At 45.0% G+C, this 72,089-nt stretch overlaps 1 protein-coding gene across 2 annotated transcripts; it reads right to left on the reverse strand.

The window, feature by feature from the left end:
* Nucleotides 1-1,022: 1,022 nt before the first annotated feature.
* LOC136572943 (NADP-dependent alcohol dehydrogenase-like) lies at nucleotides 1,023-56,168 on the reverse strand. 2 transcript variants are annotated; one of them, XM_066573985.1, is made up of 9 exons: nucleotides 56,064-56,168; nucleotides 50,240-50,341; nucleotides 46,044-46,182; nucleotides 36,938-37,025; nucleotides 25,688-25,910; nucleotides 25,043-25,303; nucleotides 4,751-4,886; nucleotides 2,567-2,702; nucleotides 1,023-1,248 (listed from the first exon to the last, which is right to left on the reverse strand). In XM_066573985.1, the coding sequence occupies exons 1-9, from the start codon at nucleotides 56,079-56,081 to the stop codon at nucleotides 1,224-1,226; spliced, it is 1,128 nt and encodes a 375-aa protein (XP_066430082.1). In that variant the 5' UTR covers nucleotides 56,082-56,168; the 3' UTR covers nucleotides 1,023-1,223. The 2 variants fall into 2 exon arrangements, with proteins under 2 accessions (XP_066430082.1, XP_066430083.1); XM_066573986.1 differs by lacking the exon at nucleotides 4,751-4,886.
* Between the last annotated feature and the right edge of the window lie 15,921 nt (nucleotides 56,169-72,089).

Genomic DNA, 72,089 nt, shown 5'->3' on the forward strand with positions numbered 1-72,089 from the left:
TAGCATTCGTTCACTGTTAAGGACACCAGAAAGAAGACTCGCCCATTCCACAGGGAAACAGAAGATGCTGCTGCCAGGCGAGCTGTCAGACTTCAAAATATTGAAAGTCCTGTCAAGCTGCAAGCCCTTTTCCACGTTCCTTTCAGCAACTGGAACCCCTGCTACAAAAATCGAGATGAACAGGAATGGCTAAAAACAAAAGCTGGAGAATACACTCCTCAGGGCTGGTTCACCTTCCCAGATGGAAGTATTGTGGTCCCAACAGCACTAGCAATGGAGTCAGGCTAGCGCAATGTACTCCCTATGGTTTTCAATGGGGTTAGTGCTGCTGCTGCCGCTGGCGCTATTGGAAAGAAAAAGGGAGATATCAGATTCTTCTTTGTGATGCGAGGTTACAGTGAAAATGTTGCTAATAAAGGAAACCATTGAAGATAATTGGTTTCATCATCATGTGTTTGCCAGTGGGTGTTCATCCTTACTTTTCTTTCTGGCGCTTCCCTTTCTTATCACTACTCTGCCTCCTGCGACCGTTGTCCAGCTATTTATTGCCTCTGTCACCTGATCAGTTTGTTTGCAGCCAATCACAACCTATTTGGTTGCTAGGCTACCTGCATCATCTGTGTAAAATGACTCAGATTAAACCCCTAGAGCTGTTTATTATATTACCAGTCCCCACAGCTAAACAGCTCTGTGTAGTGCTGTTTTTGAAGCCACTACATATCCATGAACCACTTGTTGATCCAGATAAAGTGTATTTACCCTTCATCCAAAGCGTGGTCTCAAGAGAACTTTAATCAATGGTCAAAATAGAGATGGATTTACATAGGACAAATTGTTCCTGAAGATCACAGATGCAAAGAGAGAGGGCATCCTTCTAAGAACTCAAATAAGAGAGGTCACCCCGAAAATCATATCACTGGTTATATGGTTGTATAGAGAGATTCTATATACCTCAATGATATTTTCGGTGGACACCTGTATATTTTAGCCATTATAATAAAAACAAAACAGTAAAACAGCAATATTTATGCCAAATTTTATTGAACAGCTGGCCTTGGCATCCTTTCACAAGTCATTTTTACCATCATATGCAGAAGATACATATCCCTATAAAGTACAGTCAGTATATGTGTTTCTAGGAATAGTTATTAAACAGAGGCTGGGAATTCATCTGAAGTAGGAAAGATTCATCGGCTGAGCCAGAATATCAGCTTGCAGTGTGATTAGTAGATCATAATACTCCGAATCCTGCAACAAGAAGGAGGGAAGTAGCAGTTAAAGGAATTTACAATGTAGGACTACCTAGAGAGGGTCTCTAAAGAGCACATCTTGTTCTCAGGCTTTGTAATATATACTCATCAATTTGGTCATTCATGAACAAAGAACGATATTCAACCCTCCCTCCCCAATCAACCCCTTTTCAGATGCTTCTTCACACTCAAAAAAGAAGTCAATTCCACCATTTTTTGAGGTAGTCCGTTTTAATACTGCAGCAAATGCGATTTAACTTTATTCTATAGGTCAGTATAATTAAAACGATACCAAATTTAGATTATATTTTTTGCTGTACGCGATGTGATCATATCCTGAGGTACTTACCAATTGGTCAGTGTTTCTTTCTGATGTCTCGGTGATCATTTGGACGTAGGCTATGAGTAAGGCCTGTATTGGCCTGAAGTACTAGAAGCAGCTGACATGTTGGATGTTATGGGAACTAATTAACTGCCTATGGATGCCGGATGCACGTTTTTCTTCTAATACTACTCTGGTGTTAATGAAATCCCATGTAAAAGAATTTTACTGCAGTAGTATGAAAAATGGGCCCAAAGTTTATATTTTTTGTGAATAGACACATCATTCACTTTTCAGAATTGGAGATGGAGTAGAGGTGTGGTACATGGAGAGCACCAAATCCTGCTTGTCTATTACTCTGCTCACACCTTCCGCAGTACTTCTGGTCATACTGTCACCATCCATAGGAGAAGCCAAAAGTACAGGGTTAGCCAAATTACATTTCACAAAAGAGGCCTCTGGAAGGCGTCCTGAGACAATTTTCGGACAACGGCCACTTCGGACATCGTGCTTGCCATTATGGGGAAAAAAAAAAAGGGGCACCAATAGAAGGTGCTGTAGCTATGCATATCCCACTACAAGTGTTAAATGATCCCCCTTGGTTTCCAACAACGCTCTGCATGCTCAAAATGAGGTTTTCCACTGCTGAATGTAGAGAGTCAGCTTTAATTGCCATAGTATACTGCCGAATACGGTCCTTCAGATTTGGGACTGATGCAGGTCTGTCACGGTAGATCTGGTCAGCTACTGTACCAGTTGGCGAATTTATTTTTTTCACAAATGGCGAGGGCACCGTCTGAAGTGGCTGTTGTCTGAATTTTATCTCATTTGTAGCAGTTGGAACACCCTCCATAGGGCTCTGAATTAAGGGAAATTCCATTTCGCTAACCCGGCAAGTTCTCAGTGCCAGCCTCACATATATGTATACTCTATACTGTGATGGTTTGCACATATGGAAAGCTCATATCCACATTTGTGTATTTTATGTACTTACCCGATCCCCTTGTTGATCATGTCAAATGCTTCATTGATTTGATCCAGTTTTAGCCTACTGCTAACCAAATGGTCCAGAGTGAATTTTTTGCACATATAATCTTGCACCAATTTTGTGGTACCGGCACTTTTATAGCCTAGGCAAAAAAATAAAAATTTATAAATATAGGTTTTATCCATATTTTCTAGAATGAGGAACAGTAAAATATCAGATTTACACTGTCAATTGCTGAAGTCAGAGGGAAATAAAGTCAGAGAAAAAAAAAAAAAAGGTACACAGGGATGCAGAAATTACACTATTAAAGTAGCGGAGGCCATTGTGATAATGAACTGAGAAGCTGTGCTTCTGCGTGTGCAACCATGCTAGGGAGAGGCTGGGAGCCAGAGCATGCAGGACCCCACAGGGAGCATGAAAACAGGGGGATTCCCTCCCCGATATTTCTTAGATCCAGAGAAGATTGGGCATGCTAAAGGTTTGCTGTGCACATAAGGAGAAAGTAGAGTACAATGAGTCATAGCGAGCCAAAAGGTGAAGAGGATGCTCCAGTGCGTTGGAGATAAGTGAAGAGCTTCCTCCGGTGGATAACTTGGCAAACTGCGGATTAATTTATACCCAGGTTTTCAGTGGTTTTTGTTGTCTTTTAAAAACTCTTCTGAAAAAGGTGTTTGCATCAAAAGATCATTCACACTCCCCAATCTTTGAGAACAGATTTTTTTATGAACCAAACTCTGGTAGGTTTCACAGATGCTTTGCCTGTTAAAACCCTTCAAATCTTGTTGCCTCATCAGAGACCCCTTTAGCATCCTTTACATGGGGGCGGGATAAGACGCACTGCAAGCCAATAAATTCTGCATTAAAACCTGTAGTTAGACCTGTGGATTTTGGTGTGGAATTCTGCAGCATCTCACATGCGCCTTTTTACCGTAGCGTTTTGAACGGCGTGGTATAATGCTCCATTTCTTTCAATGGGGCCTCGCAGACATGCACTTGCTTAGAAAACACCATGCTTTTGAGCACTGTCTGCTTTATTTTACTGCACCTTATCACAATGATGGAGTGCACCAAATCCTGCTGTCACCGGCAGGAACCTGCGTCCGAAAAAAGTAAAATCATGGCAGAATGAAACAATCAAAATCGTGGTGTTTTGCCGGCCGCATGTGCGAGAGGGCCAATACATCCTGTGTGAAAGATCATTTACTCATTAAGCTTTTAGAGACATGCGAGACGATTAACAGAGGGGCACTGTTGCCCTCTGCACTCTGGATATTTACTCTATTACTGAGCACATTAACTATGGGTTAATTCACACTTTGCTGTCCTTTTCCATTGTTCATTTCTAGGAGTCAAACAATGACAAAAGTGAAAGTTCAGGTTCAGCATGTGCCAGATCCAGAACAGCACCAAATGAGTGCTGTCCAGCTGCCATTATGCATTCCAGCATGTTCCTGGACAAACTAGTGCTGTGTTCAGTGCTAATGGTCCTGGATTTTCACAGGAAACTGATGGAGGCTCTGAACAGAACGTCTGATGCAGATGTGAACAAAGTCTGGTGGTAGTTGGACACTCATGCGGCAATCTGCTCCATTTTCATTTTCTTTTGCACGGCCTGAGAATTGGCTTATGGGGATAAACTATTACTAATACAGTCATTTACCTTCAGTAGGATGTGTGTACCTCTCCCTGCTCTCATGGGGAGATTTACTACTAAGCAAGGAGCACCTTTATGTTTGCATTGGTGAGCCAATCATCTGACGAATGAGAGCTTGCTCATTAGTCAGCTGACTGTTCTCCATAGAAATCTGGTCATGTAGAGTGATGAAGAAGAAAAATTGGGTCCTGTTATCAGCCTGCGTAAAAAGACCATCAGTTTGTAGTTAGATTGTGTCATGGAACATACATTTTATTAGCATTAGATTCAGAAATTCAGGTAATTGCAAAGGGTTAATTTGCTTTTTCTTGCAACTACGTGGATGGCTTTTCAGTTAGCCATGGCTTCCCCTAGCAAAAAAACAAAACAAACAAACAAAAAAAAAAACAACAAAGAACAGCGGATTGCTGCAGCAGCTTCTATATGAAAGATGTTGTCTATGACAAGACAACCCCTTTATCCAAGAAACACAACCAAATATCTGAAATGTTCTTGTCAACATGACATTGATTTTTCCTTTTTTGCAAATCCCCTACCTCCATATACAGATCCTTTCAGTGTGCGCCCGGTGAGAAGCAAACCTGGATGCAAAGGAAGGGTGTCCTGTGGTGATGCCACACCCAGCAATACAGCAACACCATTGCAAGGGTATGTACTTTGAAGAGCAGTCATCTAAAAAAGGAGTTAGAATGCGTTATTAGGTTTGTAAGACAGGTGTAAGAATATATTTGACCTTAAAGAAATGTTCACTTTTATGGAGTTACGACTATCGGACTGTTTGGGTAAGAACATAAGGAGAGGGACTAGCGGGGGGCGTGGCCTAGATGCAGACCCGAGCAGAAGTGTCTCCTTGAGCTCTGCTCGTACCTGGTATTTTAGCAACTTTAAAAAGCATTTCCAGCGCAGATAACTTGCCAAAACTACTGTTAAAGATCCCTACAGCAGGAAAAAAAAAAAAAAAAAGCAAAACTTGGATACCGAAGAGGGGGACCGGGAGGAATAGAGATCTCCGTCACCCAGTACAACCAGGAGAGGTGAAAACAGCTGGAGCCACATCGGAGGACTCACCCGTCTTCAGAGGTAATCCCTGCAACGGAGGAGAGGGATCAGAGTTCCAGAGCAACCTCCGCTGGGTCTCCCGGTGAGTTGCTATAATTAGAAGCCTCCTGAAGCGCGGGAACGGGGCGCCATTTTAGCCTCCAGGGCCGTGGCTGAGTGCTGTGTGCAGAGAGAAGTGAGTGTGACAGCTCCAGACCGCACACTCTCCCCGAGCCTCCCGACACAAGTAAGCTCAAGACAGCTGTCTGCACATTCTAAGAGGCTGGGAACAAGAAAACTCGCTGCCCACATCAAGCAGCAGGCTGAAAACAGAGAGAATAGCTCTGCGGCACCTGAGTACCAGCAGCAGGGCTCCCGAAGATTGTGTTTTCCCTACACTAAAGCTTGCTGATTAAGCTCCCCTGACAGTGTATGAGCTGAAACCAGCTGTATACCAGGACACACACTGCTTTACTTTCACTATAAATGAGGTTAGCAAAAAACACTTTGGAGGGAGTGTGGACGGAAAGTGAACCAAGACAGTTACACAACACGGAGCTCTGATTGCTTCCAGCCTACAGTGACTAAAAGCGATCCTAGCCACTTCAACACCCAAAAGCAGACCGGTGGTCTTCTAAAGGAGAATGCCTAAAAGAAGGAAGACCAAAACGCCGCTGAATAAAGTTTCAGACTTTTTCACCACCCGCGGTCCGAGGAGACAAGGTCCGCTGAGCAAAGGGAGCTCCCCCTCGCCTACAAGCCTCGGAGAGGATGCGGGGGTCTCTCCTTCTCGGCCGCCTGGCATGAGAAACCAAGTTGCTGCTCAAGAGCTGCAAGGAGAGGAGACACCGAAGACCATGTCCAGGCGCAGGGTGAGTGTTCCCTCTGGGGAAAGTGTTAATTCTGTTCCATATGGCCACAAAATGGCGCCGGCGGGCTCTGCGCCATCATCTGCCCTCTCCACTCCCTTATCAAGCCCAGAAAAACAGCACCCCCGACTCTCCCCACATACCAACCTACATCAAGGTGACCCCACATCTGAGTCTGATCCCATCATAAGTGTCCCATCTTCCAATATGCCTGCTACGGAAGATTTTATAAAACAAATGATCCTAGCCTTAAGGGGATCCTTGCAAAAGGACATTAAGTCTCTGTCAAATACCCTAAACACCTCTATACAAGATCTGGAAGAGAGGACCGACCATATTGAAACTAAAATGGGAGAAGTTACTGTATCTCATAATAAGCTAATAGATGCACACTACTCCCTGGAGGAGGAAGTAGAAGACATGAGGAAAAAAACTCACAGATCTGGAAGATAGGAGTAGGAGATGTAACGTCAAGTTCAGAGGCATCCCAGAGAGTGTCCCACAGCATGGTTTAAAAAGCTTCCTCACTAAGCTAATCAAAAGCATCCTTCCAGATGCCTCAGAATTAGATTGCACAATTGATAGAGCGCACAGATTGCTAAAGCCGAACTTTCTACCAGACTCGGTTCCAAGGGATGTAATCGCCAAATTTAATTTTTTGCACATAAAAGACGCCCTGATGACAGCTTCAAGAAAGCAGGGTACTCTACCATCTCCATTTGCAAACATAAGCCTTTTTACCGATTTGTCGCAGAATACAATCCAAGCAAGAAAGGCTTTCTCTTTAATCACCTCATCCCTGAGAGCTGCAAAAATACCCTACAAATGGGGCTTCCCTGCTAAAATAATAGTGCATAAGGATAATGCAGTGCATGCCCTAAACTCTCCAGAAGATGGCGCCAACGTCCTCTCAAAATGGAACATCCTACTCCCAGAGGAACCGCAATCTAGTAAGCCTCAGAGACCTCTGAAACCCTCCCATCGCCGCACGCTCCCTTCTACTCCTCCGTGAAATCAGCTTAAGCATTCCAAGTGTTCTTACTCACATGACGCTGGACACTCTACGCTGACCTTCAATACCAGGCTGATGGTCTGTAAGCTGAACTTTTCCCCCCCACAACAGGATTCAGGTTTTTACACCTGCTTTTATCCAAAGTTTTACTTGTTTAGTTTTACAGGTTACTGCCTTTTCTTTAGAGGGCTCATCTTGATGCTTCCAAGCAATAAGATTGATTATCTTAAATCTGCCCTCCTAAATAGCATGAATAACGCAATTCATATATTATTCAATGTTAACAGGCATATTACTGTTTCCGCCTGTACTTTTGTTTTAAGTTCATATGTATGATATGCTGCTAATGTGTTCCAAATAGATATGCTCACAACTTACTTTTACAATGCATATAAAAGTTTGCTCCCAGAACGTTAGGGGATTAAACTCCCCTTTCAAACGCTCAATGGTCTGGAAGGATGCTAAAGCGTCCAATATAGACATTTTGTGTTTGCAAGAAATGCACTTCGCCCAGCAGTCTTGCCTTAAATTTTCAAATAAACAATACCCACATGTTTTCTTCTCAAATGCCCACAAAAAACATGCTGGAGTACTGGTCGCCCTGAGAGAGAGTCTTCAATTTTCTCTTAATAAACAAATTTCAGATGTCAAGGGCAGATACCTGATATTGCAAGGCACTATAAATAATTCGCTGATCACCCTGGTGAACATTTATGCACCTAATAAATCCCAAATCTCTTTCCTGAACAAAGTAATAAAGAAGATCAAAAAAGTCCTCACAGGAAAATTGATCTTATGTGGCGACTTCAACATAATAGTAGACAGGGAAATAGACTCCACAGCATCCACCAGGAGCATGTCGGTCCTCCACCCTTGGTTACACAGAGAGGGTTTATATGACACATTTAGATGTCTTAATTCCTCTTCAAAGGAATTCACTTTTTTCTCTCCAAGGCACAAAACATATTCAAGGATAGACATGTTCTTAGTAGACAGAGAGACTCTCACTTCAATTACTGATTCCACGATTGGAGTATCCACTTGGTCGGACCATGCGCCGATATATATGGAATTGAACATGGGCACCCGTTGCACCTTATCAAAAATTTGGCGCAACGACACTAATTTGTATAATATCCCTGAGAACCAAAAAATCATCAATAAAGCTTTAGAGGAATGCTTCTCTCTTAACTCCACCCCTGATATAAGCAACGCCACATTGTGGAACGCCCACAAGGCAGTTATAAGAGGGGTACTAATAAAACTCAAAATTCAGCAAAATAAAAACAAACGAGAAAAGATAGACCTCTTATTAGAAAAAATAAAGAAGCTGGAATCACTCCATCAAGAATCTTCACAAAACAAACTCCTAACGGAGCTATCTTCCTTGAGGAGAGAATTTAAAAAAAACGCTACTAGACAACTATAATAGGGGTCTGATGTATTCCAAGGCAAATTTTTACTCTTATATGGACAAGCCTTCAAAATGGATGGCCAATCTTGTTAAAAAACAAAAACAAAATAAAACCAAAAATCCCATTCATCATCAATAACGCCCCCCAGGTAAAAATCTCCCACCCCGAGCAGATAGCTGAGCAATTTAAGGACTACTACAATAACCTGTACAATCTTAAAAAGATTGTCCCTGCACCTTTCAACCCACTCCGGAGTTAATAAATAAATTTCTAGACGGATTAGCTCTCCCCACTTTAGACACCCAAAAAGATATATTAAACAAACCAATTTCCAACGCAGAAGTCCTTAAGGCCATTCAAAATTTTAAAAACCACAAATCCCCTGGGCCTGACGGTCTTTCAAACGAGTACTATAAAAACTTCGCTCAACTGTTATCCCCACATCTAAATTTGCTATTTAACGAGGCGATGGACCAGGGTTCCATGCATGAAGAAATACTCCAGGCCACTATCGTCACCATACCCAAACCAGGCAAACCCCCTATAACACCAGCAAATTTCAGGCCCATTTCCCTCTTAAATTCTGACTTAAAAATATATGCTAAAATACTAGCCTATAGGCTTCTGGAGGTCCTGCCCATGGTCATACATAATGACCAAGTGGGTTTTACGAAAGGAAGAAGTGCCACCGATGGCACACGCAAGATCCAAATTTGATGGATCAAATCACCTCGAGTCGGACGCCTTCTCTCCTCCTTTCCCTGGATGCAGAAAAGGCGTTCGATAGAGTGCACTGGAGCTTCGCATTTGAAGTGCTCCGGAGATTTGGGGTGGGCGAGGGCTTCTTGCGGGCGGTCCAGGCTCTTTATACAAAACCCTTGGCCAAGGTTTTGGTTGACGGGTGTTGTCCTCATCTTTCTACATATCGAATGGTACCCGACAGGGATGTCCACTATCCCCATTGCTATTTGTCATGACAATAGAACCCCTCGCAGAAATGATCAGAACCTCTCCAGAGATTAGGGGTGTATCTATGGGCTTAAAGGGGTTGTCCCGCGCCAAAACGGTTTTTTCTTTTCTTCAATAGTCCCCCCGTTCGGAGCGAGACAAACCCGATGCAGGGATAAAAAATAAAAAAAAGGGTAGTACTTACCGAATCCCCGCGCTCCGGTCACTTCTTACTTACCTTGTGAAGATGGCCGCCGGGATCTTCACCCACGGTGGACCGCAGGTCTTCTGTGCGTTCCATTGCCGATTCCAGCCTCCTGATTGGCTGGAATCGGCACACGTGACGGGGCGGAGCTACGAGGAGCAGCTCTCCAGCACGAGCGCCCCATTCAACACAGAGAAGACCGGACTGCGCAAGCGCGTCTAATCGGTAGATTAGACGCTGCAAATTAGACGGCACCATGGAGACGGGGACGCTAGCAACGGAGCAGGTAAGTGAATAACTTCTGTATGGCTCATAATTAATGCACAATGTACATTACAAAGTGCATTAATATGGCCATACAGAAGTGTATACCCCCACTTTGTTTCGCGGGACAACCCCTTTAAGACAACATAAAATTGGTCTTTTTGCCGATGATATCATCGTTACCATGACAGACCCTTTGAGCTCTCTAAGGGGCGTGAAAAATTGCATTACTCAATACAGTAATGCCTCTCTGTACAAGCTAAACTCCGACAAATCCCAGATATTGGGTATCAATATTGATTCTGACTTAAAACTGGATATTCAGAGGGAGTTCCCTTTCCAATGGAAAACGGAGATACCGTATTTAGGTACCAAAATATGCCAAAACTTATCTAAAACAATTTCCGCAAACTTTGATCCCCTATATGCCTCCCTCCAAACAGAGATGGAAGAATTGGGTAAAAAGGAACCATCTTGGTTCGGCAGAATGGCACTTTATAAAATGTTATTACTCCCGAAAATCTTGTATCTCTTTCGTACATTGTCCTATCCAATTCCCCCGCCCACGATTCAAAAATTCCAGAAACAACTACTTAACTTTATTTGGTGTGACAAAAAACCAAGATTAGCGGCATCAATATTATCCCAAAATAAGAAACAGGGAGGCCTTGGTGTGCCCAACCTACTAACCTACTACAAGGCTTCTCTACTAAGCCAATCGGGTGTTTGGCTGAAATCCCAACTATCCCCATCTTGGTGCCATATAGAGAAAAAACAGGAATGGAGGCAAACACCTGGGCTCCCTAATCAAAGCCTCCATTCTTGGAGCCCTGACTCCAAAGATCTCACCACTAATATATTCCCAAGACATCTCTTTATTAATGTCAAATACCCTCCAATATTGGAACCAACTGGCACTTGGATGTAGGGCTGACTACAGAGGTCCTCCAGCTGAGCTTCCATTCGAAGTCCTCTCTTATTTTATTCGAGACCTAAACCTAAACAGGTGGTTATTAAGGGGAGTAAAATTTATCTCCTTTTCAAACAATCCAAAACAAATTCAGTATACCTGACTCAGAAGCTTTCTCGTATATAAAAATTCTCTCCTTTCTCAAACAGGCTGATATACACAATTTCTCCTTCCCGAAGGAATTGGAAGACATTTCTCAGATGGAAAAACTCCTATGCTTCCCAAATCAAAGTTTTTTACAGCACAATCACTCAAAACGCTAATAGATCAAAAAAGATCCACCTAGAGGGGGGCGTGGCCTGGATGCGAGTAGAGCTGGAAGCATAAGCCCGCGCTCCGCTCATTACCGGCCTTTTAAGCTACTTTAAAAGCTTTTCCAGCGGACCAAACTCACCTGAACTGTACCGGAGGCTTCCCTGGACATCATGCCGAAGAGGAAATCTGCTAAAGTCCCGGTACAGCGGGTCTCGGACTTCTTCTCCTCTCGTAGCGCGGGACGGACTGAGCCGGCAGTGCAGGGGAGTCCCCCGATGTCCGCTAGCTCCGCTGCTGCCGCCGGAGCTGAAGCTACTGCTGGCTCTCCCGACAGGAGAAACGAAGCGGTGACCGGCCCAGAGAGGATGCCCAAAGATCGGCAAAAGACTCCATCTCAGCGCAGGGTGAGTGAGCATAGTGATAGCTCCGCCATTAACGATCCTGATGCAAACAAAATGGCGTCGCAGCACACACACTCCCCACACAATATGTAATCTCCTAAGTCTGTCACACCATCAAACAGTCCTGAAAAACAGAGGCCCCGCATGTCCTCAACTAGTGACACTCTCAACCAACCTCTACAAATAGAAGATGACCCTATAATTGATCTCCCTTCCTCAAATCTCCCCGCATCGGAAGATTTTATAAAAAGTATGATCCTGGCCTTGCGCGGCTCGCTACAGAGAGATATTAAATCTTTGTCCAATACATTCAATGTATCTGTGCGAGAGCTGGAGCAGCGCACGGACCAGGTTGAAAATAAAGTAGGAGAAATAGCGTCATCCCACAATAGTCTCATTGACGCACATTATTCGCTGGAAGAGGAAGTGGAGTTCCTTAAAATTAAAGTGACAGATTTGGAAGATAGAAGTAGAAGAAATAATGTGAAATTTAGAGGTATTCCCGAAAGTATACTACAAGGCGACCTCGGAAAATACCTCATTAAATTAATAAAACATCTTCTTCCGGACGCCACTGACAACGACTGTACCATAGACAGAGCCCACAGGCTAGCTAAACCAAACTTCCTCCCAGAAACTACTCCCAGAGATGTAATTGCTAGAATTCATTTTTTTCATACAAAAGAAGCACTTATGTCGGCCGCCAGAGCCTCAGGCTCTCTAAAACCGCCGTACAACAATATCCATCTCTATACGGACCTATCCCAGTCCACAATTCAGGCTAGAAAAGCTTTCTCCCAGATAACCCTTGCTCTTCGGAATGCTAAGATACCATACAAATGGGGCTTCCCTGTCAAACTGATAGTCCGCAGAGACAATACGACTCGAATCATATCCTCTCCAGAGGAGGGAAGAAAATCCCTATCCAACTGGAATATCCCTTTGCCGGACATCCCACAAATGGCGAAGCCACAGAGACCGCAAGGAGCTCATGGTAGGCGTACTTTACCATCTACTCCTCCGTGAGAAATTTTCAATACGCTTACTTTAACTTCATTTTACCCGCTGGAATACTAATACCAGATTTACATGAAAAAAAAAAAAAGGCTGTTACTGATGTGCCGAACTTTTCCCCCCAAATGAACCAGGTTTTAATACCTGTCACACTGTTATGTTTACTTTGTTTTTGTTGGCGGATCTTCAATTACATGGCCGAGGAGTTTTCCCCTCGATCCTCTCCTTATAGGCAAAACTCCCTTACCTTCAGGAACAACACCTACAACCCTCTGCCTATGCACAAGAAAAGACCCGCCTGCAATGTTGTCTTCGAGCCTTCAACCAAGGAACAACTTTCGCGAACCCAGCCTCCCAAGATGGACAACCTCCTCTACAGGTTCGGTGGTCGCAGATCGTTATCTATATACTACAGAAGACACCGTTCGTTTGTTGTAAGTTTACAACCTGTTCTATCTATTGTTATTTATGCTGCCAAGGTAATCCCACATACATTGCATATATTTACCACGCAAAATGTCGATGAATGTTTGCTCACTTAATGCTGATGGTCTGAACTCCCCTTTTAAAAGGGCAATGGTTTGGAGGGACGCTAGGTCGGCAAACATTGATCTATTGTGCCTGCAAGAGACACATCTCACACATCTCTCTTCTGCTAGGTTCTCAAACAAGCTCTACCCAAATATTTTTTTTGCAAATGCTCCCAAAAAACATTCAGGCGTGCTGATAGCATTTAAAGAAACATTAAATTTCTCCCTTAAAGAACAAGTAGTGGACACTAAAGGTAGATATCTTATTTTAGTAGGTAAATTAAATGAAACACCAAATTACAATAGTTAATATCTATGCGCCCAACAGGGCACAAATATCTTTTCTAAATAAACTGATCAAAAAAATCAAAAAGATCCACGAAGGGAAATTAATCCTCTGTGGAGACTAACATTATCCCAAATAAAGACTTTGACTCTACAGCCAAAACAAGGACTGCTCCCACGCTCCAATCTTGGCTTCACAGGGAAGGGCTATATGACTCCTTTAGATGCTTGAACGCCTCCTCAAGAGAGTATACTTATTACTCCCCAAGACATAAGACCTTTTCGCGAATAGATCTTCTACTGGTGGATAGATGGACTCTTACTTCTGTTACCAACTCATCAATAGGAACCACCACATGGTCCGACCATTCCCCTATCTATTTAAAAATAAATGTTAGCGCTCCTTTCAACCCAGCCAGGATTTGGAGAAACGACACAAATCTATTCAACTCACACACCAACCAAACACTTATCAAAGACGCATTAAAAGAATATTTTACCATCAATTCCACCCCTGATATCAGTAATTTCACTTTGTGGAACGCCCATAAGGCAGTGATTCGAGGAATTTTAATAAAACTCAAAATTCAAGACCGAAAAAACAAACAAACAAAAATAGACTCTTTGCTAGAAAACCTAAAGAAATTAGAGAAGGCCCAACAGGAATCTCCGCAGACGAGATATCATTTAGAACTAACAGCGACGAGAAATGAACTAAGAAAAATCCTCCTAACCAAATACGCCAACAACCTCACCTTCTTGAAGGCAAACTTCTATTCTCATATCGATAAATCATCCAAATTAATGGCCAAACTAGCCAAGAAGAAACAAGTCAAAGCAAATATTCCATTCTTAGACTCTCCCACAGACCCTAACATAAAAATTACTCATCCCCAACAAATTGCAGATCAGTTTAAAACCTTCTATGCGAAATTATACAATTTAGCGAACGACCCAAACACCCTTCAACCCACCCCAGAGCTGATAGAGAAATTTCTAAAAAATATATCTCTCCCTTCCTTGGAACTAATAAACGAACCACTGAATAAACCAATAACTACCCCAGAAATAATTAGAGCCATCAACGGACTAAAAAATTACAAATCTCCTGGCCCAGATGGGCTATCCAACGAATATTATAAAAAGTTCTCTCTCTCCCTAGCACCATATCTAACAGCCATTTTCAATGACTCAATGAACCAGGGTAGGATGGCAGAGGAGATGTTACAAGCCACAATTGTTACTATTCCCAAGCCGGGGAAGTCCACTTCATCCCCATCAAATTATAGGCCCATATCTCTTCTGAATTCTGATGTCAAGATTTATTCCAAAATTTTAGCAACTAGACTACTGGAGCTCCTTCCCGAAGTCATCAATGATGATCAGGTGGGCTTCACAAAAGGGCAGAAATGCGGTGGATGGTGCGAGAAGAACTTAAAATCTAGTGGAACTATCAAACTCGAGTCGGACGCCTTCTCTCCTCCTTTCCCTGGATGCGGAGAAGGCGTTCGATAGAGTCCATTGGGGGTTTGCTTTTGCCGTCCTTCGCAAGTTCGGGGTAGGTGAAAATTTTCTTTGCGCGGTACAGGCCCTATATACGCGGCCCTCTGCGAGGGTCCTTGTGGATGGGGCTCTCTCCATGCCGTTCTTGATCACGAATGGTACTCGTCAGGGTTGTCCCCTTTCCCCCCTGATATTTACCATGATCATTGAACCACTGGCCGAAATGATCCGAACCTCATTGACAATCAGGGGGATACCAGTCGGCATGAGGCAGTACAAAATTGGCCTCTTTGCAGACGACATACTTATCACCCTGACTGACCCCCTAAATTCTCTTAGAGAGGTCAACAAATGTATTGCTAGCTTCAGCCAAGCTTCCTATTATAAACTTAATGTAAGCAAGTCCCAAATTATGGGCTTTAATGTAGATAAAAAACTAAAAGAAAATATACAAAAAGAATTCCCATTTCAATGGAAGTCCACAATCCCCTATCTAGGAATTAAACTTTGCAACACTATGTCGGAGGTCATACCACAAAATGCTGGTCCACTTTTTGCCCTACTCAGGGAGGAGCTGGGGGAGTTGAGCAGAAGAGAGATCTCGTGGTTTGGCAGAGTGGCTTTATATAAAATGCTCATTTTGCCGAAGATCTTGTACCTATTTCGCACAATATCCTACCCAATTCCCCAGAATATTATAGCAAACTTTCAGCGACAAATGCTGGACTTTATCTGGAGTTACAAAAGACCCAGATTGGCCGCTTCCATCCTATATCAACATAGAAGACAGGGAGGTCTGGGTGTGCCTAACCTCCAGGCTTACTACAATGCAACTATCCTAAGCCAATCAGCCATCTGGTTTAAAAGCTCGCAAATCCCATCATGGGGCCACATGGAAAAGCATAGAAATCAAAACCAACCTCTAAGTCTACTCATCAAAGCCTCAGTTATGGGCATTCTCAACACAGAAGGGCCTCCCTTCCTTCAACAAATTTTTCACCCTTGATGCTAACTACATTACACTGTTGGAATCTCTTAGCGTACAAATTTGAACAGTCTGCCAGAGCTCCCCCGGCTAACTTCCCTCTGGAAATTTTAAAATATTTTATCCACGACCTAAATCTGAGAGAGTGGAACAGATGTGGGATTACTCTTTTATCTGATCTCCTAGAGGAGAAAACACCTCGACTTTTCTCGAGTATTCAATCCAAGTTTAACCTGCCGGATAAGGAAGCCTTTTCCTACTTAAGAATCCTGTCGATCATCAACAGCCTACGTCCAGAAACATACTCTCTCCCAAACGATCTAGAGATTCTGTTTCATAAATGCACTCTCTCATCAAATTCCATGACAAGAATATTTTACGACATCATAGCAGGAAATATGAACAATTCCAAAAAAGTTCATCTACTAAATTGGGAGCGAGACTTCGGAAAAAAATTTGAAATCACGTACTGGCTGAAAGCCTTTGAAAGAGCAAACAAATCAACGATCTCAGCCGGTCTACTCCAGTCACACTATAAAGTGTTGTCAAGATGGTATTTCACCCCCGTCAAGCTAGCCAAATGTTTCCCAGCCATGAGCAAAGAGTGTTGGAGAAATTGCGGAGCAGAAGGCTCCCTATACCACATATTCTGGGGCTGCCCTTTGATCCAAAACTATTGGCGAGAAGTTTTTGACACCATTCGATTGGTCACTGGAGTTAGACCTACCAAATCACCACAACTAGCCCTTCTCCTTCTAGAATGTGACTCACTCCCAGCAGATGTGAGAATCTGGACATGCCACTTTCTTTTAACAGCTAAGAGCCTCATTGCAAGAAGATGGAAAATGACCTTTCCACCAACTCTGAAAGAATTACTAGATACCGTATCCGACCACCATTGCTTCGAGAAAATTTATGCTAAAAACAACAATTCTCTACCCAAATTCAACCGCATATGGGAACCTTGGCAGCAATTCAAGTTAAAACGTTAGTTATAGTTTTAATTTTACTTTACATACGGACTCAAAGAAATAACCTATTTACATTTAATAGTTGCGGCAAGAAATGGTAACTTTGATAATATTGTAATCTGCCAACTGACTCTCGTTGCTGCTATTGTCTAATGCATGCAATGCTTTACATATAGATCTGTCATTCTGTATATCACAAATTATTCTTTCACGTATGTATACTTTATAGAAAATGTTTAATAAAAAATATTTGAAAAAAAAAAAAAAGATCCACCTACTAAATTGGGAGCACACATTGAAAGAAAACATACCACTTCTAATGTGGTTGAAAGCCTTTGAATGGGCCAATAAAGCTACTCTGTCAGCCAACATTCTCCAAACCCATTACAAAGTAGTAACCAACTGGTATTATACTCCCTCAAAAATGGCACAATTTTTCCCGGCTTATTCTAATTTATGCTGGAGAGACTGCGGCCAAGTAGGCACTTTATATCACTTGTTTTGGGAATGCCCCCAAATCCATGAATACTGGAAGGAGGTATTCAATACCATTCAATATATAACTGGCATACTTTTGGAGTGTTTGCCTCAACTGGCACGCCTTCTCATTGACTGTCAAGTAATTCCGAAAAAGAAAAAAAGAGGGTGGATATGTCACTTTCTACTGACCGCCAAAAGTATTATAGCTAGAGATGAGCGAACACCAAAATGTTCGGGTGTTCGTTATCCGGAACGAACTTCCCGCGATGTCCGGGTGTTCGTTTCGAATAACGAACCCCATTGAAGTCAATGGGCGACCAGAGCATTTTTGTATTTCGCCGATGCTCGCTAAGGTTTTCATGTGTGAAAATCTGGGCAATTCAAGAAAGTGATGGGAATGACACAGTGACGGATAGGGCAGGCGAGGGGCTACATGGTGGGCTGCATCTCAAGTTCACAGGTCCCACTATTAAGCCACAATAGCGGCAAGAATGCCCCCCCCCCCCACTGTCAGCATAAAGATCGTTCTCCTCTGCCACAGCTGTAACAGCTGTAGCAGAGAAGAACGATGTTTGCCCATTGAATTCAATGGAGCGGCAATACAGCAGGTTCCACTGAATGCAATGGGCTGCCCGCGATCGCAGGATGAATGGTCGGAAAGGGGTTAAATATATAACCCCTTTCCTGCAATTCATCCAGAAATGTGTTACACTAAAAATATATACCGGCGTATAAGGCGACCGGGCGTATAAGACGACCCCCCAACTGTCACCTTATACGCCGGTAATACAGTGGAGCAAAGAATAAAAAGCATTACTTACGTTTTTAGATGATCTGCGGCGCTCCTGCAGGCTGTCACTCCCTCCTAATCCACGGCAGACAAGCTTTCTCTATGAAAGGCTTTAAATCCCTGCCTCCAGAAAGACACGTGCCTTCAGCCAATCACAGCCAATGACAATGATGTCATTGAATGGCTGTGATTGGCTGTGTTTCTGGAGGCGGGGATTTCAAGCCTTGAAATCCCCGCCTCCAGAAACACAGCCAATCACAGCCATTCAATGACATCATTGTCATTGGCTGTGATTGGCTGAAGGCACGTGTGCTTCTGGAGGCAGGGATTTAAAGCCTTTCATAGAGAAAGCTTGTCTGCCGTGGATTAGGAGGGAGTGACAGCCTGCAGGAGCGCCGCAGATCATCTAAAAACGTAAGTAATGATTTTTATTCTTTGCTCCACTGTATTACCGGCGTATAAGGTGACAGTTGGGGGGTCGTCTTATACGCCCGGTCGCCTTATACGCCGGTATATATTTTTAGTGTAACACATTTCTGGATGAATTGCAGGAAAGGGGTTATATATTTAACCCCTTTCCGACCATTCATCCTGCGATCGCCGGCAGCCCATTGCATTCAGTGGAACATGCTGTATTGCCGCTCCATTGAATTCAATGGGCAAACATCGTTCTTCTCTGCTACAGCTGTTACAGCTGTGCCAGAGAAGGATTTGTCTTCTATATGTTCTCAATGGGGTCAGCGCTGCTGCCGCTGGCCCCATTGAGCGCATATAGAATGCATCCATAGCGAACCGCGGGAGGGGCAGACTTTTATATCAGGCGGACACCTTATCTCCCCAGCCACTCACAGCAGGGGGGTGGTATAGGGCTTAAACGTTGCAGGGGGAAGTTGTAATGCCTTCCCTGTCTTTATATTGGCCAAAAAAAAGCGCTAACGTCTCAGGGAAGAAAGTTAAAGTAACCCGGACACCGCATGGTGTTCGTTACGGATAACGAACATACCGAACACCCTAATATTCGCACGAATATCAAGCTCGGAAGAACACGTTCGCTCATCTCTAATTATAGCTAAAAAGTGGAAGAGAGTCCCCCCACCCTCAATTGGTGACCTCTTGGGTGCAGTTTCAGACCACTATTGCTACGAAAAGATATATGCTAAAAATTCAACAACTGTATTTCTAAGTTTAATAGCACTTGGAACAATTGGCAGAAATTCGAACTGGAAAATAAGTTCTGACATGTTCAAAATGGTTTTGTTGAATTCTTTCTACTACTTACTGCTTAAATTCAAAGAGTAATCTACAACATTTAAAACCTATATCGCTACACTAATGTAAAGCTTGATATGTTTATCGTCATATTATGAAAACTCTAACAATGTATATATCTGCTACCTATATATGTAATGATGTGTATATGCTCTTGCTTCTTTATAAAATCTAATAAAAATTATTTGTTAAAAAAAAGAAAGGAGAGAGCAGAAGAGACACCATTGTGGGCATTTACTATAGGCCACCTGGACAAGTAGAAGATACAGAGGAACTCTTTCTACATCAGATAGCCAAGCTCTCAAAAAAAGAGTACGACAGTGATCAGGGTAGATTTTAACTATCAAGATATTTGTTGGAAATGTCTCAGGCAAAAGTAATGTAGCCAACAGTTTCTTATACGCTCTTAACTACTTCATCTTCCAAAAGGTTGGACCAAGATAGAAGAGAAAAACAAGGGGATCTGCTAATTCTCAATAGTGAGGAAATTGTTGAGGAATTATGGGTGGCTGAGACCTTAGGAGGCAGCAATCATGCCATCCTTGAATTTTGAATAACAAGGGGAAGAAGGACTTAAGACAGACTTCAAAAAGACTGGATTTCAGAAAGGCAGGATTTTAATAAAGTCAAAGATAGGTTAAGAAGGATTCAATGGTGGATGTTAAAGACATGTCCAAGAAAGATTGCAAAATGAGACTCTCAAAAGCACAATTGTTAACAATCCCTAAAAATGAGAAAGGATTGGAAGCATAAAAAAAAAAATATATATATATACACATAATATATAGCTCTATCTCAAATGAGAGAGAGAGGGGGGGGGGGGGGAATGTCTAAAGACTATAATGCAGTCTGCAGAAACTGTAGGGAAAGTGTCACAATGCTTAATTACTAGAGATGAGCGAGCGCACTCGTCCGAGCTTGATGCTCGTTTGAGTATTAGAGTACTCGAGATGCTTGTTACTCGAGGCGAGCACCACGCGATGTTCGAGTCAATTCCATTTCCTTCCCTGAAAGTTTTGCGCCATTTTCTGGCCAATAGAAACGCAGGGAAGGCATTGCAACTTCCTCCTGTGACATTCCAGCCCTATCCCACTCCCCTGCAGTGAGTGGCTGGCGAGATTAAGTGACCCCCGAGTATTTAAACTGGGGCTGCCCACGGCTCGCCACAGTCACACACTGGGAGAGATCAGGGACAGTGCTGGTGCTGCTATAGGGAAAGTGTTAGTGTAGGATCCTGTCTTCAAGAACCTCAACGGTCCTTCTTAGGGCCACATCTGACCATTTCTTCATGTTTATTACTGTCTTTGGGTTCCTTCGGCTTGCCTATGCTGTGGGTGCACAAAGACTTCCCATAGCGGTGATTTACCTGTCCGGCACAAAGTCACTGACTGACTTGGGTAGGGTGCATAGTGCAGATGGCTTTCCCCTTGCACTGTCGATAGAGCTACCCAACACCTAGACAGAATGAATACTGTGTGGGCACATGGACTGCCCATTGCTATGTCAGTCGCAGCACCTTGGGTCTCAAGGTATTTGCTGGGACCGAGCCTGGCCAAGGGCCCGCTCACATCCTTTCAACACAGGCTACAGCAGGTCCTGGTCATGGTTTCTTGGCCTTGTAAGGCCACCTCCTCCTCCTGCTTGGGGTCAGGTGATCAGCAATGTGCATCATGTATTTTCTCTTGCGTTACCACAGTTATCTGAGAAACTTGTTTGGGCCAAAGGAGAGGAGCGTAACTGCAGAAATGTTACTGGGGGCTGTCTATACTGCTGCTGCACAAATGTTACTGGGGGCTGTCTATACCTCAACTGCAGAAATGTTACTGGGGGCTGTCTATACTGCTGCTACACAAATGTTACTGGGGTCTGCCTATACTGTTGCTACAGAAATGTTACTGGGGTCGCCCTAGACTTCTGCAACATAACTGTTACTGGGGTCAGCTTATACCTTTGCTACAGGAATATTACAGGGGTCTGTGCATACTATGGGTGCACTAAGTTTTTCCATCACGGTGTTCTACCTATCTGCCCCCCCCCCCCCAAAAAAAACAAACAAACAAAACTGACTGACTAGGGCATGGAGTGTGGGCCGAAGCCATCATATATTTTCTCTCACGTTACCACAGCTATCCGGGGCACTGCAATGGGATTTCTTTATATACCTTCTCTGGGTTCCTGGGACCCACCCATGCTGTGGGTGCACACAGACTTCTCATAGCGGAGTTGTACCTGCCTGGCACTTAAAAAAAAAAAACCCAGACTGACTAGGGCATGGAGTGTGGGCTGACGCCAACATGCATTTTCTCTCATGGTACCACAGCTATCCGGGGCACTGCATTGGGACAAACAAGAGGAGGGATACAGCGCTAATGAGACGTTCACAGCTATGCTAGCATCGGAGTCCGCTCTATGCCCGCGATTTCTGAGGGTTTGTGCAGAGGCCTATGTCCTGGGCGCAGTGAAAATCTGCCATGTTTGGGCACTCTAATTTCTTTATGTGTACTGTCTTTAAGTACCTTGGGCCCACCCATGCTGTGGGTGCACACAGACTTCCCATAGAGGTGTTTTACCTGTCTGTCCTCAAAAGACTGACAGACTCCGGTAGGGTGCAGAGTGCAGATGGTTTACCCCTTGCGTTGTCGATGAGGTATCTGACACCCAAACAGAATAAGTAGTGTGTGGACACATAGATTCCCCATTGCTATGTCACTCGCAGCACCTTGGGCCACACAAGGTGTTTGCTGGGACTGAGCCTGGCCAAGGGCCCGCTCACATCCTTTCAGCACAGGCTACAGCGGGTCCTGGTCATGGTTTCAGGGCCTTGTGAGGCCACCTCCTCCTCCTCCTGCTTGGGGTCAGGGGGTCAGCATTGCACATCATGTATTTTCTCTTGTGTTACCACAGTTATCTGAGAAACTCGTTTGGGCCAAAGGAGAGGAGCATAACTGCATTAATGAGACCTTCACAGGTGTACTAGCATCGAAGTCCGCTTCCTGAAGCTGTTGGCCGAGGCCTATGTCCCGGGGGAACTGCAATGGTGCCAGGTTGGGCCTGTGGAACTTTTTCCTGGCTAATCCAGTCTTTGGAGCGGTGAAAGAAAATGTAAGTGATTTAATGAGACCCTCACAGGTGTACTAGCATTGAAGTCCACGTCATGCCTATGATTGCTGAAGCTGTAGCCCGAGGCCTATGTCGTCGGCGCAGTGCAATTCTGCCATGTTTGGCCACTAGGATTTCTTTATTGTTCAGGTCTTGGGTTAAGTTGGACCCACCTATGCTGTTGGTGCACACTGACTTCACATCGCGGTGTTTGATCTGTCTGGCACAAAGACACTGACTGAATTCGGTAGGCGGCAGAGTGCAGATGGCTTTCCCCTTGTGGTGTCGATTGAGCTATCTGACACCTAGACAGAATGAATACTGTGTGGGCACATGGATTCCCCATAGCTATGTAACTCATGTCCACGTTTGCAGCTCCTGACGGAGGTTGGCACTTTATTGGAATGAAGATCAAATGTCAATTTCTCATCGATTCTCTACAGCATTGTGGGCTATCGCCCCGCCACTTTTAAAGAGCGTCGCTACCTGGCCCTGCCAACCCTCTGCAGTGTGTGCCTCCGGTTCCTCCTCATGGCAGATGCACTTATAAATAGACATGAGGGTGGTGTGGCTATGCAGCCAGCATGTGGCATGAGGGCAGCTGAAGGCTGCGCAGGGACACTTTTGTGTGCGCTGCGGACGCAGGGTCGTGCGGGGGGGGTTGGGCAGAATGTAACCCAGGAGAAGAGGCAGCAGTGTGTCCCACAGGAAGTGCTTGTGCTTGGTTGGAGGAAGTGTGGTGCTTAGCTAAGGTGTGCCTTGCTAATGAGGGTTTGTCCAAAGTAAGAATTGTTGGGGGGGGGGGGGGGGGGGGGGGAGGCTCACTCTTGCCACTATTGTGGCTTAAAGGGGTTGTCCCGAGAAAGCAAGTGTGGGTAAGCACTTCTGTATGGCCATATTAATGCACTTTGTAATATACATCGTGCATTAAATATGAGCCATACAGAAGTTATTCACTTACCTGCTCCGTTGCTGGCGTCCCCGTCTCCATGGTGCCGTGTAATTTCAGCGTCTAATCTCCCGATTAGACGCGCTTGCGCAGAAGGGTCTTCTCCCTTCTCTTGGGTCTCGGCACGAGCGGCGTTCTGGCTCCGCCCCCTTCTACGCATCATCGCGTAGCTCCGCCCCGTCACGTGTGCCGATCCCAGCCAATCAGGAGGCTGGAATCGGCAATGGACCGCACAGAGCCCACGGTGCACCATGGGAGAAGACCCGCGGTGCATCGTGGGTGAAGATCCCGGCGGCCATCTTGGTAAGGTAAGTAAGAAGTCGCCGCAGAGCGGGGATTCGGGTAAGTACTAAACTTTTTTTTTTTTTAACCCATCCCTTGTGTTTGTCTCGCGCCGAACGGGGGGGCCTATTAAAAAAAAAAAAAAGCCGTTTCGGCGCAGGACAACCCCTTTAATAGTGGGGCCTGGGAACCTGAGTTGCAGCCCAGCATGTTGACCCTCGCCTGCCCTATCCGTATCTGTCATTTCCATCACTTTCGTACGTTTTAAAGATTTGCACAAATGAAAACCTTAGAGAGCATCGGCGATATACAAAAATGCTCGAGTCGCCCATTGTCTTCAATGGGGTTCGTTATTTGAAACAAACCCTCGAGCATCGCGGAAACTTCGACTCGAGCAACGGGCACCCGAGCATTTTGGTGCTCGCTCATCTCTATTAATTACTTATTAGCTGTAGCTTTCTAAGAGGCCAAATGCAATAACAAGGATTTTAGGGATATGTCAAAAGCAAAAGGAAGAGTCAAGAGATTCTATAAGAGTTTACAGGATGAAAATGGTGAATGTTAAAAATGAAGGATGAACTTATTTTGTATCAGTTTTCTATCAGAAAGTACATGCATCAGCGATACTGCAGTGTGAGTGTGTGTGTAGACAGAATGCAGGCCATCTATAAACAGATGGTGAGGGAACACTTTGCTAACTTAAATGAATTCAAGTCTCAAGGTTCAGATGAATTACATCCTAGATTACTGAAGGAAGCAGCAGATTTAATTGCTGAACCACTCACTGTAATCATTGAAAGTTCCTGCAGAAGGGCAACCATCCATTTAAAATAAGAAATAACAAAATGGAGCAAGTTCGAAGAGTTAGCAAGGTTTTGAGTGGTCTGCACATGATGTCGTATGAGTAACGGTTAAGCTTGCAAAAAAAGAAAGCTGAGAGGAGACCTAATAGCGGTCTACAAATATCTGAAGGGGCTGTCACAGTGCAGAGGGATCAGCCCTATTCTTATTTGTACACGGAAAGGCTGCAAACAATGAGAGGAGACACAGATTAGATATTAGAAAGCGCTTTTTGACAGTGAGGGTGATCACTGAGTGGCACTGGAAGTGGCGAGTTCTCCTTTAATTAAGTCTTTAAACAGACATCGGACAGACTTGTCTGCGATGATTTAGTGATCCTGCATTAAGCAGGGGATTGGATCCAATGACTCTAGAGGTCACTTCCAAACTCTAAGATTTCACAAATAGGATAGATTTCACAACTATTTCACACCACATGACATTTTCCTCGTACCATCGTCGGAATACGTCCTGCACATTCAATGGCAAAATCCACTCCTCCATTAGTCATTTCACAAATGACCTCATGAATGGGTTTCTCATGATCCTTTGTGTTTACACACTCAGTGGCTCCCATTTCCATGGCTTTTGGAAACTTCTCCTTATGTGATCCCACTCCAATAATTTGTGAAGCTCCTGCATCTTTGCATCCTGCTATTGCTGAAAAACCAACTCCTCCCAAGCCAAACACAGCACAGCTTGAACCCTTTGTCACCTGAGAAGAGGGAAAGTATCAGATATCAGTAAATGATTAAAGTTTATTAGAAGTTACATTTATGAAAGGATATGAACTTGTGAATTCATAGATTCTGCTTACATCTATGACTTTAAAATGTCTTGCTCTGCATCTGAAGTTGCTGTTGCCCCCAATACCGTACAATATCGTGTATACAGCAGGGCCACGTGAAGGGAGGCTATATGATGGTTCAGAAGCCCTAGAAGGAGGAGGGGCTTTGGTGGGGAGGGGTGGAGTATCTACATGAAGACTATTGGACCCAAACATTCTCTCTAGGACAGATTGATGCCAAAAGCTTGTCCTTCACCATGTTACTCCAGTTTATGTAGTATATGAACCAAACTGGTGCATGAAAATTCTTACCTTAGCAGTGTTTATGGCCGCACCATATCCAGATCCAAATCCACAGCCTATAAGACAAGCTTCAACAGGGGCATTGGCATCCACTTTGGCAATGGAAATGTCAGACACAACAGTATATTCAGTAAATGTACTTGTGCTCATATGATGATGAATCAGTTTGCCTTTACAAGTAAACCTGCTTGTACCATCTTGCATGAGTCCGGCTAGTTCACCAGATCCCAAACTATTAGGCAAAAAAAAGAAAAAAATTAAATAAGATAAAATTGAATAGTTTGAAGAATTGATATTGAAAGGTGTTCTGCCTTCAGTAAATAAAGGCTCATTCACATTTGCTGCAGAGGTTTTCTTTGGAGAGTCTCTCACCAATTTCTCTTAAACCTGTGAACTAGCACAACATGCTGACCCATATAGAGTCAGTATGTGTATTAGAAATGAATGGATTACTTCAGGAGTCATCATGATGGCTCCATTTACATATGAAGATTGCCCTCTGACCTCAGTAGAGACAGGTAGAGCCCTTAAAGCATCCACCCTTCCACCATCTCCTCAGGGACTTTCAAATTATCACGGTGGATAATGTATATGGAACCAAAAAAAATTTTTATTCGGTCATATTTTACATTGGTAAAATAAATAAATAAATATTCTATAGGGGAGGAATTATGGGCCGTCGTGATGACTCCTGGAAAAAGAACTACCAGTAAGTAATACGTTCATTTCCCGGTCGTCATCCCGACGGCCCCATTTATATATGGAGTAATATCAAATGATAAGAATTTTAGAGCGGGACTACTGCCTGGAGGACCTTCTGTCCATATCCCAGGTCTTCGTCAAACTGCACATTAACCCTATAGTGCTTAATAAATGTGCGCAGACTGGACCAGGTAGCTTTTTCTGCCCACGAGGGGGGGGGGGGGGGGGGTTCTAGAGTGGGCTTTGATATTTTCCAGAGGGTCAAGACCCTGGGCTTTGTATGCCGGTGATCCATCTTGCAATGGTACTTTTAGACGCTGTCTTTCCTCTGCCCAGCCCCTGAAATTGGACAAAGAGGTTATTATTAGGGATGAGCGAACGTGTCCGTTACGGACACATCCGCACCCGGACACCGGCTTTGCCGAACACTGCAGTGTTCGCGCGTAAGTGTCCGGGTGCCGCCGGGGGGCGGGGAGATGCGCGGCGGCGCGGGCGGCAGTAGCGGGGAACAGGGGGGAGCCCTCTCTCTCTCCCTCTCCCCCCCACTCCCCGCCGCACCCCCCCGCGCTGCCACGGCGGCCCCCGAACTTTTTCGCCCGAACACTGAAGTGTTCGCAAAGTTCGGTGTTCGGGCGAAAAAGGGGCGGAGCCGAACGTGTTCGCTCATCTCTAGTTATTATGCTTCCGAAAGGATTGGGTAACCTCTAGATATGCTAAAACAGCCCTCCTGACATCTAGGCTATGGAATTCTCTGTCGTTACAGGGGTTCTGGCAGGAAGAGGGTAGGGCAATTGACTGTTCTGTGGAATGTAGACAACTTTTGGAAGAAAGGTGGGATCTAGGTTAAAGATGATTCTATCACCTTGCACCATCATATGTAGCTCCACACAACATAATGTCTGTAAATCCCCCACTATCCGTGCTGAGGTTATGGCAGCCAGGAGACAGGCTTTAAGCGTGAGCAACTTTATGGGAAGTTGGGAGAGGGGTTTAAAGGGTGGCTTACAAAGACTGTTAAGGACCAAGTTTAGGTCCCATGTAGGAAAGGTTTCCCTGATAAAGGGCTGGAGTCTGTCAGCCCCTTTAAGGGGACCTGCGGACCCAGCGATGCTCTGCTAAGGGAAAGTCCAAGCAGGATCCTAATGCTGCCACCTGTACTCTAAGAGGACTTGGACTTAGGCTGTTTCCTAGGCCTGCTTGCAGAAAATCCAGGATTATGGGTATATCCATGTTTGGGGGCTCACTCGGATCTAGATTACGGTATTTTGAGAATTTCCTCCACACTTTATTGTAAATAGCTGTGGTTACAGCTTTTACCCAAAGTAGTAGTTACTTTTTGTGAGAGCCCTTTTCCCTGAAGTATTATGCCTTCATCATCCAGGCTGCTGACTTCAGTTTCTCAGCTCCCGAGAAAGTTAGTGGACCCTGGAACAGTAGATCTTCCTTGACTGGTAGCTGGAGTGGGCCCTGGATTGCTAGGTTCTTCAGTAGGGGATACCAACGTCTCTTGTCCCACATAGGGGCGACTAGGATTACAGCTGCTCGGCTGACCTGAACCTTTTTTGAGGATATGAGGGTTCAGTGCAAAGGTTGGAAATGCATACGCCAGATCTATGTCCCAGCTCAGAGACAAGGCATCTAACCCGCATGAATTGTCCCTTGGATTGAGGGTATAAAAGTCTCGGCATTTTGTATTTGTGGCAAAGAGGTCAATCGGTGGTTGCCCCCACTGACACGTTGGGAGATGGAAGGCCTGTTGATTCAGACGCCATTCTCCTGGGAGGACGCTTTGCCTGCTGAGGAAATCTGACATGGGATTTATAGATCCCTTCTGGTGGATTGCTGAGAGGGATAGCACCATGGAATCTGCCCAGTGTAGTATCCTTGCCGCCAGCTGTTGAAGGTGCGGGTGTCATGTTCCCTGGGGTTCAGCCACAAAGGGCCTCCCATATTGCCCTTAGCTCCCTATAGTTGGATGAGCATGCAGCTATTTGGGAGTCCCAAGTTCTTCTGAAGGTTAGGTCCACTACTTGTGTTCCCCATCCCGTCTTGCTTGCATTCATGTTGATTGCTAGAGAGTTCTCGTGACCAAGGGGTACCTTTGTTAAGGTTACTCTGAGAAGTCCACCAGTGCAAGGACTATTTGACTTGAGAGGTCAGCCACACCTTTTTATCTAGGGACGTTTGCAGTTTGTCCCAACTGCCAAGGATAAACCATGGCAGCTGTCAGGTATGGGCTTGGCCTCATGGGACTATATGTATACAAGCTGTTAGTAGGCCCAAAGTTTCATTACATCCCTAATGGATACTGTTGTTGCTTGACATAGGGATTGGATAGGGTCCTTACTCTTGGATGGGGGGGGGGGGGGGGGCATGATTCCTGGATGCAGGAATCTAGGAGTACTCCTAGATATATCTTCTGAGTACCCGGGATCAGGTCTGACTTTTGTCTAAATTGGATGACTGTGTGTATAGTAAACAGACAAGACTATGGACAAGTCTGTACATATGGTTTCTGCGGATCTTGACACTAACAGCAAATCGTCCAGATAAAGGAAGATAACGATTTGATTTCTCCTAAAGTAGGCCATCATTTCTATCACTACTTCCGTGAAGACTCTAGGGGCAGTAGAGATACCGAACGGCAGAGCCATAAATTACATTTCCCATTTGCAGGGCAAATCTTAGATATTTGTAATGGGCGGCAGGTATTGGGACATGGTAGTACACGTCTTTAAGGTCTATGGTACACATGGCGCTGTCGAGATCTATTAGATCTGACAGTTTCAATTTTAAATTTTCTGTAGGAAATAAATTTGTTTAGGGCCTTGAGATTAAATATGGTTCTTAGAGAGCCTTTTTTTTTTTTATCATCAAAAAAACCAAAGGGGGGGGGGGGGGGGTTATAAGAGGCCCTCACCCCTTACCTGTTCGGAAACCTGAATAATGACTCCTAAGTCTTTTAGTTTCTAAATGCCCTTTATCAAAATTTTCCTGTTCTTGGGAAGAATCCTATCCAGAAGGATTTTATTCTTGTCCCCCGCTTCAAGGATTTTATCTAGGAAAGGACCGAACATGTACTCTCCCTGGAAAGGAATTACATAGAGCTTGTTCTTCGAAGTGACGTCTGCCCTTGCAGTATTGCTCAGGACTGCAGTTTTCGCACAACACATCTGACTGATTCCGCTGATGCGTCTACTAGGAATACTGTAGCCATCTTTAGAAGGCAGTAGACAATAACTTAGAAAAAAAAAAACCTGTGCTCCAGTAACCGGATAGGTGGAATGAGAAGGCAGAAGGAACTTACTTAGCAGGGGTGTCAGTGCAATTGACACCCCTGAAAATCCAGGTCAGCTTGTAGAAATAAATCTTGTCCAAGTTATGACGAGAAAGGTTCTTTATTCACAAGGTGCAACACGTTTCGGCTGAAACATCAGACTTTATCAAGCATACAGGATGGTTAAAACATGGTTAAATTCGTAGTGAACATAGCTGAATGAGTGGAGGCAGTGTCTGCTGGTTACCGCCCCTTGCGGGTCACGTGAGTGGTCACGTGGCTCGGGGGAGGATAATGAGGGGAAAATAAATAAATAAAAAAAATTATATATATATATATATATATATATATATATATATATATATATATATATATATATATATATATATATATAAAGGAAATAACTGGTGGCTGAATAAATCCCCTGAATGAATAACAGAGGAACGCTATGTGGAATGGACTCAAAGAGGAGCTGGGGGGGGGGGGGGGTCGCTACAGGAGAGCATTGGGAGTCACATGACGGCTCGTATACTGAAAGGGCGGGTTTTGGGCCGGAGAGTGACACATAGCAAGGGCACATGACTTGTCATGTGATCAGTAGGTCCTATACATGCATAAATGAGCTGAAGGAATGTTGGCGCTGTCAGGTGGTAGGCTTAGACAGCGCATTATGCAATCTATATGCTCAAAGGGTATGGCTTGTCTAAAAAAGGTGGATTTGGTGAGTAACACATGATGATGGATATAAAATATGCTTGGTTAAAAAATGCATATATTGGACAGAGAACACCGGATGCATTATTCCAGAGATTGGGCGAACCGCGGTGGAGATCATTGAGGAAAAATGGCTCTCTTTACCAAGACGACTTTCAGACCTCATCAAGCAAGACTCTTTCAATCAAATTGACTCGTTCAACATGTTTTCCTTTCAGACTCTAGATAAAAATTGGGACATAACCACTTTAAACTCTTTATGCTATGATGAATTTTCTGATATTCTTACCAATGCAACCAAACTGAAATATACACTAAAAGATATTATTGACAAATTATGGCGGCACAGTCTGGACTGGCTGTCCCTTTTTCTTTATAAAGAAAATAACATGGCTCCTAGAGGCCTTCGAGTAGCCATCAAACCTGCTTTCCATAACGACTCCCCCTTCTCGGGGAATGGAAAATTATGGTAGAGCCTTTCTCCGACCTTATGTTAAATAAGCTGATAGACAAACGAAAACAGTTTAGCAATGACTTATTACCCAAAGCCCTCTATTTGGGCCTGAAATGTGGGACAAACAATGTCTCCTTCATCTCCAACTTTATAGATAAAATAGAGAAAGAAATTACAACTAGGAAAATAAAAAAACTTCAGAGGGATTGGAATGATAAAAAAAGTAAAAAATATTTCCCATGGGAATACAAATCCAACCCACGCAAAAATACTCACATTAACGATACATCACAAAATATGACATGGAACAACTTTACCAAACATGATCCCATGAATAGAAGACATGATCGTCCCCTTAAGGACGATTATACTAATCCACACCTGAGAAACAATAGACAGGTCCGTCCTTCAGAATATGACCATGTGAATACTAGACGTGATTGCCTACCCCCCTACCGGGTCAATCAATACCCTCATGTCCCTCACCCCCCACCCCCAATTTGATAATCACATTGTTACTCCTTTTGGGATCTATGAACGGGATTTTCCTTATGGAATCAACTCCTCTTGGACGCCAAGAGATTGATATACTCGTAGAGCCCAACCGAGGTCTCAAGCTTGGTCAAAATACTCGACCAATAACAATCGATCAAACTCAGGATCATATGGCACACGGAATCCTCCTACAAATAGGAACCCCAGGATTGCAACAGGTTCTGTAAATGTTTCCACAAATAATACCAGTTTTTCCACTGAGCCTTGCCACCCACATACCTCTAATCCTCTTTCCCCTGTATCTACAATAACACCCATGCCAGCCAATAACCATCATATAGCCCCCATTTCCTCCACACAGGAGATTACTCAGGGCTCCCTAGATATGCCTATACCAATTATTGTACAACCACCATTGATACCAACCCTGAATTGTATTGCACCAGCTTTTGACAATACCCCAGGAAGCCCATCTGATCTAATTAAATTTTTGAACAACAATATATCTCCAAGTGCTCCATCTCTTGGGGATAGGAATACGGAACCGATAGGCCCTTTTGAAATTTCCACCCATCATAACGAAAGTAACACCATTGATCCTATAACTCATCTAGCTGTGAACAACACAGAAGAGATTGTTGCTAATACAAATATTTCCACGATGGAGCCTTTAGGGGAAAAGATACCTCGGTCAACTCCAACATGCGAATCACCAGAAGCACGACGCAATCTGTACAACAAAAAGGCAAAACATTGCCCCGACCAGTGGGGAATCATGCAGCGGGATTATCCAAGAGCACACACTTCTATTCATCTCCAAACCAAATAGAAAAAGACGCACCAAAAGGGGGAAATGGGCTGGGAGAAAAAAAACATAAGAAAATCTCTAACAACCCGGAAAACCCTATCTCCCCTAGCCAAGCCATGAAGATGGGGATTTTTAACATGTCTGACTATCCTCTAAAAATTGGAGAGGCAGAAATCTTATCAAGAGGCCTCTCTTTCAGTCCTTCGAGCAACCCAGACTCATTTGAACTTTTTCTAGATTTAAACAGCTTTATAAGAAAACTCACACTAAAAAGGAATTTTGCCATTAACAGCAATAAAATTCACCCCACCCCCTCATCCAATGAGGGATTAGATAAATTGATCCATACAGATACTATCACCATTACAGATCCAAGTAATACTGCTGACAAACCAATCACTACCAACTTAAAACTACCCAGTAACTTTTACCCGGTTGATGCTAAAGGCCCATACATTATCACATTCTATAATAAAGTTCTAGAAGACTTCAGATGCCTTACGAAAAATACTGAAAAAGACTACAACAAAATAAAGAAAGAGGGGAACCCCAACAGAAAACAGTGGAATCTCATAAAAAAAAACTAACCAAGAACAATAATCTAGTAAATCAAACAAGCAGATAAGGATGGGGGGGGGGGGGGGGGGGGGGGGAAAATTGTATTAATGACTATAGAATATTACCAAGAAGAATCCAACAGATCCTGAACGATAAAGAACAATACAAAACACTAACAGAAGACCCTACTCCCACCCTCTGTAAGAACCTGCACTTCTTGATTGAAGAGGCTTATGCCAACCAATGCATAACTAAGGACGAAAAACATTTTCTATCTCCTTCTCACCCAGATGTGGCCTATTTTCACATCTTACCAAAGATCCATAGGAGCCTTGAAAAACCACCAGGAAGACAGATTATTGCGGGTATAGGCTCCCTTACCAGCAACCTCTCAGAGTATGTCGATCGACAATTGCAGAGATTTGTGGTTCAACTACCAGCATATCTAAAGGACACTTACTTATTACAACTACTAGAAAACTTTACATGGAAGGCCACTTATACCCTGATAACTTTAGATGTCTGCTCCCTGTATTCCAGCATCCCACATTCTCTAGGTGTCCAAGCCACCGCATTGTTTCTAAAAAATGACACTCTATTACTACACAAACAAAAACAATTCATATTAAACAGTTTAGAATTTATCCTTCATAACAACTATATATATATATATATATATATATATATATATATATATATATTCTATCAAAGAAGGAAATCTGCATACAAAGACCCATTTCAAACAAGTGGACGTAAATCGCTTCCTGGACTTTAGAAGCTGCAACACAAAACAGTGGAAGACGAATGTACCATTTAGTCAGTTTAAGAGGATACGTAGGAATTGCTCAACCATGGAGACATTTGATGAACAATCCAAAATTTTATATAAAAGATTTGAGGAGAAAAAATACCCCAGAACTCTCCTAGATCATTCCCTTAATAGGGCTAAATTGGAAGAACGATCTCTCTTGACCAAAAAGGGGACACCTACACATTCGACTAATCCTCCCGATCTTTGTTTTATAACAAGGTATAACTCTAAACAAAAAGACCTCAGAGATATTCTTAAAAAACATTGGAAAATTTTAAAGAGCGACCCTTTCATTATGGATACCTTAGCTACTAACCCTAACCTAATTTTCAAACGGAACAAAACACTGGGTAATATTTTAGCTCCATCATGTCCTAGAAACAAGAATAGAAATAGAAATGCAAACACTAATCCCACACTTTCCACCATAAAAAGGGACCTATAAGTGTGGAGCTTCAGGATGCAAATGCTGTATGAACATCTGCCATAGGAGAAAACATGTGGATATAGGGCAACCGAACAATCCCTTTGAAATAAAATAATATCTAAATTGTGCCTCTGAGCACCTGATTTATTTGATTGAGTGCCCATGCCCGAACAAATACATTGGCCGGACAATCAATTCACTACGCACACGCATAAACCACCATCGACACAATATTAACAAAAATTCTCTCAAACATAGTTTATCGAAACATTTCTTTCACATCACAATTCTGATCCTTCTTTATTGAAAGTCACCTCTATTGAGCAAATTCCCAAGGCTGAATTCTCCTGACTAAAAGCCAAGGAGATGTTTTATATATATATATCATTTCAATACGTTACATCCCCATGGCCTAAATGAGGTCCTTGAAAAAAATTTAAGAGTAAAAAAATCTGAGAACAAATCCAATAACAACCAACTACCTGATTATCTATATGTTTGGTGTAACACTTCAGCTATATTTATCCATTTTGTTCATGCTACCACTATGATGTATATTAATTGTATGCTTTAGCATTATCTTTAGTCTTTTATGCAGTAATATTACTATTTTTTATGCATACTCATTTTTATGGATCCTATTGTCCGATGCGTGGTAGTTTTTATATTCTATTTGTTTTACATATAATAATTTTTAAATTATATCTATATGTATTTATATACATTTTTAATATTCACACCCATAAGTATTTACAGTTTTATTAGTCCTTAATATGCTATATAGCTGATTTTCTGCAGCACAGCTCACCTTCTGCCTCCCCCTCCCCCCCCCCCTTCGTTATCCCAGAATATGCTTGTTACAATAGTACACCTCGTATCCATTAGTGTTCTCTGTCCAATATATGCATTTTTTAACCAAGCATATTTTATATCCATCATCATGTGTTACTCACCAAATCCACCTTTTTTAGACAAGCCATACCCTTTGAGCATATAGATTGCATAATGCGCTGTCTAAGCCTACCAGCTGACAGCGCCAACATTCCTTCAGCTCATTTATGCATGTATAGGACCTACGGATCACATGGCAAGTCATGTGCCCCTGCTATGGGTCACTCTCCGGCCCAACACCCGCCCCTTCAGTATACGAGCCATCATGTGACTCCCAACGCTCTCCTGTAGCGACCCCCCCCCCCCCCGCTCCTCTTTGAGTCCATTCCACATAGCGTTCCTCTGTTATTCATTCAGGGGATTTATTCAGCCACCAGTTATTTCCTTTTTTTTTTTTTTTATATATATTTTTTTATTTATTTTATATTTTTCCCCTCATCATCCTATAATATCCTCCTCCCCCCTACCCCCCACCACGTGGCAACTCACGTGACCCGCAAGGGGCGGTAACCAGCAGACACTGCCTCCACTCATTCAGCTATGTTCACTATAAATGTAACCATGTTTTAACCATCCTGTATGCTTGATAAAGTCTGATGTTTCAGCCGAAACGTGTTGCACCTTGTGAATAAAGAACCTTTCTCGTCATAACTTGGACAAGATTCATTTCTACAAGCTGACCTGGATTTTCAGGGGTGTCAATTGCACTGACACCCCTGCTAAGCAAGTTCCTTCTGCCTTCTCATTCCACCTATCCGGTTACTGGAGCACAGGGTTTTTTTTCTAATTTATTGTCTACTGCCTTTGCTGCGCCTCTGGTATACATTCTACCTAGAGTCACCCTGCGATGCTCTCCCCCATTGGGATGTCACTCTGACCAGTGATCAGGATTCCTTGATGACACCATAGCTTCTACCGTGGATATCATTGCCTTCCAGGATCATTAGACGCACCGTGACCTTACACAGGGTCCGATACATCTGGGGTGAGTCCAATTTGATTTTCCTTTTCTTCTCTTTCTACTTCTCTCGACTCTGCCATTTTCTCCACCTCACATTGGAGCGCTAATCTCATTCTTCCACTCATCTTCAGAAGGGGGAGGCAGCTAGCTAACTCCTCTCTGGGAGCCCGTTCCTTGATCGAGCACGTCTCTGAAGCAGACCTGCCCATGGAGACCCGCACTACAAAGCGACTAACGGCTCGATGGCGGTGCAGGCCGGGAATGCAGGGACTCTGAGCAGTGTGCAGACCCAGCCTCTTCCCTCCAGGGGATCTTCGGCACAGCATGCCCTTGGCGAGTAGTCCCCAGAGCTTGCTCCACCTGGCCACCGTAGGGACAGGAAGACACTGAAGAGATGGTGGAAGGGGGAGGTGCTTTAAGGGCTCTTCCAGTCCCTACTGAGGTCAGAGGTCAACCTCCATATGCAAATGGGGCCATCGGGATGACGACCGGGAAAATAGAAGTTTCTATTGTACAATAGTAACCATTTACCAGTGTTCTAATATTTTAACCATAAATGTAATCTCATGGACGGCTCGAAACATCTTGTATACAAGTTTCATATAGAGAATCCAGAAAAGAAATCTAAGAAAACTTTAGGTTTGGGTATGCCATGTTTTATGAAACCACTGTAGAATACCTTTTTCCTATGGTTCAACAAACTGGTCTGCACCTTAAAGGGATTGTCAGCTGTATATGCATAGAATAACCTTGAAATGCTCCTTTTACTGCAGGTTTCTTTAATAGTTGGTGCTCCATGTGCAATTCATGAATACAGGGGATGATGACTTGCATAATAAAAATGACCCATGAGATCCAAATAACTGTTAAACTATTTCTTACTCATTTTTCATATAGTCAACATTTGGATATCACACGCTAAGATTTCAGTTGTGCTTTTAGGGTTGAAGTAATGGAGTCTGAACAAGAGCGTACAGCTACACTAGCATTTGTTGGGGGGGGGGGGGGGCGCTAAGAAAAAAAATCCAAATGTGTTACTCAACATATTCTATTCACCTCCATTGGCAGAAACGCATCGTTATGCATCAAGAAGCATATTGCAAGAATAGATAATGTGGAAGTACCCAAAAGGATGATCAGTTAAATAAATACAACACTTACTCAAGTTTCACACACACGTTACTGTTTGGAGTATTGCAACCTCGGCACTTTCCACATTCTGGGACAAACAGTGGGATGACTCTGTCACCTGTGAAAATAGTAGGGGACAGTCTTTGTAAATTCTGAACTGTTTAATGGTTATAATAGGTCATTGTACAGGTTTGGACTTCCATGTGTACTGTGGGATTTCTTTGCAGGATGTGTTGTATATTTTAATGGCACCCTTTAAGTGTACTGGGAGAAAAAAAAAAAAAAAATATCTATCTATAAGGCCGCCTGCAGACGGGTGGAAATTCCGCGGCGGGATTTCCGCCGCTGAAAGCTGCCATAGGATTGCGTTAACAAACACAATCCTATGCAGATGGACGTGGTTTGGCCGCATGACATCTCGCGCGGCAAACAAATCGTGGCATGCCCTATTTCTGCACAGAAACTTCACTCGCCGGCTCCGCTCTGCGCATGCACTGGCTGCCGGCACATGAAGGAGCCGGGGCCACGGGAGAGGGGAGTGCCCGCGCTGCTCTCTGCAAGGGCTCGGGTCAGGTCCCGCTGCAAGGATTCTCGCAGTTAGATCCGACCTGGCCGTCTGCAGGCGGCCTAAGAGAAAATGTAATTGAGCAATTTTGGGGATTTTGTTTTTAGAGCATTCACTGTGTGGTAAAGATGATATCTGTCTATCTAGTCAGTAAGATCATGGAAATATGTAATTTTAATTTTTTAAGTTAGGTTTTACTATTTAAAAAGTATGAATATTACATTATGCAAGCTTTTAAGGCCAATTAGGCCTCTTCAGCAAGCTAAGTGGCATCGGAAAACTAGCATATACTTTTTTTTAGTTAAAGCATTTGACAAAGTATCTTATACCATCCTTCTTATTTAAAAAATATGGGATTGATAAGGCAACTGTTAAGTGGATTCACAACTGGCTGAGTGATTTTACATGCTGCACATCTATGGGCAAGAATGTCTGAAGTGGGGTACCACAAGGCTTTGTTTTGGGATCAGTATTGTTCAACCTTTTATAAAAAGGACCTAAATGAGGGAATTGAGGGGAAACTAATCAAGTTTTCTGACAACACAAAGCTAAAAAAAGGATAGCTAACAAACACTGGAGAAGAGGGAGAGTGGATTCAAAAAGATCTGGACAACCTTGCAGTGGGCAGCAACTAATAGAATGATATTTAACAAAGAGAAATGCAAAGTACTACAGCTAGGCAAGAAAAATTATAAAAAGCACATCCAGAAAGGAATTGAGCTAAGCAGCACATGTGAAAAAAAATCTTGGATATACTAATACTAGAGATGAGCGAACACCAAAATGTTCGGGTGTTCGTTATTCGGAACGAACTTCCCGTGATGCTCGAGGGTTCGTTTCGAACAACGAACCCCATTGAAGTCAATGGGCGACCAGAACATTTTTGTATTTCGCCGATGCTCGCTAAGGTTTTCATGTGTGAAAATCTGGGCAATTCAGGAAAGTGATGGGAATGACACAGTGACGGATAGGGCAGGCGAGGGGCTACGTGTTGGGCTGCATCTCAAGTTCACAGGTCCCACTATTAAGCCACAATACCGGCAAGAGTGGGCCCCCCCCCCTCCCAACAACTTTTACTTCTGAAAAGCCCTCATTAGCATGGCATACCTTTGCTAAGCACCACACTACCTCCAACAAAGCACAATCACTGCCTGCATGACACTCCACTGACACTTCTCCTGGGTTACATGCTGCCCAACCGCCCCCCCCCCTCCCCCCCCACAGCGCACACCAAAGTGTCCCTGGGCAGCCTTCAGCTGCCCTCATGCCACACCACGCTCATGTCTATTTAGAATTGCGTCTGCCATGACGAGGGACCGCAGGCACACACTGCAGAGGTTGGCACGGCTAGGCAGCGACCCTCTTTAAAAGTGGCGGAGCGATAGCCCACAATGCTGTACAGAAGCAATGAGAAATAGAATCCTGTGCCACCGCCATCAGGAGCTGCACACGTGGGCATAGCAATGGGGAACCTATGTGCCACACACTATTCATTCTGTCAAGGTGTCTGCATGCCCCAGTCAGACCGGGCTTTTTAATTCATAGACACAGGCAGGTACAACTCCCTATTGTGAAGTCCCTGTCGACCCACAGCATGGGTGGCTCCCTGGAACCCACCGGCGGTACACAGAAATATCCCATTGCATTGCCCAACACAGCTGAGGTAGTAATGTTGTGCTTAACCCTTTCCAATCCAATTTGTATATGGTTTTCCTAGGGGGCTTACTCTTTTTCTGCCGTTATACAACGGCGCTATATGCTGGCTAAAGCCAGTACTGCATGAGCTGACACGTAGGATAGGCTCCGACAGCAGAGAGGCTGGCAATATACAGTAAGAGAACCCCGACGGACGTCTACCAACAACGGAGCTGTACAGCCTTAAACCCTAATGTCTTCACAGGTCACACAGTGGACTGGAAAGGGTTAATGCAGGTGGGCTTCGGCCCACACTGCATGCCCCAGTCAGACTGGGGTTCTTTACAAGTGGACACATGTAGGTTAAACTCCCTGTGGACCCACTGCCTGGGTGGGTGCCAGGAAGCCACCGGCGGTACATAGAAATATCCCATTGCATTGCCCAACACAGCTGAGGTAGTAATGTCGTGCGTAATACAGGTGGGCTTCGGCCCACACTGCATGCCCCAGTCAGACGGGTTCTTTAGAAGTGTACAGATGTATTAAAAACTCAGTGTGCACCTACAGCATGGGTGGCTCCCTGGAACCCACCGGCGGTACACAAAAATATCCCATTGCATTGCCCAACACAGCTGAGGTAACGTCAGCTGTAATGCAGGTGGCCTAAAAATTAATTTGATTACACTGTAGGCGAGGGCCCACAAAAATTGCTGTATCAACAGTACTAATGTACATCCCAAAAATTGGCCATGGCCAGCCAAGAGGGCAGGTGAAACCCATTAATCGCTTTGGTTAATGTGGCTTAAGTGGTAACTAGGCCTGGAGGCAGCCCAGTGTAACGAAAAATTGGTTCAAGTTAAAGTTCCAATGCTTTTAAGCGCATTGAAACTTATAAAAATTGTTCTGAAAAATTATTTGAGTGAGCCTTGTGGCCCTAAGAAAAATTGCCCGTTCAGCGTGATTACGTGAGGTTTCAGGAGGAGGAGCAGGAGGAGGAGGAGGGTGCTTTAGTGGAGGAAGCATACACCTCCGCAGATACCACCACCGAGCTGGGGCCCGCAATTCTGGGGGTGGGTAGGACGTGAGCGGTCCCAGGCTCTGACTCTGTCCCAGCCTCCACTAAATTCACCCAATGTGCCGTCAGGGAGATGTAGTGGCCCTGCCCGCCTGTGCTTGTCCACGTGTCCGTAGTTAAGTGGACCGTGGCAGTAACCGCGTTGGTGAGGGCGCGCACAATGTTGCGGGAGACGTGGTCGTGCAGGGCTGGGACGGCACATCGGGAAAAGTAGTGGCGACTGGGAACTGAGTAGCGCGGGGCCGCCGCCTCCATGATACTTTTGAAGGACTCAGTTTCCACAACCCTATACGGCAGCATCTCAAGGCTGATGAATTTTGCTATGCGGACGGTTAACGTTTGAGCGTGCGGGTGCGTGGCGGCGTACTTGCGCTTGCGCTCGAACACTTGCGCAAGCGACGGCTGAACGGTGCGCTGAACTACACTGCTGGATGGGGCCGAGGACAGCGGAGATGAGGGTGTGGGTGCAGGCCATGAGGCGGTAGTGCCTGTGTCCTGAGAGGGGGGTTGCATCTCAGTGGCAGGTTGGGGCACAGGGGGAGAGGCAGGGGTGCAAACCGGAGGCGGTGAACGGCCTTCGTCCCACCTTGTGGGGTGCTTGGCCATCATATGTCTGCGCATGGTGGTGGTGGTGAGGCTGTTGGTGTTGGCTCCCCGGCTGAGCTTTGCGCAACAAAGGTTGCACACCACTGTTCGTCGGTCGTCAGGCGTCTCTGTGAAAAACTGCCAGACCTTAGAGCACCTCGGCCTCTGCAGGGTGGCATGGCGCGAGGGGGCGCTTTGGGAAACACTTGGTGGATTATTCGGTCTGGCCCTGCCTCTACCCCTGGACACCGCACTGCCTCTTGCAACCTGCCCTGCTGATGCCCTTGACTCCCCCTCTGAAGACCTGTCCTCCTGAGTAAGCGTTGCGCACCAGGTGGGGTCAGTCACCTCATCGTCCTGCTGCTCTTCCTCCGAATCCTCTGTGTGCTGCTCCCTTGGACTTACTGCCCTTACTACTACCTCACTGCAAGACAACTGTGTCTGATCGTCATCATCCTCCTCACCCACAGAAAGTTGTTGAGACAGTTGGCGGAAGTCCCCAGCCTCTTCCCTCGGACCCAGGGAACTTTCGAATGGTTGGGCATCAGTGACGATAAACTCCTCTGGTGGGAGAGGAACCGCTGCTGCCCAATCTAAGCAGGGGCCCGAGAACAGTTCCTGGGAGTGTTCCCGCTCCTGAGCAGGTGTCATTGTAGTGGAGTGAGGAGGCTGGGAGGAAGGAGGAGCAGCAGAGGATTCGGATTTGCAGCAGTGGACGGCGCAGAACTGCGTGTTGACGATAGGTTGCTCGAAGCACTTTCTGCCATCCAGGACAGGACCTGCTCACACTGCTCATTTTCTAATAACCGTCTCCCGCGTGGACCCATTAATTGGGCGATGAATGTGGGGACGCCAGAAACGTGCCTCTCTCCTAATCGCGCAGCAGTCGGCTGCGACACACCTGGATCAGGAGCTTGGCCTGTGCCCACACCCTGACTTGGCCCTCCGCGTCCTCGGCCGCGTCCACGTCCTCTAGGCCTACCCCTACCCCTCAGCATGCTGTATTACCAGTGATTTGATTTCACAGGCAGGAAATAAATTGGCGCAAGACTGCAGGCCAAATATAATTTTTGCCCTTTTGGGAAAACGAAAGGCCCCACTGCCTCTAGTGAATGAATAATCTAAGTTTAATAACTGTGCTGTGTCCCTGCTTATGTGTCACAGAACGTGAGGGTAGCAGAGTTATTATAACTCTGGCAGAGCAGGTATTTTTTTTCCCAATTAAGGAAAGCAAATGGCGAAGCCAGCAGTAAAGCGTAGCTGGGTGCGTATGATTTAGCAATGTTTTTCACGCAGCTCAGACGTGTCCACCGCCCGTAAGGACGGACACAGGCTGGACAAATAGATTTGTTTCCACTTGTTTTTCCACCAAAAGGCAGCACTGCGTATATTCTATGAATAATAACTGTGTTGTGGCCCTGCCTATACAATTCTTTCCCTGCAGTATCAATGGAGGGTGGAATGCTCTGCAGAGGCGATTTTGAGAAGCCCAAAAAAAATGCAGCACAGCTAACAGCAGCCTGGACAGTACTGCACACGGATAAATATGGCCCTAGAAAGGACCGTTGAGGTTCTTGAAGGCTACACGCACTCCTAACACTCTCCCTGCCTATGCAGCACTTCTGTCCCTAATGCCAGGTGCAACGCTCTGCAGAGCCGATTTTGAGAAAAAAAAAAATGCCACTGCTAACAGCAGCCAACACACAGCTATCAGTGGCCCTAATAAGGACCTTTGGGGGGTCTTGAAGCCTACACTAACTACCAATTCTTTCCCTACAGCAGCTCCGGTATAAACAGCACTGTCCCTCATCTAACTCACACCGCATCTGAGGCGAGCCGCGGGAGGGGCCGACTTTTATATTAGGCGAACACCTGATCTCGCCAGCCACTCACAGCAGGGGGGTGGTATAGGGCTTAAACGTTGCAGGGGGAAGTTGTAATGCCTTCCCTGTCTTTCAATTGGCCAGAAAAGCGCGCTAACGTCTCAGGGAAGGAAGTGAAAGTAACCAGAACACCGCATGGTGTTCGTTACGAATAACGAACATCCCGAACACCCTAATATTCGCACGAATATCAAGCTCGGACGAACGCGTTCGCTCATCTCTAACTAATACATCACAGACTGAACATGAGTAAACCATGTGATGCAGTGGCAAAAAGGCAAAAGAATTCTGGGATGTATTAAGAGAGGCATAAAGTCTGGATCACTTGAGGTAATTATCCCCCCTCTACTCTTCCTTGGTCAGATCCACTTTAAAAAAGACAGACAAACTGGAGCGAATTCAGAGAGGCATTACCAAGATGGTGAGCGATCTGCAAATCATGTTCTATGAGGAATGGGTGAAGAATCTGGGAAGATTTAGTTTGCAAAAAAGTAGGCTGAGAGGAGACGTAATAGCTGTCTACAAATATCTGAAGGGCTGTCACAGTGCAGGGGAATCAGCCCTATTATCATTTGCACAAGGAAAGACTGGAAGCAATGTGATAAAACACAGATTAGATACGAGAACAAAAACCCACACACCAATTTTCTGACAGTGAGGGTGATCAATGAGTGGAACAGGTACCACTGGAGGTGGGAAGTTCTTCAATGGAACTGTTCGAACAGAGGCTGGACAGGCATCTGTCTTAGATGATTTAGTAAACCTCGCATCGAGCAGTGGATTGGACCTGATGGTCCCTTCTAGTTATAGCATTCTATGATCACAGGTTTTTCTAGCCAACATGTTACCATAGTATTTTGTGCTACATTGTAGAAATAAAAAAAAAAACAAAACACATGGATTGCACATAATTGACATTTGTGCGCTTTCTCCCCCGCCCCCCCCCCCCCCCCCCCCTTCAAGTTCACCTGAATGGGTGAATCTTTTCCATAAAACAAGTCAGAATAGTGCATGTGATGAGTGTAGTGGTCCAGTATATCCATTTCTGGCCCCTTCATAATGTCATATATGTCATGTCTTTTGTAGGTGGGCTGTACAAATTGTTTTGTCATTCTGTTATGTGTATTGCACAGCTGTAACAAGTAAGGAGTTAAGAGACTGGGAGATGCTTGCAATCATTTTGTCATGTCACGTGGTATGAGTGAGCTTATAAATGAGTGTTTTAGGCGTGTTGAGATTTCCATTGCTTCCAGGTTCTTGAGTGCCAGCCACATGAAGGTAGCTTTGACTCCCATGTGGTAAAGAATGGAGGAGAAAGAGCGGTTCCTGATCTTCTGTGTGTGAGTGACTGTGGATGAGTGAGTCCCAAAGGAGAGAGAGCATGATTGTGTCAAGTCGAGGCCAATTCCCCATGCAGAGGTACTCACCTACTGTTTTTCCAACATGGCCATTCTGTGCCTGGTATTACTGTGTAGAGGTACTATCCGATTGCTGTCTGCCTGCACGTCAATTTTGTGTAAATTGTGCCTCCCACCCAGTGTTTATTGCAAGTAAAGTTTTGCCAGGCCCTGACCATTCCCAGGGACCTGAAGTACGTTATACAAGTATGTGGCTCATTTATCTACCGCTGAGGGTCTTTCCAGTGGGTTATGGAATGGTGGCATCATCCATGACAACCCTTATACCTGTCCAAGTTTATTGGACATCACTCTCCAAGGGGTGTCTGGAAGAGGCCCAGCGCTGCCCTGGCCAAGGCTACGTGCATCCCTCTAGGAGGAAGCATGTTGTTGTGGACTTAAATCCCCTAACAACCGCTGATACGCCTTTTGATGGTCCATGTATAAAGAGAGATTGAGGGTCAATCTCTCTTCATACAGCATGGGCGTCAGCTTTTTATTACAGCTGACACCCACGGACAATAGCTGTAATCAGCCACGCGCCCGATTGCGGCCATTGACCCTTTAAATGCTGCTGTCAATTCTGACAGTGGCATTTATATCCCCCCAAGCCGTATGGATGTCATGGCAGCCAGGGTCCTACAGAAAGGCCTCAGGGCTGATTTAGTAGACTGCCTATCAGATTGCAGTATGATGTAATGATATAGCAGAAGCAATCAAAGCATCCCTAGTTGTGGTCCCCTAGGGGAGCAAAAAACACGGGTGGCATCCTTAAGGGGTTCAAATAGCTCAATTTATAGTGCAGATTTTTCTGCAGCATGTGGACAAGATTTCTTCAACTCCCATCCGCATTGTCTGTAATGTAAAACGTTACCGCAGTACTTACGATGTGCGGACGCACCTTAAGGGGAGCTAATCTTGTCTAAACAGACTTAAGCTTTAGTTGCTGTTGATTTATGTAAAAACTCCCCCCCCCCCCCCCCCCCTCTTCAATGAAATGCACCAATGTAAATGAACAAAAGCAAGAAAATACCAAGGGAGAAAATACTCATTTGAGAGCTAGTGCAGCACAATATTTGTCGATTAGGTGTCCTCAGGACAGGTCATCAATGGTTGTTAGGCCAGGATCCTGAAAGGTTGACCCCAGACAATCAGCTGACTGGGCGCTCGCTATCAGCGCTGGGATGTACAGCGGTTCGGAGTGGACACTGCTCCCACAACACCAGTGCTCATACCTGCACGTGCAGCTCATTGATTTTTATTGACACCAATCTACAGTTACGAGAGAGGGCCGTTATACAAGGGGAGTCAGAGCATAGGCTTCCACTTTAACCCCTGTGTATCCTGATGCTAAGAGCTGGCACCCAATTAACTGATTGGCAGGGGTCCCATGCAGTGGGCCCAACCAATCAACTATTACTGAGTTTTGGGGTTTGTATGGACGGGAATAGGGGATGGGGGGGCGGTGTTCAATCCCACACCATACAGTGTGGGTATTGGCTGTCTCTTACAGCCAACATCCACCCATAACAGCTCCAAATCAGCACTGCCACTGAAGTGTTAACCCCCTTTAAAATGCCCCCAACAATTGTGACAGAGATATTTAAAATCCCCAATCTGTTTAGGGGATCTTGAATGGCTTCCCCTACACCCCATCCCCATGATGAGATTGCAGGGTGCCAGTGTGGGGTGGGGGGGTGGTATTTCTGAAGGTCACTGGGGCTGCCAATTGCAGTATAATACTAAGATATTACATGCCACTATAGTAGTGATCAAATCAAAAGTTCATGTATGGAAAACACACACACACACACACACACACACACACACACACACACACACACACACACACACTTTGGAATTTTAAATAGTCTTTCGGTACATTAAATAGTGCAATTGAAAAATATAACTGGTCACAAAAAGTGGCCATGATTGCTTTGTCTTTAGTATGTCTATGGTAAGGTCCATACAACTATTCTGATTACTTCTGACTTACCTGGTTTAACATTAGTGACTCCCTCACCTACGCTTTCAACCACTCCAAGACCTTCATGACCCAAAATCACTGGAAATGGGGTTATCATTTTTTGATGAAGTACGCTGTTATCAGTTCCACAAACGCCAGAAGAAACCATCTGCAAAGTGAGAAAGATGCAACATAATGTCTGAGTTCTATAACCATGTGGTGCCTCATTGCACAACTGGACAAAACCAGGATCCAAGCGATAGGCGAGCATAGCTCTTATTGTATAACCTCCATGTTATTTTTCATCCATATGTCCTGAGGACATGATACAGCTGAGACTGGTGCTACTTCCAGGGAGCCTGGTGCTAGCAGAAGGTCTGGTTTAAGCAACCTGTTTTACATGTTAGTGCAAATTATCTGTAAATTATGTGTTTTGTTCATCCGTTCAAGTCGATATAATGAGAAACTAAACATAATGTGTAAAGATCAGAAGACCAACATGAATAATTGGAAGGTTCCCCTTCTATGGAGTGATCTATGGTTCGTGACGCTCATTTATACAGGCAGATAAGTCACTCACATACATTGTATAATAAATGAGAACGACTGAACAATCGGTCTTTAAACCAAACGATTAGCGAGTGAGCCGACACTGATTTTCATGCTTCCATGAAGAGGACGAGTGAACAAATTATCGTTGGCTGCATTTACACTAAAGGATCATCATTCAAATGATCCAGCAAATTTTTTTTGAGTGATAATTATTCAGCTGAAACACCTGAGAATGGTTACCAATTTATCAACTAGATTTAGGATAAATGACGCATACGACAATACCGCGGAACGTGCAGTCCTGGCAGTGGAGAAGGTGCTGCGCCACAATTCTTAAAAGGTTTAAATAGATTTAGCTTCAAAAAAACGTCATAGTTTCAGGTTGAATAGAAAAAAAAAGTCTGCAAATTTGAATATTTGCTATATTGATTTGGGATTATTTCAGGTTTTGTTTAATTCAGTACACATTGAGGCTGTCAGGATTCTGCTGGCCGCCCATGGAAATAGATAAAGGCTTACCTGCACTCAGAAGCCAGACACATGATAAAATAGCGTACTTGTAACTCATTTGTTCCCACAATGCACTGCAGAAAGCCAGCGGAACGCCAAGTTTAGCTTCAGGCTCACAAGGGTGTATTTGAATTTTGTATTTAGTTTGTATGGGGGGGGGGGGGGGGAGAAACGACAGCTCAGATGGTAGCGTATATCGGCCGGATGTGAAGACAGCGCCAATTTACATTTGTGTAAATAAGCCCTTACGCAGGGTTTCGTGCATCTCATAATGCATTACACACATTTGTGCAACCCCATTGACTTCTATGAGATCTGTCAGTGTGCAAATGCACCAGAAAGTAGAACAGGTTTTTGTTTTGTGTGACTGGGGAAAAAAATAAAAAATAAAAAAAAGTCACACGTAAAACAAGTCACACGTAAAACAAATCTATTGGCCGTTTACTGGCCCCATTTGTACAGGAGGTCAGCTAGGAAGATATTTGGAGAATTCGGCGACTGTCGGTGCAAGTGTATTCATGTCACTCAGCCGGCAGGATAGATTACTTTCTTGGGAGCGCTAGACTATTTACAGCTATAACTCAAGTCAAATAACTCCCTAGAGGCATATCAGATCACTCCCCCTATGTACTGAAATCCCTACAGCGGACGCACAGGCCACACAGACATAATTGGCACATGCACCTATTCTGGCTTAGCCCGCTTGGCTTAAAAGATAAGATTCCTGACCAACTTACTAGCTTTTTACAGTTACATCAACCAGATACGAATCCTGTATTGCTATGGAAGACACTAAAAGCTTTTACGGGGTGCCCTAAAGTCGTCTATTTCACATATTAAAGGGACCCTTCCTAACACAAGCGAGAGATGGCATCTCAGTATGTGCGACTAGAGGCGATATATGTTGCGGATCCATCTGCTGATAATAGGGAACAGTGGTTGGGGAAAGGAAGGCAATACCTAATCCTGCAAGACAAGGTCCATAGAGCATCCTTTTTTTCGAAAATGTCTTTATGAATTGCGAAACCAATCTAGTAGCCCATTAGCGCACCTGGTACATCAAAATTCCACATCTCCATCGATACTTCATATCCGATCTAAAACTGAAGAGATCCTACATGAAAAGAACCTGGTGGGGGGCGATTTCAGCGGTTTTTAGAGTGAGCTGTATGCTACTGGGTTCCATGCCACTCAGCAAAAGCTTGTGGACTATCTTTCTGGCCTTATCTTTCCTGTATTCACCCTGGCCCAGCAGTCACTTAGATGCCCCATTCACATTTTAAGAATTGTCAGAGGCCCTTTTTAGAAATATCCTGTGAAAAGTCACCAGGCCCCAATGGTCTGCCAATTGAGGTCTACACAAAACAAGAGATACTTGTTGACACTACCGACACTATTGGTAGCATATAATGCGGCTTACAACAATTGATCCAAACAGAACATAGGATTGTGGTGGGGACAGAGGATCGTGTGGCATTAAATGCCAATGATCTTATGCTTTTCATGCCCAATCAATGGACAGCAACAGATTTGGGTTTACACATCAACTGGTCCAAATCTGCCCTAATGCTAGTGTCCCTGCAGAGTCCCCTAAGGCTCATGGATTCTCTGAGGCCTTCAAATTACTAATGACTTCAAGTACTTGGGCCTTCAGATCACCAAGTACTGCCCATTATTGATGACCCATACAATTCAGCCCAGCATACTGGCCTGGAGCTCATAAGTGAAGCACAGACACCTTAACATTTTAAAGCCAGACTGCTTCTTGCAAATACAGCAATAAATATAAGGTACTGTTTAAGGTTTTGGCCAAAATAAGGAAGATCTCAACCCACATCAAGGGTCTTAGTTGTCTTTTGAATACCCCAATGGGCTCAGATACGCTGTAAACTTTGACAGCCACATTTAAACAGTTAACAGGGATAATCCAAGCTAGCTCTGGTTGTAGCCATTGCAGGTAGCTGGCAGAAACTGGTTGTGAAGCTGCTTTAGGGTGGGTGGCCCTTAAGGGAGTAAAAGTGTTGTTTTAATGACCTTTGGCTGTATACACTAAGACCCTATATATAAAAGCATGTTCCATCTGAAAAACAAAACTGAAGACGGGTTCTAGTTAGAGACAGGGGTTAAAAGTGCTTTCCCCTGTATGTTATGTGATTTCCATTGGTGAATTTGTGCTTTAAGTTGCATGTGTGTCCTCATTCATCACGGCAGTTCTGTGAATTAATGCATCACCCCACGTTATTTTTCACCAGGAGTAGTTTATTAGTGTGGCATAAACTGGTTGTGGACAGCCTTCTTGGCCATCTTGAATCACATTCCCTAGGAAATGGGCAGCCAGTGAAGGGATTGCCAGAGGAGAAGTGTGGGAAGAGGTGGATTAACTGGGCAACAGAGTCGATTATGGATTGGAGTGGTGGAAGAGTATTTGACTGTAGGCCGCAGAGAAGACTGTTGCAGTAGTCTAGGTGGGATATAAGGGCATAGACTAGCATTTTTGTTCACTCCAGGTTGATTCAAGAAACATTTAGAGTTGGGTGCAGCAGGGGCTTGTATGTACAGTTTTGAAGAGATGGTGAAATCCAAGGTTATCCAGGGGTAGTGGACTTGTGAGAACGGAAAAAGCGCGGAGTCATTAATGCCCCATTTATACGGGTAGACTGTTGGCTAAATGATCTGAATGGGCTAAGTGAGTGGGTGAGGTCACTGCTAGTTTGCGCTCATGCAGAGCATTTAGAAAGCCAGATCCCCACCGAGTATCACTCACTTCGCGTTTACACGCAGCAAGAAGTCAGCGATCCAGCGATGTTTTATACTGGTTGAAATGAGTGAATAAAAGAGAACTAAACGACTAGTGCATGATGGCTTTGCATTTGCAATGATTAATGCACATTTTCGTACATTTTTTTTTTTTTTGCATGACAATCATCTCATATAATTGGATCTTACGGGTGATTGATAATCCTTGCAGGAGAATTGAGCGAAAAACAGAGTTCACCCTCTCCCCACCCCATGGAGTTTAAAAATAGGGAGGTAAAAAGGAGGATATAGCTGATAGACACTACCGTTATGTTATATTGGTCATGATTCGACTTACACAACTCATGTAACCTACAGGATTTTCTCAGCAAGCCATGTACTACACATTTTAGTTACAGGTCTCCTACCTTTAGTCTGACTTCATGAGCTTTTGGTGGAGCCACTTCAATCTCCTCAAGGCTGAGAGGTTTAGAAGGTTCCCAGGCAACAGCAGCCTTGCATTTAATAACCTGAAAAACAAAGCCATTGTTTTGGTTAATGTTTCATATAATTATCTAAGGGTGGTTTCACATCTGTGCCCATCTGTGCCATTTTAAGCCAGGCTTGTGATGGACATTCAAACGCAAATGTGAAACCGGCCTATCACAATCATTATGTTGAACGTGGAAGACTTAACATTAAATTTATAACTAGCCATGTCAAGCCCGCCGACAAGGGCAGGGCTGTGGTCATAATGGACTCAAATACTTTAATGAGGTGAACAGACAGATAAATGATGTGGAGGTATATGAACTGAGAGGCAATCCAACTTCAGTTTCAGACACAATTAAAAATACTAAATTGATGAGGCATTCTTGTGGGGTATCATAAATAAAGCCCTCGCAGACTTCTTATTTAAGTCCTATCTAAGAGTTCCCAGTATTTATACACTTCCAAAGAGTTGTAAAAATTTGAAAGCGCCTCCAGGTAGGCCTATAATCTCCAGCAAAGGCTCCTTGTTTTGTAATGTATCTCGGTTCCTTGACCGGAAATAAAAAAATTTGCATTTTGTGCAGCATCATATATCAGAGACACAAGCGATTTCTTACCTAAAATTAAAGAAACTAAAGAACATAGTGAGACCACCTTGGACACCATGCATGTGGTCTCACTGTATAAAATTACCCCTGAAAAAGGTATTGCTGCTGTAGGAGACTGTATTGACTCCTCTAATTGGGGAAACAATACTGTGAGCTTTGTTCTTCAAAATTAACTCTAGCATAGTGATTACAATTTCTTCATCTGTGGCGTGAGATTTTGTCCCCAACGCTGTGGGACTGCGATAGGTAGGGACCACGTTCAAACCTACACCAATATCTACATGGATTTTATGGAAGGAACTCACATATATACGTGCCCATCCTGGCAGTTTATACACCGATTGTGGAGGTATATTGATTACGTGTTTATGGTGTGAAAGGGGTCACGTTTGGAACTCAGGCAGAGTTAAACAACATCTTTCCAGAGCTTAAATTTACTTTAGCATACTCTACAAAAGAACTACAATTTTTGTATGTGTTAGTGTATATATAAAAAAGAAAAAAAAAAAGATACAGTTGTATACTGACATTTTCCCCAATGCAAATATCGTAACAACTTATGGGCATACAATAGCTACCACCCTCAGGAAATGCTAAAATCGCTCCCATGGAGCCAGCTCCTGAGAGTTCGAAGAATTGTGAATGATGAAAGTGTCGATGTTTGACTTGAAGAAATGTGTAATAGGTTTATTGCAAGGGGTTACCCACCTTCCCTCATCTCCACGATGTCTCAGAAGGCCAGAAAACTGATACAAGAAGAGCTATTAATCTTTAGAAAGAAAAAATCTAAAGTACAAAGAATACCATTGTGTCCAGTTATGGACCCCAATAGTGGTTATAGCTCTCATATTTTGAGATGGTATTGGCTGATAATAATGAGGAACTGTTCGCATATTAAGAAGTTTCAACAAATGGCAATAATGGCATATAGGCGTGGCCCTAATCTGAGGGACCATCTGGTACGCTCATATCCACAGCACTCAGGTTGAAAGACAAAGTGCTTTTGCCTCTATTAAAAACAGTAATTTTCCATGCCTTAGTTGTGCTTGTTGTGGAAATAAGTAAAAGAGGATAGGTTTTTTCATCACTCAACGGGACAAGCTTCTGGAATAAAAGCAAGATATACATGTAGCTTGAGTTATGTGGTTTATGTGATCTCATGTCCATGTGGTCTCCTCTATGTGGGGGGAGACCACAATGGAAATAGGTTCACGAATCACAAAACATAAAAGCATGATTAGAACTAGGAATATGGACCTCCCTATTCCTAAACACTTTGTGGATAAGTGACAGTGTATGGGAACTCAAATACAGAGTGGTCGACCATGTACCCATCATCAGGGGAGGGGATTGCTTACATCTACTTAACAGAAAAGAGGCAAAATGGATATAGGACCTCAATACACTTAGTCCAAAAGGGCTAAATATCGAATACAATGTTCTCCCATTTATATAGGATTCTAGTTCAGACAGCCTCGGTAGATTTTGGCATTTACATTGATTTCTTTGATACCATGAGAATATGGGTGGATTTGGTCTTTGGGAAGGATGTATTACATATAAAATACTGACGTGATTATATTCTGGTGCATCTTTTAACTTTTTTTTTTTAGTATCCAGTAAACAAGACTAAATTCACACAGTGACTGGCCCGCCTATCTTTTTATGCTTATGTTCAGGGATCTGGTGTGTTACAGTTCTGTCCATTTGTTAGAAGGACATAGGGCTACTTACTTGGTTACTATGTGTGATATAACAAGGTTTTAAAATAATTAAGTGGTAAAGTGTGTAGAAGGGCGGGGGAGATTACATACCCGTAGGATATGGCAGATACAGATATAAGTGACGACTAACATTACAGTAGTGCTTTGCATGACTGGTATAGCGAATCTGTTAGGTCACTATAGTAATCGTGCCTCTAATATTATTGGATTACAATAACAGGGCCATGTGGATTGCACACCCTGATGGGAGAATAGTGATGACGTTGGCACTCCTAGCGTCCATGGTAATCGAGAGGAATGAGATGTTGTAGAACATATCACGGGAGCCTTCTGGATTCTCACACAGTAGGATCATGGTAATGCTGATACAGACATTGTGTGGCAGTGCCAGGCATCAGAGAGCAATCTAAACCGGAGAAGGAGCTAGGCATTTACACACATGTTCTATGTTTTTAATTTATGTGGCGTCATGCAATTTGTCTATGGTTCTTTATAAGGCTAGATTCACATTGGTGCGGATTTGCTGCGGTTTGCTGTTGCATATCCGCACTGCAGCAAAACCGCTGCGTTTGGGGTGCAGATGTGTTTGGCCAAAAAGCTGTTCTCACAGGGTGGAATTCTTCTGCAGCTGCAGCGTGGTTTTGGAATATGTAGCATATCAATTCTTTTGGATTTTCTGCAGCGCTTTTTTGACAATAGCCTCCATGGACGCAGCAAGAGCCGCAGTTAGATACGCTGCAAAAATAAAAAGTGCTGCGGAAAAAAAAAAAATACTTGCAGATTTTCAGAGCTGAAAAAAGCTGCGAAAATACGCAAGAACACCCTGAAGCCAAAAATAGCCTTTGAAGAGGTTCTTCTGTGGCAAAAACCGCAGTGGAAAAGACGTAGCAAGACAGCGCCAAACCTGCCCCGTGTGAACCTACCCTAAGGCTGCATTCCCACGAACGTATATCGGCTCGGTTTTCACGCCGAGCCGATATACGTCGGCTCTCTCTGCAGGGGGGAGGGGGGGCGGGAGCCTGGAAGAGCCAGGAGCAGGAACTGAGCTCCCGCCCCCTCTCTACCCCTCTGCACTATTTGCAATGAGGAGAGGTGGGGCGGGGGCTAATTCACAGAACTTAACCCCACCCCCACCCCGCCTCCTTTCGTTGCAAATAGTGCAGAAGGGGTGGAAAGGAGGCAGAGAGGGGGCGGGAGCTCAGTTCCTGCTCCTGGCTCTTCCATCCTACCCCCCTGCAGATGAGGACGACGTATATCAACTCGTCATGAAAACCGAGCCGATATCCGTTCGTGTGAATCCAGCCTAAGGGTGACTATCTCTACATTGTGAGCTTGACAAAGACTTTCTTGATTGTGAAGGAATAAAGATACATCCTTATGGCAAACCACACCCAAATCCATAGCTGTGGAATTCCATGCCAAAATCCACAGGTGTAACTGCAGATTTTCATGCAGAATTGCAGGCAGTTTTCCAGCCACTTTTAATTCTGCAGTTAGCCTGTGTATTTTGCTGAAGAGTTTACTGCGGCGTGAGGTGCGTTCTGTGGGGTAATTCCAGCCCACATGAGATCCCTAGTAAGAACAGTTTAGCAGGACCAATTCCCAATTCTGTCCCAACGAAAGTGCCTAAGGCTTCATTTAAACCCTGTTTTCAAATCAAGCCAAAAAATAATGATGTTTTAGGGCTTCTGCAGAAGGGGTAATTTTGCTCAGAGAATAAAACCCTTTGATGTCAATGGATTCCCTCACACAGTTAGCGTTTCTGTGCTCTATTGTCACACTTGCGGAGATATATGCGATATGCTCCATTTGCCACTCAAGGCACCACAGGAGTCTATGGGAGTGTGTACCCTGTCTGCATGGTTCTGATGTGTTAATTAATAACTGACTAATTAGGCTACTCAGCCTGTTCAGTCATGGCATGGGTGGGCCTCGCACCAATGTGAACGAGCCCAGCGGCGTAGAAGAGTATAGTAGGCTGCGGGGATACATGCATGATAGCCAGCAATAGCGCTCTCTTCATAGCACAATTGTCATGCATACACGAGCCCTTATATGTAGCGTTTTCTATATATCATAAGTTTGAAACTTTGTCAAAACAGACGGCACTAAAAATGCCAACATAAATGCCACATGTAATCCTAACCGGAAGAGCTTTTCAACACATTTATGAAAAACAAGCAACGGACAAGGCAGCAGTGAGGCCCAATGTCCACATGTGGATTTTAATTATAGAGTCCACACGTGTCTCCCGCAGCTCCAGAAGCCCATAGGCATTAGCATCCACAGGGCAAATAAATGCATGCGGATGTGATTTTGTTTTTTCCAGGTGTGCGGACTGCGTGAGCGGGAAGCAATCGCAGGCAAGTGAATGAGATTTTACTAACCTCCTTTAAAAAGGTCACAGATTGTTTCTGCTGCGGAGAATAGAATTTGAAAAAAAAAACACAAAACAAAAACAAAACCAAACAAAACAACCACTGCGGTGTTGAGTTCTGCAGCATATCTAGTTATCGGCGCATATCGGCTGCAGAATTCTACATAGAGGTCAATGAGTAACAAAATCTGCACCAAAGTCCGCTAAAAGAGTAAAGTTGTATGTTTTGCTGCTTTTCCGCTGTGGAAATGTACTGAATCTGCTTCAAAAGCCGAGTATGTTGAGGGCTGAAAAAGTTTGCCAGTGCAGGAACTCCGGCTCCCATATAACAAAAACACAACACATTCCACGGAAGAAAAACTTGTACATAAAAAGGCACAACTTCATATACAAAATACATGCAGCAAGTTTTGCAAAGCTCGATAACTCTGGTCAGAAGCAGAAAAACAGTAAGAGCTAATTCCCACGGGCGAATTTTCACCTCGTGAAATCCACGGTGTTGCCCCGCAGCTATTAGGTTCTATTGAACCTAATAGGGCAATGCCCACAGTGCAGAATTCCACCATGGAATTCCGCTCCGTGAATTCTCCCGTACTCACCCGCGGCATGTTCTATTTGCCGGGAGCGTACGCGTGGGCGGCTTCCATTGCAGTCAATGGAGGCAGTCTATCATTCCATCTTATGTACAAGCACATTATGTACAAGCGCACAAACCATTCAAAAACCGCCAACATCTGAATATCTACATTATGTCATATTGAAACATCAGTGATAAAAAGGAAGAATGTAAAACATTTCCCCCCTGTTCATCAAGTGAGCCCGACTCCCTGTAACGTTGTAGATTTCTCTTCTCTAAGATACAAGTCAGTCACAAACCTGGAAGATCCATTTGCTACAAAGTATTACAAGAATGTAGAAAGTAACACAAACTGCACATCTTCCTTCATAAAACTCCTCACAAACCTAAAGAAATAAAGTTCCTGGAAGAGAAGGAAGCAGCTAAGAAGAAAGCAGGCAGCAGAGTAATGTTAGAATGGGAATAGTAGAATACCTTCCCTGCGGTGCTCATGCTGCTGGCAGTGTACTCTCCAGCGTTCTGCACTCTGTTTCTGTAACAAGCTTGTGTTGCTGTGTCCCATTTAAGTATGTGCCCCGCCCTGAGGTTTTCTCTCAGCTATGCCTCCTTGGTAGCTTTACAACTTCTGTCTGGATAAGATTTTGGCAATGTCATCCACTGTAAGGGTGGATTCAGACGACCATATATCGGCTTGGTTTTCACTTCGAGCCAATATACGTCGTCCTCATGTGCAGGGGGGGGGGGGGGATGGAAGAGCCAGGAGCAGTGCTCTGAGCTCCCGCCCCCTCTTTGCCTCCTCTCCACCCCTCTGCACTATTTGCAATGAAAGGAGGCAGGACAGGGCGGGGCTAAGCACCAGGAATTAGCCACCCCTCCGTCCCGCCTCTCCTCATTGGAAATAGTGCAGAGGGGTGGAGAGGAGGCAGAGAGGGGGCAGGAGCTCAGAGCACTGCTCCTGGCTCTTCCAACCTCTCCCCCCCCCCCTGAAGAGAGAGACGACGTATATCGGCTGGGCGTGAAAACCCAGCTGATATACGTTCATCTGAATCCAGCCTAAGGGCGCATTCAGACTACCATATATTGGCCGCTGGCTGATATACGGCGGCTCTCTCTTCCGGTTGGTGGAGGCTGGAAGAGCTGGGAGCAGTGATCTGAGCTCCCGCCCCCTCTTTGCCTCCTCTCCGCCCCTCTGCACTATTTGCAATGAGAGGAGGCGGAGCTAAGTTCCAGAGGGGGGTTTAGCTCTGCCCCATCCCGCCTCTCCTCATTGCAAATAGTGCAGGGGGTGGAGAGGAGGCAGAGAGCATGCGGGAGCGCAGAGCACTGCTCCTGGCTCTTCCAGCTTCCTCCCCTGCAGAGAGAGACGCCGTATATCGGCCGGCGTGAATACCCGGCCGATATACGGTCATCTGAATGCGCCCTTAGGGTGGATTCAGACGACCATATATCGGCTCGGTTTTCATGCTGAGCCGATATACGGTGTCCTCATCTGCAGGGGGGGGGGATGGAAGAGCCAGGAGCAGGAACTGAGCTCCCGCCCCCTCTCTGCCTCCTCTCCGCCCCTCTGCACTATTTGCAATGAAAGGAGGCAGGATGGGGGGTGGGGCTAAGTTTCGAGAATTAGCCCCACCCCTGTCCCGCCTCTCCTCATTGCAAATAGTGTAGAGGGGCGGAGAGGAGGCAGAGAGGGGGCGGGAGCTCAGAGCACTGCTCCCGGCTCTTCCAGCCTCCTCCCCCTGCAGAGAGGGACGCCGTATATCGGCTGCTCGTAAATACCCGGCCGATATACGGTCTTCTGAATGCGCGCTTACTTAGCAAAAAAGGGAGTTATACTGCTCCAAAGTTAGTATTTCTTTAAGCGCTCCTTTCCACTGGCGATAGCGATATAGCTGCGAGAAAATCACAATATTATAATCGCATCGCAATGCTGCAAAATCGCAAGCTTTTGCGTTGCGATGCGAGAATCTGTTTTGCCATTGCACTGTATGGGCGACAGAAAAATGCAAAATGCTGAAACAATCCTCCTGCTGCGATTTTTAATCCTCGCATCGCAGCTTGCCCTTAAACATCGCTAGTGGAATGGGTGTCATAGAACAACATATGTGGGACTTTCCTGCAAGAGCTCGCACTCTCGCATCGCACTGAAAACGTGCGATTACCTCGCCAGTGGAAAGGAGCCCTAAGGCTTCATTTACTCAATTTTTTTTGTTGCTGTTTGATTTTGCTCACAAAAATGCCAGGATTTTCATGTGTCTTTTGCAATTGTTTTGTAGGTGTTTTTTTTCTCTAATTCATGATTTTTTTTCATGCATTTTCCAGTCCTATAGAGATGCCTATGGTCAAACTCATTTAAAGACCACTGCAGCTAGAGCATGCGGCGCTTTAAAAACGATAAATAAATTTGACACATTTTTTATTCCAATGATTTTTATTGGTATTTTTATTACCATAACATACAGGTGTAATTATGGTTGTGGACATCAGTATTAATTACAAAGAATAGATTATACATTCTTATAGGCTTGGGGTATTGATGGATGGTAGAATTAGGGGAGGAGTTTAGTTTTTAGATTAACAGAGGATAACGGTTGAGTCATACGTTCCATTTGTCATTGAAGGCATCTAGTTTCCCACCTTGGACTGCTAGCAATTTTCATATAAGCAGTTGTTTGAAACTATCAGTGTGATATCTTCCATGGAAGATATTCTATTGCTTTTTCAGTTTCGTGCTAACGTAAAACGGGAAGTGTGAAGAACATGACATGAGATAGTTCTGAAATTCAGTGGGAGGATGTCACTGCTGAGCAGCAAAAGGGCCAGGCCCGGACTACGTTTAATTTAGGGTGAAGGGGAGAGTGATTTCAAGAAATGGAACATTGAAACCCACAGACTAGAAATTAGTGGGCATCTCCAAAAGATATGAAAAGGGTCATTTGTTCAGGTAACATTATTCAGTGCTTCATCTATTGGAATGCTGCATGTCACGTAGCAAATATTAGCAACTGTGGACTCCACTTTATGTTACCACCCAAAAATATAAAGTGCTTGCTTTATTCTCTCATATTAAGGCCTCCTTCCCACGAGCGTGACGGGCTCCACCGCGTAATATTCCGCAGTGAAGCCCGTCACGGCGCCCCCCAGAGACCCCATACTTACCAGCGGAAGATAGCGTGAAGACGCTTCCCCGCCCACCGCCGTCGCGTCATGTGACACGCCCACCGCGTCACATGACGCGGCCGGCCGTGTCACGTGATGCGCCGGCCGCGTCATATGACGCGCCGGCCGCATCATATGACGCGCGGCGGTAGGCGGGGAAGCGTTTTTTCACGCTATCTTCCGCTGGTTGCAGCGGGAGATAGCGTGAACGGACGGCTTCCATTGACTGCAATGGAAGCCGTCAGCGCGTACACCCGCGGCAAATAGAACATGCTGCGGGTGAGGACGGGAGTTTTCACGGTGCGTAATTCCGCGGTGGATTTACGCATCGTGAGCATTGTGCTATTAGGTTCAATAGAACCTAATAGCATGGGGCAACGCAGCGGATTTTTGCCGCGGATTTACGCGGCGTAAATCCGTTCATGGGAAGGAGGCCTAAGGCTGCCTGGACACGGGTGGGTCGGAAACTGAATGCGGATTCCCGCAGTGGAATACGGCCCTGGCTGCAGCGGCGTCCTTTTTTGTACTGCGGATGGTCCGCTCGGCTCGCCCTTGGATATGCGCAGCTCAATTTTTTTTTTTTTAACTTTTGCTTTTCCTGCATCATTGCCAACTGATGACTCGGAGTCCACAACTTTTTTACATTGTCAATTGCGGAAGGGCTTCGGATCAGACGGCTTCCATTGACTTCAATGGAAACTGTCCACATGGAATCTGCTCAGAAATGGAGCATACTGCGATTTTTCCTATGTTAGCGGAAACCACAGTTGGTTTACGCTTGTGTGCAGGAAGAATCACTTTTCCATAGCATGCTATGGACGATATTTGCTGTGGAACCCAGAGGCGGACGCCTGTTCTGGATCCAGCAATGCAAATTCGCCCGTGTGCAGCCAGCTTAACCCTTAAGTGACAGCCAATATGCCTTTTTACTAACCTCACTAGTGGACTTTAAACCTGCATATACATCTTTTTAAGGAGGTGGCTTGGTTGACTACTGACATCCAGGCTCCTGCTCCAACTGCCAGGAGCAGATAAACCTCAGATCCTGTAAGTTTAACTTCTTGAATGCCACAGTTAATAGTAACTGCAACATGTACAAAGATGACAGTGGGAGGCGGCTTCTCCTGTCACCTATTGGCACCCCGGAATGCAATTGCAAGGTACTAATTGGTTCCCATGACAAGGTCCCTTCCGTGTCCGCCATATAACTCAGCCTATTAGACCCTGCCTCTCGCAGAGTCTAATAGGTTGACTTAATAGGCATAGTGCACTATACTAAATAATTAAAAGCACCTTTACATGGGACGACTGTTGGGTGCAAAAGCATCTGACAGTCTTCCCAATGACTATCGCTTCTGAGCTTTCACACAGAAGGTGTCTGAATGAGGTGCAAATGCAGCCTTGCATGTAGATTCACCTATGTAATAAGCTCGGTTCTGCTACCACATTTGTGTAGTAAACTCAGTCCTGGTACCGGATCTACATAGGAAGCTTAGTTCTCACATCTGTCTGAGCATGCATGTGTGTGGGGGAGTCTGGAATGATAACTGTTGTCCTAATGAGCATTTACCTGAATCGTATCTAAAGTGTATAGGCAGCAGCTTTAATCTGACTCAGCAATAGGGAGTATGAGCACTAAAGTGCCTAGCTAAGTACAGCCCTACATATAATCTCATATATAGAGATGAGCGAACACACTCATCCGAGTTAGATGCTCGTTCGAGCATTAGGGAGCCCACCCACTGGCGATTTTTTTCCCTGCGAAATTCGCAGCATTTTTTTCTCTGCAGGGGTCTATGGGACTTGTAATGTTAAAATCGCAATCGCGCAAAATCGCAATTTACCACGAAATCGCGATTTTGCGCGATCGCGATTTTAACATTACAAGTCCCATAGACCCCTGCAGAGAAAAAAATGCTGCGAATTTCGCAGGGAAAAAAAATCGACAGTGGGTGGGCGCCCTTAGGGTGTTCGAGATGCTCGTTACTCGAGACGAGCACCACGCGGTACTCAAGTCAATTCCATTACCTTCTCTGCATGTTTAGCACCATTTTTTAGCTAATAGACATGCAGGGAAGGCATTACCACTTCCTCCTGTGACATGCCAACCCTATCCCACCCTCCTGCAGTGAGTGGCTGGTGAGATCAAGTGACCGCCGACTACTTAAAGCGGTCCCGCCCGCGGCTCGACTCTGACACACACTGGGAGAGCATAGGGAAAGTGCTGCTGCTGCTATAGGGAAAGTGTTAGTGTAGGATCCTGTCTACAAGAATCCCAACGGTCCTTCTTAGGGCCACATCTGACCATGTGCATAACTGTGTGGCTGGCTGGGAGCAGTTTTGCACAATTTTTTTTTTTTTTTAAATCTCGGGCTGTGCAGGCTATTACAGCTATAGCGTTCTAAGTCTGCAGTCTGTAATACAGAGTATAGGGAAAGTGCTGCTGAGATAGGGACAGTGGTAGTGTAGGATCCTGTCTACAAGAACCCCAACGGTCCTTCTTAGGGCTACCTCTGACCGTCTGCATTTTACAGGGTGCCTGGTGGGAGTTGTAGTGCATCACTATTGCACAGCTAGACCTGTTTGCAGCCTTTTGTATAATTTTTTTCTGGCTGCAGTTTACGTTACAATACCGCTCTCAGCCTCAAACTGTACGCCAATAATTCCATAATTTTTTATACCAGTCTGTGTCTGCAGTGAACTTAACGCACAGCGTACGGCCACAGCCACTGATAGAGGGAAAGTCAAATACACACTATATAGCCTGTATTCTTTTTCGAAAAAATTAAAAAAAAGCTCCTTCGTTGGGCTACCTCTGACCCTCTGCATTTTACAGGGTGTCTGGTGGGAGTTGTAGTGCATCAGTATTGCACAGCTAGGCCTGTTTGCAGCCTTTTGTATAATTTTTTTCTGGCTGCAGTTTGCGTTACAATACCACTCTCAGCCTCAAACTGTACGGAAATAATTCCATAATTATTTACACCGCTCTGTGTCTGCTCTATTCGTATTCCACCATGCTGAGGGGTAGGGGTCGAGGACGTGGACGTGGACGCAGGCGAGGACGCGGAGGTCTAAGTGAGGGTGTGGGCACAGGCCGAGTTCCTGGTCCAGGTGAATCACAGCCGGCTGCTGCGGGATTAGGAGAGAGGCAAGTTTCCGGGGTCCCCAGCTTCATATTACAATTTATAGGTCCACGTGGTAGACGTTTATTACAAACAGAGCAGTGTGAGCAGGTCCTGTCGTGGATGGCAGAAAATGCATCCAGCAATGTATCGGCCACCCAGTCATCTACGCAGTCCACTGCTCCCGGCTTAGGGACTGCAACTCTGAATCCTCTGGCTGCTGCTCCTCCTTCCTCCCAGCCTCCTCACTCCATGAGAATGACATATTCTGATGAGCAGACAGACTCCCAGGAACTGTTCTCAGGTCTGCCTTGAGTGGGAAAAAATGGTTCCTCTCTCACCTGAGGAGTTCATCGTGACCGATGCCCAACCTTTGGAAAGTTCCCGGGGTCCGGGTGATGAGGCTGGAAACTTCCAGCAACTGTGTCAAGAGCTTTCAGTGGGTGAGGAGGATGATGATGATGAGACACAGTTGTCTATCAGTGAGGTAGTAGTAAGGGCAGTAAGTCCGAGGGAGGAGCGCACAGAGAATTCAGAGGAAGAGCAGCTGGACGATGAGGTGACTGACCCCACCTGGTTTGCTAAGCCCACTCAGGACAGGGCTTCAGAGGGGGAGGCAAGTGCAGCAGCAGGACAAGTTGGAAGAGGCAGTGGCGTGGCCAGGGGTAGAGGCAGGGCTAGAGTGAAGAATCCCCCAAATGTTTCCCAAAGCACCCCCTCGCGCCAAGCCTCCGTGCAGAGAGCTGGGTGTTCAAAGGTATGGATGTTTTTCAGTAAGAGCGCGGACGACTGACGAACAGTGGTGTGCAACCTGTGTTGCACCAAGATCAACCGAGGAGTCACCACTGCCAGCCTCACCACCACCAGGATGCGCAGGCATATGATGGCCAAGCACCCCACAAGGTGGGATGAAGGCCGTTCACCGCCTCCGGGTCACACCACTGCCTTTTTCCCTGTGCCGCAACCTGCCACTCAGATCCAACCCCCCTCTCAGGACACAGGCACAAGTGCCTCACAGCCTACACCCACACCCTCACCTCCACTCTCCTCGATCCCATCCAGCAATGTCCCTCAGCGCAGCGTTCAGCTGTCGCTAGCACTAGCGTTGAAGCGAAAGCGCATATACGCTGCCACACACCCGCACACACAAGCTTTAAATGTCCATATTGCCAAATTAATCAGCCTGGAGATGCTGCCGTACAGGCTTGTGGAAATGAAGGCTTTCAAAAAAATGATGGCGGCAGCGGTCCCTCGCTACTCGGTCCCCAGTCGCCACTATTTTTCCCGGTGTGCTGTCCCAGCCCTACACCAGCACGTCTCCCGCAACATAAATCGTGCCCTCACCAGCGCGGTTACTGGGAAGGTCCACTTAACCACGGACACGTGGACAAGTACTGGCGGGCAGGGCCACTATATCTCCCTGACGGCACATTGGGTGAATTTGGTGAAGGCTGGGACCGAGTCAGAGCCTGGGACCGCTCACGTCCTACCCACACCCAGAATAGCGGGTCCTACCTCGGTGCTGGTATCTGCGGCAGTCTAACTCCTCTAAACCCTCCCCCTTCTCCTCCTACACAACCTCTACCTTTCAATTAAGAAGTGTGAGCAACACGTTGCCAGCAGTCGGTGTGGCGTGGCTCGGCAGCACAGAGGTGGGCAAGCGTCAGCAGGCCATGCTGAAACTACTCAGCTTAGGTGACAAGAGGCACACGGCCCCCGAACTGTTGCAGGGTCTTACAGAGCAGACCGACCTCTGGCTTTTGCCGCTGAGCCTCCAACCGGGCATGGTCGTGTGTGACAACGGCCGTAACCTGGTGGCGGCTCTGCAGCTCGGGCCTCACACACGTGCCATGCCTGGCCCACGTCTTCAATTCGGTGGCTCAGCGGTTTCTTAAAAACTACCCTCACTTGTCTGACCTGCTAGGCAAGGTGCGCCGTGTCTGCGCACATTTCCGCAAGTCCACCATGGACGCTGCCAACCAGGGCAACCTGCAACATCGGTTTAATGTGCCAGAGCACCGACTGCTGTGCAACGTGCCCACACGGTGGAATTCTACTCTGCACATGTTGGCCAGGCTCTATGAGCAGCGTAGAGCAATAGTGGAATACCAACTCCAACATGGGCAGCGTAGTGGTAGTCAGCCTCCCCAATTCTTTACCGAGGAGTAGGCCTGGATGGCAGACATCTGCCAGGTCCTCGGAAACTTTGAGGAGTCTACCCAGAGGGTGAGCGTCAATGCTGCAATCATAAGCGTTACCATCCCACTGCTATGCCTGCTGAGAAGTTTGTTGCAAAGCATAAAGGCCGACGCTTTGCGATTGGAACAGGAGACGGGGGATGACAGCATGTCGCTTGATAGCCAGACCATCCTCATGTCTATATCTCAGTGCGTTTTGGAGGAGGAGGAGGGGGGGAGGAGCAGGAGGAGGTGGAAGAGACAGCTGGGCACACTGCAGAGGGTACCCATGCTGCTTGCCTCTCATCTGTTCAGCGTGTATGGGCTGTGGAGGAGAAGAAGGAGGAGGAGGACCCTGAAAGTCATCTTCCTAGTGAGGACAGCCATGTCTTGCGTACTGGCACCCTGTCACACATGGCTGACTTCATGTTAGGCTGCTTTTCTCGTGACCCTCGCGTTAGATGCATTCTGGCCAACACGGATTACTGGGTGTACATCCTTCTCAACCCACGGTACAAGGAGGACCTTTCCACTCTCATTTCCGAAGAGGAAAGGGGTACGAGAGTGATGCAATACCACAGGGCCCTGGTGGAAAAAGTGATGCTAAACTTCCCATCTGACAGCGCTAGAGGCAGAGAGCGTAGTTCCGAGGGCCAAGTAGCAGGGGAGGCGCGAAGATCAGGCAGCATGTACAGCGCAGGCAGGGGAACACTCTCCAAGGCCTTTGCCAGCTTTATGACTCCCCAGCAAGACTGTGTCACCACTCCCCAGTCAAGGCTAAGTCGGAGGGAGCACTGTAAAAAGATGGTGAGGGAGTACGTAGCCGATCGTACCACCGTCCTACGTGATGCCTCTGCTCCATACAACTTATTGGTGTCAAAGCTGGACATGTGGCATGAACTTGCGCTGTACACCCTGGAGGTGCTGGCTTGCCCTGCCGCTAGCGTCTTGTCAGAGAGGGTGTTTAGTGCAGCTGGGGGAATCATAATGGATAAGCGTACCCGCCTGTCAACTGCCAGTGCCGACGCCGACATGCTTGCGACATGAACAAAGCCTGGATTTCCCCAGACTTCTCTTCTCCACCGGCGGAAAGCAGCGGTACCTAAAGATTCTTTTCGCTGTAACTGGATAAATAAGCATTCTCTATCACCGGAAAAAAGGGTGAATTACCTTTATCAATCAGTCTCGGATATTAGTCCTCCTCCTCCTCCTCCTGAAACAACATTTCATCACGCTGAACTGCCAATTTTTCTGCGGCCCAAAAGGCTCTGCTTACAATTTTTTTTTACAATTTTTCAACGTTTCACAAGTATTGATACTTTACCAGAAACCAATTTTTTCACTGAGCTGCCTCCAGGCTCTGTTGCAAATTAAGCAAAGTTTGATAAATTTGATAAATTTCTCAGAGGTACACTTCTACTCTTGGTAGACTAATTTTTCTGGCCCTCGCCTATACTGTTATCTAACTAATTTTTCCAGACTTCATCTACACTAATGGTACACCAATGTTTCAGGGGTTCTACTACAGAAACGGTACTGTGGTCAGTCTATAGTTCTGCTACAGAGATGTTACTGGGGTCTGCCTATACTGTTCGTACAGAAATGTTAGTGGGGTCTGCCTATAATGTTCCTACAGCAATGTTATAGGGATCTGCCTCTACTGCTGCTACAGAAATGTGACAGGGGTCTGCCTATACTTCTACTACAGAAATGATACTTGGGTCTACCTATACTTCTGCTACAGAAATGTTACAGGGGTCTGCCTATACTTCTGCTACAGAAATGTTACTGGGGTCTGCCTATACTGTTCCTACAGAAATGTTAGTGGGGTCTGCCTATACAGTTCCTACAGAAATGTTACAGGGGTCTACCTATACTTCTACTTCAGAAATGTTACAGGGGTCTGCCTATAGTTCTGCTACAGAAATGTTACAGGAGTCTGCCTGTACTTCTGCTACAGAAATGTTACAGAGGTCTGCCTTTACTTCTGCTACAAAAATGTTACTGGGCTCTGCCTATACTGTTACTACAGAAATGTTACTGGGGTCTGCCTATACTTCTACTACAGAAATGTTACTGGGGTCTGCCTATATTTCTGCTACAGAAATGTTACTTGGGTCTTGCTATACTGTTACTATAGAAATGTTACTGGAGTCTGCCTATACTTCTATTACAGAAATGTTACAGGGGTCTGCCTATACTACTGCTACAGAAATGTTACTGGGGTCTGCCTATACTTCTGCTACAGAAATGTTGCAGGGGTCTGCCTATACTGATGCTACAGAAATGGTACTGGAGTCCGCCTATACTGCTGCTACAGAAATGTTGCAGGGGTCTGCCTATACTTCAACTACAGAAATGGTATTGGGGTCTGCCTATACTTTTACCACAGAAATGGCACTGGGGTCTGCCTATACTTCTGCTACAGAAATGTTACAGGGGTCTGCCTATATGTCTGCCACAGAAAGGTTACTGGGGTCTGCCTATACTGTTCACACAGAAATGTTAGTGGGGTCTGCCTATACTGTTCCTACAGAAATGTTACAGGGGTCTGCCTATATTGCTGCTACAGAAATGTTACAGGGGTCTGCCTATACTTCTACTACAGAAATTGTACTGGGGTCTGTCTATACTGTTCCTACAGAAATGTTACTGAGGTATACCTATGCTTCTACTACAGAAATGGTACTGGGGGCTGCCTATACTGCTGCTACAGAAATGTTACAGGGGTCAGCCTATACTTCTGCTACAGAAAGGTTATAGGGGTCTGCCTATACTGCTGCTACAGAAATGTTACAGGGGTCTGCCTATATTGCTGCTACAGAAATGTTACAGGGGTCTGCCTATACTGCTGCTACAGAAATGTTTCAGGGGTCTGCCTATACTTCTGCTACAGAAATGTTACAGGGGTCTGCCTATACTTTAATGACAGAAATGTTACAGGGGTCTGCCTATACTTCTGCTACAGAAATGTTACAGGGATCTGCGTATACTTCTGCTACAGAAAGGTTACTGGGGTCTGTCTATACTTCTACTACAGAAATTGTACTGGGGTCTGTCTATACTGTTCCTACAGAAATGTTACTGAGGTATACCTATGCTTCTACTACAGAAATGGTACTGGGGGCTGCCTATACTGCTGCTACAGAAATGTTACAGGGGTCAGCCTATACTTCTGCTACAGAAAGGTTGCTGGGGTCTGCCTATACTGCTACTACAGAAATGTTACTGAGGTATGCCTATGCTTGTACTACAGAAATGGTACTGGGGGCTGCCTATAGTTCTGCTACAGAAATGTTACAGGGGTCAGCCTATGCTTCTGCTACAGAAATGTTACAGGGGTCTACCTATACTTCTGCTACAGAAATGTTACAGGGGTCTGTCTATACTTCTGCTACAGAAATGTTACAGTGGTCTGCCTATACTGTTACTACAGAAATGGTACTGGGGTCAGCCTATACTTCTACTATAGAAATTGTGCTGGAGCCAGCCTATACTGCTGCTGCAGAAATGTTACAGGGGTCTGCCTATACTTCTGCTACAGAAATGTTACAGGGGTCTGCCTATACTTCTGCTACAGAAATGTTACAGGGGTCTACCTATACTTCTGCTACAGAAATGTTACAGGGGTCTACCTATACTACTGCTACAGAAATGTTACAGGGGTCTGCCTATACTGCTGCTGCAGAAATGTTACAGGGGTCTGCCTATACTTCTGCTACAGAAATGTTACAGGGGTCTACCTATACTTCTGCTACAGAAATGTTACAGGGGTCTGCCTATACTACTGCTACAGAAATGTTACAGGGATCTGCCTATACTTCTGCTACAGAAAGGTTATTGGGGTCTGCCTATACTTCTGCTACAGAAATGGTACTGGGGTCAGCCTATACTGCTGCTACAGAAATGTTACAGGGGTCCGCCTATACTTCTGCTACAGAAATGTTACAGTGGTCTGCCTATACTTCTGCTTCATAAATATTACAGGGATCTGCCTATACGTCTGCTACAGAATTGTTACAGGGGTCTGCCTATACTTCTGCTACAGAATTGTTACAGGGGTCTGCCTATACTTCTGCTACAGAAATGTTACTGGGGTCTGCCTATACTGTTACTACAGAAATGTTACTGGGGTGTGCCTATACTGCTGCTACAGAAATGTTACAGCGCTCTACCTTTACTTCTGCTACAGAAATGTTACAGGGGTCTGACTCTACTACTGCTACAAAAATGTTACAAGAGTCTGTCAATACTTCTGCTACAGAAATGGTACTGGGGTCTGCCTATACTGCTGCTACAGAAATGTTACAGGGGTCTGTCTATACTGCTGCTACAGAAATGTTACAGGGGTGTGCCTATACTGCTGCTACAGAAATGTTACAGCGCTCTACCTTTACTTCTGCTACAGAAATGTTACTGGGGTCTGACTCTACTACTGCTACAAAAATGTTACAAGAGTCTGTCAATACTTCTGCTACAGAAATGGTACTGGGGTCTGCCTATACTGCTGCTACAGAAATGTTACAGGGGTCTGTCTATACTGCTGCTACAGAAATGTTACAGGGGTTTGCCTATACTTCTGCTACAGAAATGTTACAGGCGTCTGCTCATACTTCTACTACAGAAATGGTACTGGGGTCTGCCTATACAGCTGCTACAGAAATGTTACTGGGTTCTGCTTTTACCTTTGCTACTGGAATGTTACAGGGGTCTGCCTATACTTCTGCTACAGAACTGTTACAGGGGTCTGCCTATACTTCTGCTACAGAAATGTTACTGGGGTCTGCCTATACTGTTACTACAGAAATGTTACTGGGGTGTGCCTATACTGCTGCTACAGAAATGGTACTGGAGTCTGCCTATACTGCTGCTACAGAAATGTTAGAGGGGTCTGCCTATACTTCAACTACAGAAATGGTATTGGGGTCTGCCTATACTTTTACCACAGAAATGGCACTGGGGTCTGCCTATACTTCTGCTACAGAAATGTTACAGGGCTATGCCTATATGTCTGCCACAGAAAGGTTACTGGGGTCTGCCTATACTGTTCACACAGAAATGTTAGTGGGGTCTGCCTATACTGTTCCTACAGAAATATTACAGGGATCTGCCTATACTGCTGCTACAGAAATGTTACAGCGCTCTACCTTTACTTCTGCTACAGAAATGTTACTGGGGTCTGACTCTACTACTGCTACAAAAATGTTACAAGAGTCTGTCAATACTTCTGCTACAGAAATGGTACTGGGGTCTGCCTATACTGCTGCTACAGAAATGTTACAGGGGTCTGTCTATACTGCTGCTACAGAAATGTTACAGGGGTTTGCCTATACTTCTGCTACAGAAATGTTACAGGCGTCTGCTCATACTTCTACTACAGAAATGGTACTGGGGTCTGCCTATACAGCTGCTACAGAAATGTTACTGGGTTCTGCTTTTACCTTTGCTACTGGAATGTTACAGGGGTCTGCCTATACTTCTGCTACAGAACTGTTACTGGGGTCTGCCTATACTTCTGCTACAGAAATGTTACTTGGGTCTGCCTATACTGTTACTACAGAAATGTTACTGGGGTGTGCCTATACTGCTGCTACAGAAATGGTACTGGAGTCTGCCTATACTGCTGCTACAGAAATGTTAGAGGGGTCTGCCTATACTTCAACTACAGAAATGGTATTGGGGTCTGCCTATACTTTTACCACAGAAATGGCACTGGGGTCTGCCTATACTTCTGCTACAGAAATGTTACAGGGCTATGCCTATATGTCTGCCACAGAAAGGTTACTGGGGTCTGCCTATACTGTTCACACAGAAATGTTAGTGGGGTCTGCCTATACTGTTCCTACAGAAATGTTACAGGGATCTGCCTATACTTCTGCTACAGAAATGTTATAGGGGTCTGCCTATACTGCTGCTACAGAAATGTTACTGGGGTCTGCCTATATTGCTGCTACAGAAATGTTACAGGGGTCTGCCTATACTGCTGCTACAGAAATGTTTCAGGGGGCTGCCTATACTTCTGCTACAGAAATGTTACAGGGGTCTGCCTATACTTTAATGACAGAAATGTTACAGGGGTCTGCCTATACTTCTGCTACAGAAATGTTACAGGGATCTGCGTATACTTCTGCTACAGAAAGGTTACTGGGGTCTGCCTATACTTCTGCTACAGAAATGGTACTGGGGTCTGCCTATACTGTTCCTACAGAAATGTTACTGAGGTATACCTATGCTTCTACTACAGAAATGGTACTGGGGGCTGCCTATACTGCTGCTACAGAAATGTTACAGGGGTCAGCCTATACTTCTGCTACAGAAAGGTTGCTGGGGTCTGCCTATACTGCTACTACAGAAATGTTACTGAGGTATGCCTATGCTTGTACTACAGAAATGGTACTGGGGGCTGCCTATAGTTCTGCTACAGAAATGTTACAGGGGTCAGCCTATGCTTCTGCTACAGAAATGTTACAGGGGTCTACCTATACTTCTGCTACAGAAATGTTACAGGGGTCTGTCTATACTTCTGCTACAGAAATGTTACAGTGGTCTGCCTATACTGTTACTACAGAAATGGTACTGGGGTCAGCCTATACTTCTACTATAGAAATTGTGCTGGAGCCAGCCTATACTGCTGCTGCAGAAATGTTACAGGGGTCTGCCTATACTTCTGCTACAGAAATGTTACAGGGGTCTGCCTATACTTCTGCTACAGAAATGTTACAGGGGTCTACCTATACTTCTGCTACAGAAATGTTACAGGGGTCTACCTATACTACTGCTACAGAAATGTTACAGGGGTCTGCCTATACTGCTGCTGCAGAAATGTTACAGGGGTCTGCCTATACTTCTGCTACAGAAATGTTACAGGGGTCTACCTATACTTCTGCTACAGAAATGTTACAGGGGTCTGCCTATACTACTGCTACAGAAATGTTACAGGGATCTGCCTATACTTCTGCTACAGAAAGGTTATTGGGGTCTGCCTATACTTCTGCTACAGAAATGGTACTGGGGTCAGCCTATACTGCTGCTACAGAAATGTTACAGGGGTCCGCCTATACTTCTGCTACAGAAATGTTACAGTGGTCTGCCTATACTTCTGCTTCATAAATATTACAGGGATCTGCCTATACGTCTGCTACAGAATTGTTACAGGGGTCTGCCTATACTTCTGCTACAGAATTGTTACAGGGGTCTGCCTATACTTCTGCTACAGAAATGTTACTGGGGTCTGCCTATACTGTTACTACAGAAATGTTACTGGGGTGTGCCTATACTGCTGCTACAGAAATGTTACAGCGCTCTACCTTTACTTCTGCTACAGAAATGTTACAGGGGTCTGACTCTACTACTGCTACAAAAATGTTACAAGAGTCTGTCAATACTTCTGCTACAGAAATGGTACTGGGGTCTGCCTATACTGCTGCTACAGAAATGTTACAGGGGTCTGTCTATACTGCTGCTACAGAAATGTTACAGGGGTGTGCCTATACTGCTGCTACAGAAATGTTACAGCGCTCTACCTTTACTTCTGCTACAGAAATGTTACTGGGGTCTGACTCTACTACTGCTACAAAAATGTTACAAGAGTCTGTCAATACTTCTGCTACAGAAATGGTACTGGGGTCTGCCTATACTGCTGCTACAGAAATGTTACAGGGGTCTGTCTATACTGCTGCTACAGAAATGTTACAGGGGTTTGCCTATACTTCTGCTACAGAAATGTTACAGGCGTCTGCTCATACTTCTACTACAGAAATGGTACTGGGGTCTGCCTATACAGCTGCTACAGAAATGTTACTGGGTTCTGCTTTTACCTTTGCTACTGGAATGTTACAGGGGTCTGCCTATACTTCTGCTACAGAACTGTTACAGGGGTCTGCCTATACTTCTGCTACAGAAATGTTACTGGGGTCTGCCTATACTGTTACTACAGAAATGTTACTGGGGTGTGCCTATACTGCTGCTACAGAAATGGTACTGGAGTCTGCCTATACTGCTGCTACAGAAATGTTAGAGGGGTCTGCCTATACTTCAACTACAGA

Source organism: Eleutherodactylus coqui, chromosome 7, assembly GCF_035609145.1.
Source record: "Eleutherodactylus coqui strain aEleCoq1 chromosome 7, aEleCoq1.hap1, whole genome shotgun sequence".
In the NCBI taxonomy this organism is placed as follows: Eukaryota; Metazoa; Chordata; class Amphibia; order Anura; family Eleutherodactylidae; genus Eleutherodactylus; species Eleutherodactylus coqui.

Excerpts from the sequence above, each read along its gene's own strand:
- LOC136572943 (XM_066573985.1), bottom strand. Across the intron at positions 25,911-36,937 it reads AACGTGTGTGTGAAACTTGA|TTTGGGATCTGGTGAACTAG; the intron begins GTAAGTGTTGTA and ends TTTGCCTAATAG. Across the intron at positions 2,703-4,750 it reads GAAAGGATCTGTATATGGAG|GCTATAAAAGTGCCGGTACC; the intron begins GTAGGGGATTTG and ends TTTTTTGCCTAG.